This window comes from Arachis stenosperma, chromosome 6 (assembly GCF_014773155.1).
Source record: "Arachis stenosperma cultivar V10309 chromosome 6, arast.V10309.gnm1.PFL2, whole genome shotgun sequence".
NCBI lineage: Eukaryota > Viridiplantae > Streptophyta > Magnoliopsida > Fabales > Fabaceae > Arachis > Arachis stenosperma.
The window spans coordinates 141,365,063-141,437,151 of NC_080382.1; the positions used below are offsets into that span (position 1 = coordinate 141,365,063).

General features: G+C 37.8%; 4 protein-coding genes, 2 long non-coding RNA genes and 1 other non-coding gene across 9 annotated transcripts; 3 read left to right on the plus strand and 4 right to left on the minus strand.

Moving 5' to 3' along the window:
- Positions 1-9,596: 9,596 nt before the first annotated feature.
- Positions 9,597-15,703, minus strand: LOC130932384 (uncharacterized). Its single transcript, XR_009067454.1, has 3 exons — positions 14,860-15,703; positions 14,659-14,770; positions 9,597-12,925 (listed from the first exon to the last, which is right to left on the minus strand). It is a non-coding gene; the product is annotated as an uncharacterized LOC130932384 (long non-coding RNA).
- An 8,676-nt stretch (positions 15,704-24,379) lies between these two features.
- On the minus strand, positions 24,380-26,122 carry LOC130934860 (uncharacterized). Its single transcript, XM_057864384.1, has 2 exons — positions 25,166-26,122; positions 24,380-25,060 (listed from the first exon to the last, which is right to left on the minus strand). The coding sequence occupies exons 1-2, from the start codon at positions 26,120-26,122 to the stop codon at positions 24,380-24,382; spliced, it is 1,638 nt and encodes a 545-aa protein (XP_057720367.1).
- A 5,537-nt stretch (positions 26,123-31,659) lies between these two features.
- On the plus strand, positions 31,660-33,945 carry LOC130934861 (uncharacterized). Its single transcript, XM_057864385.1, has 9 exons — positions 31,660-31,670; positions 31,721-31,848; positions 31,986-32,070; positions 32,162-32,294; positions 32,701-32,858; positions 32,946-33,069; positions 33,185-33,367; positions 33,443-33,508; positions 33,586-33,945. The coding sequence occupies exons 1-9, from the start codon at positions 31,660-31,662 to the stop codon at positions 33,904-33,906; spliced, it is 1,209 nt and encodes a 402-aa protein (XP_057720368.1). The 3' UTR covers positions 33,907-33,945.
- Positions 33,946-35,441: 1,496 nt separating this feature from the next.
- LOC130932382 (uncharacterized) lies at positions 35,442-37,768 on the minus strand. 3 transcript variants are annotated; one of them, XR_009067452.1, is made up of 4 exons: positions 37,540-37,768; positions 37,034-37,208; positions 36,738-36,826; positions 35,442-36,607 (listed from the first exon to the last, which is right to left on the minus strand). It is a non-coding gene; the product is annotated as an uncharacterized LOC130932382 (long non-coding RNA). The 3 variants fall into 3 exon arrangements; XR_009067453.1 differs by lacking the exon at positions 37,540-37,768 and adding an exon at positions 37,498-37,521; XR_009067451.1 differs by lacking the exon at positions 37,540-37,768 and having other exon boundaries at positions 37,034-37,476.
- A 16,216-nt stretch (positions 37,769-53,984) lies between these two features.
- On the plus strand, positions 53,985-57,485 carry LOC130935534 (uncharacterized). Its single transcript, XM_057865320.1, has 4 exons — positions 53,985-54,295; positions 55,201-55,981; positions 56,178-57,208; positions 57,304-57,485. Exons 2-4 carry the CDS (start codon positions 55,271-55,273, stop codon positions 57,350-57,352), a joined length of 1,791 nt encoding a protein of 596 aa, XP_057721303.1. The 5' UTR covers positions 53,985-54,295; positions 55,201-55,270; the 3' UTR covers positions 57,353-57,485.
- Positions 57,486-61,055: 3,570 nt separating this feature from the next.
- On the plus strand, positions 61,056-61,634 carry LOC130934862 (uncharacterized). The gene has a single exon (XM_057864386.1). The coding sequence runs from the start codon at positions 61,056-61,058 to the stop codon at positions 61,632-61,634; it is 579 nt and encodes a 192-aa protein (XP_057720369.1).
- Positions 61,635-68,748: 7,114 nt separating this feature from the next.
- Positions 68,749-68,856, minus strand: LOC130937408 (small nucleolar RNA R71). Its single transcript, XR_009068630.1, has one exon. It is a non-coding gene; the product is annotated as a small nucleolar RNA R71 (small nucleolar RNA).
- Positions 68,857-72,089: the final 3,233 nt, after the last annotated feature.

A 72,089-nucleotide genomic window follows, 5' to 3' on the forward strand; every position in this document is an offset into this window, starting at 1 on the left:
GATGAATCTTTGAACAGTCATTAATGGAAGCAGGAAGGCGAAAAATATATATCTGGTCTTATGATGGAAACGTAGCGTGGTACATGGTCTTACCTCATATCGGATGTCCAATTCGTCATTTCGCATTTACGCTCCGGAAAATCGTATATTAATTCATTGTTCTACCTTAATCCATGACAATAATGAAGAAGTTTCACAGTCCACAAATTCAGTCCAACAAAATTCATAAATTCAATTTTAATTTTAGTTTTTATCATCTTATCTTATCTTTATTTTACCATCTTATCTTATTTTTGCTTTTTTCTTTCGTAGACAATACTCTATATATATTTAATTTTACTCTTATAATTCAATCAAATTAAGAAATACATGCCAAAGTATTCTTTATCTTTGCGTACTCTTTGGTTACTCTTTCAATTTTGGTATCCGTATGTTGCTCGTGATCCATGACGCGCTTGAGGATTTTCTTTTCCTTGTTTTATTCTATCAGTTTCTTTGACGGCATTTTTGTTGTTCGTTTTGAGTTTCTATCGGCTTCTTCGACTGCATTTTCCTTTTTCATTTTGAACTTCTATAAATCAATTTGTGTTGTGCATAATTTGTACTAAAAATATTTAAGTTAGGGTTTTGAATTGAAGTCTCAGTATGCTAATTTTAACGATTGATTATTAATAGACTATTCATTTATTATAATAGAATTTTTGTTATATGAGTTTGAGTATGTTTAATTATTATACTAAATGAGTGATTATGGTCAGTTTTTTAAAATTATTTAAAATCTATTTAATTCTGTTTAGCTTTTAAAACATAATATTATAGCATATTTGATTATGACATACTTGATATTTGATTATTAAGGAAAAGACCTCCTTTCTAAAATTAAGATTAAAAAAAGATCACAATAGAGCATACAAGACAATTAATCAAGTTTTGATTGAAAAAAACATGCGGTATCATCATTATTTATCAGCACATGTCCCATTATAGCAGATTTTTTCTTAATAGATTATATAAAATCTCGAGTTAATAGTCAAAATCGTCCCTGAAAAATACTTTAATCTTTATTTTCGTTCTTAAAAAATAAATTTAATCAAAATCATCTTCAAAAAATTTAAAATTAATCACGTTAGTCCCTCCCAAAGGTAGATTCAAGAGAGAGCCTACGATGGCCATGGTCTCTCCCAATTTTTTTTAAAAAGATTAGTACTATTAGTTTATTATTATTATATAACTAATATATGTATATTATGAATTAAATATATTTTTGTATATTACACATTAAACAAAATTTACATATTAGTGATTTAATATATAAAAATTATAATATCTATTATAATATATTAGTAGCAATTAACAAATAGGTTTAAAAAATAATAAAAACGTATAAATATATAAATAATTAAAAAGTTATTAAAAAATCTAGGTTTAGATTAATGTAAAAAGTAATAATTATAAAAAAATTTCTTATTTTGACTCTTTTTATGACAACAGTAATAATTGAATAGACTTTTTAAATAATAAAATTATTAAAATAATATTTTAAAATAAGATGAAAGGCGAACTTTTAGCATATTATATGATTGTATATGTTAAAAAAGAGAATGTTTTAAAATTTATTTCAGATAGTAAATTGATAATTTTAGTTATATGAAATATTGCAGACCAAATTCAAAAATACTGAAATTCTAAAATATGTAGTTGAATGTTAATTTTTATATAATATAATTATTAATTTTGATCTATATATTATAAATTATATTTTGTTGACTTTTTATTATGCTATATTTTAATTTATTTTGTATTTAATTTGGCCCTCTCTTATAAAATTTCTGGATCCGTCACTGGTCTCTCCTTTATTCTGTCCCTAACAACGTTAATTTTGCTGACGTGGCACGTGAGTTTTTTTTTTTGTCAAGATTCAAACCATTAGAAAATTGGATCCCCAACCCAACAACCTGACCCGGAGATCACAGACTCTCCTCCTCTATGCGTCTCAGCCTCCATGCCAGTTCCAACAGTTATTAGCTCCTCGTCGATGTCGTTTTTCCCGCCGTCACCTATATCGGCGTAGGGGTGGCAGTGGGGCGGGTAGGTGTGGGTTTTTGCCCTATCCGACCCCCCCGCCCTCCTTGCATTCCACTACTACCCGCCCCACCCCTACCCGCGGGTAGTAGGCACCTGTACCCTAACCCGCCCCCGCGGGTACCCACCCCGCCCCTACCCGCCCCTACCCGCCCCTATAAAAATTAAATGACATTTTATTTTTTATACATTTATTTATAAATTAAGATACAAACTTAAAATTTATAATTAAATTAAAATATAAACATAAGATTCATACAATATCAAATAACTTGAAATTTAAAAAGGTCCATACAATGTCAAATAACTAAATTAAAATACAAACATAAAGAAATTACATCGTTAAAATATTAAAAAGTCTTCAATCCTTATTCTTGATCACTTTTCACATCTTCATCATCATTAAAGGTTTGAAGATCAAGATTTAAACCTAAAAATCAAAAGAGATAGCAATTAATAAAATAATTACTATTATGTAAAAAATTAATATAAATGAATATTAAGTAATATGTCACCTTTATTCTCTAAAGCTGTCCACAACCAACTTTGGCCATACATTAAAGCTTCAATTATACTTTCTTTGAGATTTCCGCGATGAGGAGAAATCACACGACCACTTGTACTAAAAGCAGATTCAGAAGCAACAGTGGATACCGGAATGGCATATATATCCTTGGCTATTTTTGCCAAAACTTTAAATTTCTTTTGATTGTTCTTCCACCATTTCAAAACATTAAAGTTAGGATCATTTGGAGGATGAATTTCCTCCTCAAGATAATGATCAAACTCAACATTCACACATGAACCCCTTGTCATCTTTCTTCTTTTAAGATACACCATATAATCATCACCCCCAAATATGCTTGTATTTCCACTTTCATCAACTTCTTTTGTTCCAACATGTGACACATCAGAACTCATTTTTTGATTGTATTCATTAACCAACTCATTACACAACTGATGAATTCTGTCAACTTACTTAGAACATTCTATTGGATCTGGATACATTTTTCCAAATTGAAATTCAACCCCAACCATCTTGTACCTAGGATCTAAAACAGCAGCAATACCCATAATGTCATGAATCTCATCCCAATACTTCTCAAATTTCTTCTTCATACTAGATGCCATATTAGCAATTAAATAATTACTAGAAAGTTGCCATTCATCCAATGAGACTTTTATTTTACATACCAGAGTAAAATAAAGATTGGTAGCCGGAAATTTAGAACCAAAAAACAGTTGAGTAACATCATAAAACAACTTCAATCTATCACATATTTCCTTAGCAAGTTCACACTCCTCATTATTTGGCACGGTTTTATATTGGAGTTCCTTTTGTCTTAACCTAGGAAAGACAACTCTATACAACAATGCAGTGTCTAACATCAAATAAGTTGAGTTCCACCTAGTCGGACAATCAAGAACCAATTTCTTAGTAAATGGAATCGCTGTTTTAGCACACAAACTCACAAAAGTTTTGTTCCTTTTCGGCGTTGCAGTCCAATACAATACACTACTACAAATCTTTTCAATACTTTCCTTAACTATACTCAAACCATCCTTTATAATCAAATTCAGTATATGAGCACAACAACACATATGCAACAATTTACCCCCCAACATCAAGAATGAAGAATCTAGCCGCCCCAACAATTCATCTATCATAGCATCATTAGTAGAACAATTATCCAATGTAACAGTAGACAGTTTTCTATCAACATTCCATTCTAACAATATTTTCATCAATGTTTGAGTAAGAACTTCACTTGTATGGGGACAAGGAACATAACAAAAGCTGAAAAATAAAACAAACATGCATGCATTTTAGATGTCAACATACAACTTTTAAACGATCAAAATACTCCCAATAAGCACTCTTAACATTAGCCTTATTGTCACCTTCAACAGGATTTGATCCTTCTGGATTTGAGGCATTATTATCCGTTGGTTGTGGAGTTTCTGAAGTTGGATTAGCATTACTCTGAACTTCAACTTCATTATCGGTAGGGACATTATTGCTTTGTGTGTCTTCTCTAGCATTACTAGCCATGAAATTATCTTAACAAACCTACATTGAAAATACCTATATCAATAAAATTAAAAGATGTTGAAGGGTATAAAATTAACATAAATCATATCATAAATGCATAAAGATCAGAATGCATAAATGAAAGAGTAGAGAATTGGAAGTTTAAGCCACTAAGATAAGTAAACACAAATTGAAGTACACTAAAAATCATAATAAGCCACATAAACCACTTGACATAGTCATTGAACTATGCAGCAGGCAACCACAAACAGAACCAAAGCAAAATGTTTTTTTTTTCTTAAAGCAAAATAGTTGATTGAAGAAGATATAGCTTTATAAAATTTCCACATGAAATGCAAACAAACTAAAGGCAATTTGACCATGCAGCATGCATCAATTTTCAAAATTAGGTTAGCATATATAGCGGGTGCTTCTTTTTCTCTAATAAATATGCTTGTCTATTAAAATAAGTTTGCCTACTACAATTGAATGAACTCCAACCAGAACATGCTTTTATTTCAATAAGGAGCACAAAATTCTTTGAAACATAGTAACCTATAGCTGAGGTGAAAGGGTAACATATGCTTTTGAAAGCAACCAAAATGCATGACATGAATGTTAGTTATATTAATTGCGTCTAATCAGTTAGCAAATCCAGTAAATAAAAAAAGCAACATAATCTCAATTTTGATTGTTATATTAATTTCATTCTTTAATAAATAACATAAAAACCCATCCATGTTATCATAAGATCAGCTCATTTCAATTAAGCATACAAGATTCTTCTTGGACTTGGATATTGATTTAATCTTATCAAAGAGGGCAGCGCAGGGACAAGGAAACTTACCACTTGGAGGAAGACGGTGAGAAAGAGGGGTTCACTCAGTAGCTTCGGTAGTGCAGCAAAGAGCCAACGATGAGTAAATTCGAGGGTTCAGCAGGGCGACGACACGGTGCCAACAGGACGACAGCGCAACGGCAGCGACTCGACGACGGGCTCGGTAGGATGGCAGCGCAGCGACGGCGACAAGCTCGGCGGAAGGCTCGATGGCGCAGTGGAGGTCACTAGATCTGAGGTTCACTAGGGAGAAGAGGAAGTGAATTTCCTTCCCTCTTCAGTCTTCTCCGCTAGGGTTCTTTGGGGCTGAAGAGAAACGCGTAAATGAAAAAATGAAATGAGTACAGTGGTGGGCTGGTGGTTGTAAGGAATAGAAACCCTAAAAACTTAAAATGGTATATATATATATATACTCCGGGGCGGGTTTAGCCTGACCCCGACTCCGCCCCGCCTCGCTCTTCCACCCGTCTCGGTCAAAACCCGCCCCGCTACGGGTCGGGTTTAAACCCGCCCCGACCGGGTTGGGGCCGGTGGGGTACCTGCAGGTTCGGGTACTCCTGCCACCCCTACATCGGTGCCTTCCATCAGCTCCCCTAACCTAGCAGCAGAGGCAAAAGCAATTAGGAACGCCATGATACTTGCAAACAATTTGGGGTTACAGAAAGTGCTTATTGATTAGATAGCTTACCTCTAGTGCAGAATTTGATCCAATATTGTTGGACATCCTACAGTTGGCAGAGGAGGATAATAGGTTCGGGTTCTCTTGGACGCTAAGGGAGGGGAATAGAGTGCACAAAAGATACCCATTGAACTCGGTGGAGCACTGGAGCAATCCTGGACGATTAACCTACCCCATGAACTCAGGGTAGTGATCCGACGCGACGTCGAGAGTTGCCGAGGAGCAAGGATCGAGCGGCGTCAATAGAACCAGCAGCAGGGGCAGCAACAGATGATGTCAAGAGCCACAGACAAAGGAGCATACGTCCGAGGAAGCTCAGATCAAGGGCGGAGACCAAACGGGCATATCGTTCAGAAGACGATGATGAAGGCGGAAGTTCGAAGTCGTCCTCCTTGGCGCAACGACGACCGCATTTCGCAAGTAGGGCTCTATGATGTGGCTAACCGAATTAGATTGGGGGTGGAATGCGAGCACTATACCATTGATGCGGCGGTGGCAGCAGCTGTGGAACATGGGCTCTAAAATGCTTGATAGGTGGCGGAGGTTGATGTTCAGGCAAGGCATGGTATCTCTGCAACATCCGGCGACGATGGCGGTGGTTACTAGAGATGGTGCGCAGCGTGAAGCTTGAAGAACCACCATTGTGGGGGTTGTGTTGCAGCGGGACGGGAATAGAGGCTCGAAGCTACTCAGATGGGTTGAGGAGGGATTTTCGGGGCGAGTACAAGTGGGTCGGGGTTCTGGGTAGTTAGGTTTCTGTTTCTATTTCTTGGGCTTAACAGTCCATGACCAAAAAGAAAAAAAAACTAACGTGCCACGTCAACAAAATTAACGTTGTTAATGATAGAATAGACGGAAAGACTAATGTGATTAATTTTAAATTTTTTGAGAACGATTTTGATTAAATTTACCTTTCAGGAACAAAAATGGATATCAAGATATTTTTCAAGGACAATTTTGACTATTAACTCATAAAACCTCTGGTCTGTATTTAACTTTCATTTTCTCTTAGCAAGTCATAGAAAACTGCTGGCTTTCTGTATTCCGGCATGCAGATGGCCTAGGATCACAACATGCATACAACACTATAATCAGCGGGATGAAATTTTTTCCAAAAACCATGTAACATGGTACACGATTGCTTTATTTTTCAAAAAAAAAAAAAAGAATACCTAATATGCCAGGTTACCGATAACAAAACAACCAAAAAGAGCAAAAACTTGGATGCATGAGAAAGTTACTATTGATATGGGTGTAACAAATACAACGAATCTTTTTATTCTATATCTTGGTTAAGTACATATGTGAGTCGATTATATTATCTGACAGAAGAAAGAAAAAACTTTATAATTCACAAATATCATTGTCCAACGGAAAATGCACATAAAAATGTTACATGACTAGACAAAAATGTTGTAACTAATGTACCCCCTCCGAAAATGTCACTTGTAATAGTTTCATATTGAGTGAACCGATCCCAATTTACAAAAGCTGAGGAATTATACATTTTCTGCAGCATCTCTCTTTTGTGACTCTCCAATAATGCGCGCAGCAGCCAACCTCTCTTCCAGTGCTCGGGCTCCTCTTTCTCTGCAACAACAGGATCATTTAGAAGGGAATGTTTAAGAAGAACTATTACTAAACAAGATAAATATACGAATGATTTAGCAGCAGCTTCCGGTCCGGCCTCCGACGGAGCGGTTGACGGTAATACGCAACCAACGCGGGATAAGACACGACGCCGCAATTTCAATCGTAGAGGGTTTTCAGTGTTGACCCTCCGCCACATCAACTCTTCAGTGGCTTTATCCCTCTCACAGAAACCTAGGTCTTCATTTCTGGGGATCACATCTTCCTCGATTGATTACCCTCCATGGATGCAGGCCGACATCGCTTCTCCCTTTTTTTCTTTCCCATTCACAGAATAAAAAAAAAAACTTCTTCTTTGGATACCCAGTTTTTGTTGATGTCCAAAGCCCACCTCAACAGATCCAGCACCAGTGTTTGCGCACAAACGTCCATGGCCAACGGCTCAGCCACACTTAACGTAAACCATGAGACATGCCCTGCAATAAAGAAGCGACGTGTTAATATCATGTTCATTTACACAGAAAATCTGTAAATTTGTATGAACTTGAATCTGTACCGTAGAACGACCCAAAAATTAAACTCAAATATATATCCAAAATTATAGGAATGCACTCTAAATATTTTATCAACACATCCAAAACTCATGTAAAAAAATTTATAGGTACATAAGAACATAATAAACAACATAAACACATCTAAAATTATAAGAATGCACTCTAAATATTTCATCAACACATTCAAAACTCATGTAAAAAAGCTTATATATATATATATATATATATATATATATATATATATAAGAACATAATGAACAACATAAACACATCCAAAATTAAGTATAAAGTTATATATGTACATAAGAACATAATAAACAACATAAACACATCTAAAATTATAAGAATACACTCTAAATATTTTATCAACGAGCATCCAAAGCTCATGTAAAAAAACTTATATATATACATAAGAACATAATGAACAACATAAATACATCCAAAATTAAGTATTGAGACATCTAAATTAAGTTAATATTATAACTCCCAAATCAAATATATGAGTGAAAAAAAATTATATTCACAAACACATTTAAAAAAAAACACAGACACATTTAATATTATATATAAATTGAAAAAAATAGAACCTTTTATTAAACGAAAAATAAAAAGGGGATAATATATCTTCATGAATAAACTGAACCAAATTTTTTTAGAATTTTGCAAGCAGAACTACCAGACACAGAGAAAAAGTGCGACGTAGGGAGCCACAGATGAGGAGGGAGAGGCGATGCAGTTCTGCGTCTTTACGGAAGGAAGATTTTACTAGTGATGAAAATTCGATTTGGAATATTTAGGTTCTTATTTGGGATTTGTTAGGGTTTATAAGATTTAAATTTAAAATTTTGAATTTTAATTTTAATTAATCTATTTTTTGTAAATTTGTATTTAAATTAAAAAAACAATAAATCTATTTTGATGTGTTTGTTTTATTTTTTTAAATTAAGGTAATAAAAAGGTTGAATGAAAGACTAATTTAAAAGATACCTAATTAAATTTTAAATATATATGACCCCTTGAAACCTAAAAAGAATATATAACCCCTTACGTATAATAAAAAAAGATATGTGACCTTTTTTGATATAGCTTTTTATAATTAATATCCCATGATATTGAAAAGAAAATTATATATAGAGTGACATTATCAACAAATAGAAGTGGAATTATCACTTCTCATATTTTCAATCTGTAACTTATTTTTCAAAAGAATTGATTTATTTTTAGATGGTTTTTAATGTGATCATTTTTTAAAATAATTTAAAAATTAATTAAACATACAATATATGTATTTATAATTAAATACATAATAATTGAATTTTAATATATACATAATATTGTTTATATACTAAATATAAATTTTCACTCAAATTCTTGATGGCAAGATACCATATTCTCATAACTTCTAATTTAATCGAAAATAAAATCACAGTTAATCACACTTAGTTCTTTCTATACATTACTATTAGTAATAATTTTTTTCTCAATTTTTAATTATTTGTTTTATTTTTCTTAATTCAAAAATTTATTTCTGTATTAACTCCACCAACCTAGCTAACAAATCTAATTCATGTTGCTAGCTAAATAAAACTGTAATTATACAAGAAATCTACAATTATGATTAGTAACTTAAATAAACTATATAAATAATTAAGAATAAAAATAGAGATAAAATACTAAATTAGATTAAAATATCAAATAAACCGATTAGTAACTTTTACGAATATTATAAAATGAAGTTTTTATAATAACCAATGTTCCCAGTCTAGGGTGGAAGGCAGAGTTTGTCCACTGCAACACCTCTTGATGCCATGTTAGCTGCAATATAGGAGAAAGAAACTCAAGTCGGAAAATAAAGTATATTTTATTGGCTACATTATGCATAGTAGCATAGTAATAAAAAATTTAGTCCGGCTGAGGGATTTGTCTTATGAGTTGGAGATATATTCGGTTTCCATTTTCCCTTCTCTGCTACATGTAATCAATTGGTTCTTAACTTTATTTTTCTTTTTATTAGTGTTCTGAATTATAAAAAAACCAGCAAGTTTAGAATAATCTTTGTAGAAATTTTCAACTTCTTTAAGCGTGTTAAAAGTCATCCCAACTTTTGGCATAAACTGCTCATTAACATCACATAGAAACTGAAAATACACTGAAAGCATCTTCAAAATAAACCAATTTATAATTTCAAATACACTAAAACTGGGAACGAAATAGATTCATCAAAATAATAATTCAGATTTAGAACTCTTACATTATAGTCAAATTCAAACCATCAACCATGAACAATTTTTACAAATAAAAACAAAATTATACAACTATAGAATCATCAACTGCTAACGAACTACATTAACTAGATTCGAATTACACCTCAGCCATTTGATTTGATTCAAAACAATAATCGAATTAGCCCTAATTCAATTGACAATCTAAACTTGAAAATACACCGAAAGCATTTCCAAAATAAACCAAATTATAATTCCAAATGCACCAAAACTGGGAACGAAACAGATTCATCAAAATAATAATTCAGATTCAAGACTCCTACATTACATTCAACTTTGAACTATCAACCATGAACAACAATTTTTACAAACAAAACCAAAATTATTTAACTACAAATTCATAAACTACTAACAAATTACATTAATTAGATTCGAATCACACCTTAGCCACTTGATTCGATTCAAAACAATAATCCAATTCGCCCTGGTTTAATTGACAGTCTGAACTTGAATCATTTATTGTTTTCGAAAACAGAATACCTCCTCAGATAAAACAACATTGATCTTGAACGAAGAGAACGCATAGAAGAAATAAGAGAACGTAGAGAACGTAAAAAATGCTGAGAAAATTCAAAAAAGAAAACAAAATCCGCATGAAGAAAGCAGTTATATATATTCATACGTTAAGTCAAAAGTTTGTTAGAGGTATTGGTGCGTGAAGGAGAATTAGGTTAAAGCTACTTGGTTGGACTTGGTTGGTGAAATGACTTGAATGTAGAGATTAATTGTTAAAAATTATTTTGAAATTTATATTCTGGTGTTAGCGAAATCCAAAGACAGTAATAGATAAACCTAAACGAGAAGAATACAAATATATAAGAAAAAAGGGTAGAAACAATAGAAGCGATAACAGAAGAGCAAAGAAAGAAAGAAAGAGATCTGGATGAAAAAGAGAAAGTGGATCTAGAACACAGGACAAGAAAACGAAATGAAACTAAATCCAACGCTATTGTGTCTTTCGCTCCCTTCTCTTCTCTTCTTCTCCTAACACCATGGTTCTGAAAACTAAACCGGACCGCCCGGTTAGACTGGTCCAATCATAAACCGTTGGCATCAATGGTTTGGTTCATCACCTGAAACCGTTCTATTGAAAACCAGATGTCAATTGTTGAACTGGCTAGGAACCGGCCGGTCGAACCGGAACTGTCAATTGGGAAGAAAGATGGCAGCCTTGTGTCCCCGCTCCCCAGCCCCTTCCTTCAGATTTGAGATATCAGAAATCAACAAATATGAGCTGCCCGCATCCCTAGCCTCCACCACCGCTGTCGCAAGGAGTGAGCCATTGCCGCCGTCCGTCGCACTCGGGCTTCTCTCTTCGTCCTGTTGGCGTTCTCCAAGTCTCCAACCTCTGTTTGCTCTCAGACTCACCAATCGCAGGCGCGCAGCTTCTTCCTCGAGTGTCCGTCGTCTTTGTCTTTTCAGAATCTTATTGGCAGATAAACAATAAATGGTGACTTCACATAAATGAAAAATTCATAATGATATTCGATCCAATTTAGACGGTTTAAAAGAAGATACGTATGATATTCAAAACTGTCAAAATTAGATTGAATATCATTATAAATTTTTTCCTTCATGTGAAGCTACTATATATTATATATCAACCAATAAGATTCTGATTTCTCTTTTATGTTTCTCCTCCATCTAATTCCTTAAATTGTATTCATAACTATCTGGAATGACTCTTTTATTAAAGAAATGGAGAAAATGCATCTTCAAGTATTTTTCACTGTTACAATACACTATTTTTCGTATTAACTATTCATAGTATTGAGGTCATCGTCTTCTCTAAAATGAATAACATTCGCATCATATGAAAAGAGCAGAGAATCATGACAACCCGTACCACCACCGCCACTCTTATTCCAGGAGACATTTTCTTATCCGTATACTAATAATAAAATAGACCTAACTCACATGATCTTAAGCATGAATGGCTTTTTCTTCATAACTCAAAAAATACTTATAAACATTATAACACATGACTGACGACTTATTATGTAAGTACTCTTTTTGAGAAAATAAATAACCAAGATAAAAAGGATAAAGTAAACAACCTAAATAGACAAACACAGCAAAAAAAGACAAATAAATATATAGATAGGCTCAAAATTTGAATAAACAAGATCAATATGAATAATGGTATATACATATATACCTAGAAAAATAAGACAGTAATCAAAGTTAAGATAGAGACCTATATTTTAGACAATTTGGTACTAAAATAAAGAGGAGCACAAGTGAAATTAAAGTAGTATTAAAAAGAATAAGAAGTCCAACCTCCACAATAAACAGGAAAGTAACTATTAAGAACAAATTTGGAGTTTGAATTCTTTAACCCATATCAAATTGTTGGTGCAAATTAAGAAACATAAATAAATATATAAAAAATAGAATGTTAAAAGAGAAATGAACCTTGTAATTCCCAACTCTTAGCCTCACTCTAGGTTCTTTAGAAAAATTACAAGGACAAGTTAAAAAAAAGAGAGGTTTGTTTCTTTGTATGCAAAAAGCAATATATCAATCAGCAAATCTTTACCACAACTACTATCTTATTTATCTATTAAAGAAGCTTCAAATTCTTATTCAATTGTATACTAATAAATTACATCAATTATATACGTCGAACATCACTCATCATTCTAATAAATTTGAACAAAACAATAAGGGGGTTGCAGCGACAATAACATTTATAACATCAACATGGATATTAGATAACAAAAGAAAATGAAAAACTTAAAAAGCAAGAGAGACAGGAGCATCAGGAGTTTAGTACCTTGCACAGATAGGCGGAAAGAGGAGAAGCAGAACAGAACAGAGACCGGCAGAGAGAAGCAGAAGTGAAGGAGTAACAATCAAGTATTACACCTACAATAAAACAGCAACAATCAAGTATTCTATACAAATTCTGATTCCAATTAACATCCAATTTCTATTCTAAACTTACATTAAAACAACAATTTATATACAAATTCTAATTAACATCCATTTATCTATTCTAAACCTACATTAAAACAGCAATCAAGTTCTAAAAACCAACATATAACTAAAAAAAATTAAAAGCTCACCTCTGTAGAAGTCCAGCAGCAAGTATACTGAGGCATCTGGACAGAAGATTAACCTAGAGAAGTCGGGGATAACCTTTTGGACAGCATGTCCCTATTCAGACCAGAGTAGATATCTAAGAAATTTTGGGAATGGCTTCGCGGGATGACCCGGGAAAGTATTTGGGGCTCCCAGCTCAATGGGGGCAGTCAAAAAATAAGGCCTTAGCTTGGATTGAGGAAAAAGTGCGGGCAAAGATGGAAGGTTGGAAGGAAAAGCTATTAAGTCAAGCAGGCAAAGAAGTTTTGATCAAATCGATTATTCAAGCCATCCTGGTTTATGCTATGAATGTTGTTATGTTTCCAAAAGGCTTTTGTCGCAGAATGTGTGCCAGTATAGTAAAATTTTGGTGGGCATCGATTGATAAAGAAAAAGGGATACATTGGATGAGTTGGAATAAAATGAGTAGGAGCAAAAATGGTGGAGGTTTGGGGTTTAGAGATATGCAGTGTCAAAATGTGGCTCAATTAAAATTAGCTAAGCAAGCCTTGAGAATGATCGAGAATCCCGAAGCTTTGTGGGTTAAAGTACTAAAAGCAAAATATTTTGAAGGAGGGGATCTCTGGGGTGCTAAAAAGGGTAGCGACTCATCGTGGGTGGGGAAGAGTATTCTAGTGTGAGAGACAGGGGAGATGGAGTATTGGAAAAGGAAATAACATTAGGATTTGGGAGGACAAATAGGTGCTGGGATGAATAGAATTATCACCATCAAAAACCCTAGAGTGCAGATAGTTAGCGATTTGATTATTGAGGGAAGAGGATGGAACACAAGGAAGATTAAAGAGGTGTTTCCAGAACAAATCAAAGATAAAATTCTGCAAACTCCAGTTAGTTTAATAAAAATAAGAGGAACAACTCATCTGGCCATATAAATGGGATGGTAACTATACAATCAAGACTGGGTATCATCATGTGGCCAAAAAAGAACTGGAAGATATGGATAGGGATATTCCTTCAGCCAGTACAGATTTAGAGGGCTTATGGAAAGACATTTGGAATATCAAAGTTCCACAGAAAATCAAAATATTTATTTGGAGGGCCATCAATAATATAATCGCAGTAAATTATAATTTGTTTAAAAAGAAAATCACTAAAAGTCGTAATTGTGCTTTATGTAGGAACGATTATGAGACAGTTGAGCATGCTCTCTTATTATGTCCATGGACAAGAGCGGCATAGTTCAGAGGACAGAGCCAATGCACACTAGTTAAGGAATCAACTGCAAATTGAGGATCATGACTAATGGAGAGATTCAAAACCATAAAAGCACAGGGAGCAAATGATAAGGAGATAATGATGGCCAGAATTGCATTCATGTGTTAGGAAATTTGGAAAGAGATAAACAGAGCTATTTTTAACAAATCAGAAGTGAATCCCAAAGCAGCAATCATTAAGGCAAAAATCTTGGAGACAGAATTCACAGAGGCAACAAAAACAAAGGAAACAAATCAATCAAAGGAAAGCTCTTAAATAGGCAGAAGAACGAAGAAGGTTACCTGGAGGCTTGGATGAAAGCAAACGTGGATGCTGCATATCAGAAAATTTCGGCAGAAGGAGCAACTGAAACTCTTCACTTGGGCGGCATAGAGAATTATTGCGTCTTCAAACCTGGCAGCAGAAGCTTATGCTATTAGAAGTGCTCTGATTTTAGTAAAAAATCCACAAATAGGAATTCTCATTGAATCAGATAGCCTTACTTGGTACAGACTTTGAAATCAAAAAGCCAGGATTGGAGAGGTGGAGCCAATTCTTCAGGACATACATAGCTTGGCGGCAGCCGGCAGACATACCGAAGTGTGGATTTACTTGGATCCCTAGAGAAGGGATCACCCTCGCCCATCTGGTAGCCAAGCGGTGCTTGGCAGCGGAGTTGGAACCGGACTGGAGTTGGAATATACAAGGTGAACCCAAGGCTTGTGAGGCATGCGGAGCCCGGAATTAGAGGAGCTGGCAGAGACAGACCGAAGTAGAATCAACAAGGTACCACCAGGGTGTTCTTATTGTAGATGATGCAGCGATTGTTCCTACCGGGAAGGGGAGCAACCACCATCTCGGAAGTTAGCTGAGCAGAGGAGGCCCAAGCCAACCACCATCAACACAGTTCTTCAATCCTTGGTAGCGCGTGAATTATCTTCAAGCTGATCTGGCACCTTCGGCAGCAGCGACATTCAATCAAGCAATAGATCGGAGTAGCATTCATCGAGGCAGCAGGGAAGCTGGCAGTTTCTTCATTCACAGTCTCCTAGCTACCTTTGTAAGAAACTGAGGTAGTCATGGACACCATGAAGTAGCAGAAGAATGGAAGGATCTCCATAGCGACTAAGGGCGACAGCGTCGTCGTTTTCTGGCGAAGGTGTCTCAGAGTCTTGAGCAGCGGCGACGGCACCGAGAGAACCTTGCTGTTCTTCGATGGTCGCGGCAATTGACCGGTGAAGTGAGAGATAAGTCAGGGCACAGCTGCAATGGAGGAGATGCCATGGCGCTAAACGGTGTTGCCAAGAAGTGCTTCAGACGAGCAGCGGCAATAGAGGAGATTCTGGCGTTGCTAGAGGAGGAAGAAGACCAGTGGGGGAAAGGGGGAAACGGGTTGGGGGAAGGGGAATCTGATGGGGTTGGGTCGGGTCTTTCTTTTGGGCCTACACCCCTGTCGAAAAAAAAAAATCATGTTGCTGGCCATTAGAATCTCGAATCCCTAATTACCAAAGAAAGAATGTGGAATCATTAGCGTCCATAGTTCTAAAATCTGGACCAGGGTTCAATCGGTCCAATCAGAAATTGACTACGCTAATAGTCCGGTCCTATGTTTAAAACTGCCTAAAAAAAATCCAATAAAAACCGTCTGAACCAGAAATTTTGTTATTAAAAAAAAAAGAATAAGTTCAGCCATAATTGTCAGAATTAGAGGTGTTTGCGGTGCGGTATGAATCGGTTTTAGTAAAAAACTTATACGATTCGAACACTAATTTTACTTGCGGTGCAGTTTGAATTGGATGCTTTTTGAAAAAAAAATTCGATCCGATCCGATCCGATCCAATTTCAAGCGGTTTGGATTGGATTGGATTTGCGATTTTGTAAATTCAAAAAATTAAATACATATAACAAATCTCAACATCAAATTTTAAATAATCAACAATGACATAATAAGTCTCAAAAATATCTTAAAAAACCAACGATAACATAATAGAAATAAAATTATAAGTTAGTTAAGATAAATAAATAAATAAATAATATTTTGAACATAAAATATTTATTAAATAATAATAATACATAAATAATATAAAAATGTATAACAAATTGAACATGTTATAAGTATAATTTTAAATATAATAATAAAAATAATAAAATTATAGCACATTGTGCGATTTGGATTGGATTGGATCGGTTATGAGAAGTAGATCCGAAATCTGATCCGATCCAGCGATTTGCAAAAGATAGAATCCAATCAAATCTAAATTAGTGCGGTTTTAATCGATTTTCGATTTGGATTGAATTGAATAAACGGTTTAATTTGAATCGGTTTAAATTTAAACACCCCTAGTCAGAATTGAAGTGATGATCGACCTGATCAAGCTACTGATTTATTGATTTATTAATTTAACCGATAAATTACAGGTTGAACCAGTAAAATCGGTGACTTTCATGAAAATAAAAAATATAAAATAATAAAAATTTTAAATTAAAATTTAAAATACATCTCTTCATCCTATAACAATCCTTTAAAAGAAGGTTCATTCAGTACCTTAATTTTCCACGTGGCAACTTCTAGGCTCATTCAAACTTTTGCTGTGTGCCGTATTACAAGAACATCCCTGCTGCATCTTTTTTCCAGCTTGCTTTACATTACATGTATACACACCAGTGCATATTGTTTGACTTGCTATCACACATATACATCGAGACAAACAATTTTCTGACATACTCATTATACTTTCTGTGTGATCATTTCAATTTCGAAAATCGGTGAGTCTTTATCATATTAGATGAGCCTTTATTATTTTAATATATGATGATATGATGATAAATGATAAATTCTATATATTTATCTTTTCCTCTATTAAATATCAGGTATACTTTGTATAATACATATAATAAATAGGAATTATAATTAGATTAGATACTAATATAATATTATAGGAAATATATTACATATATTATATGATTATATGATATGATATGATACTCATAATAATAATAATATAATAATAATAACATTAGGCTTCTCAAGAGTTGGTTATGTAATTAGGCTTCTCAGGCTTATAATTAAAAGTTCGATTTGTGTCAATGTGTGCAATGAGAGTTATGTGAAAAAAAATAATAAAAGTAACAAGTTATGAGTACTTTAAGATAAAGAGTTATTAATTAATAATATTAGTTACTATTCATTTATATAAAGCATGGCAATGTAACTTTTCATTGTAGCATCACCGTCACTACGATTCATCATGATATCATCGTACCATATATCACAAGTAGCTATAAGTAGCTACATATACAACATAATAGAGATAAGAGATCATTTCTGAAATATCACTCGAAAGGGCTTTGTTTCTGGATTGATTGCCTTTCAATAAGGTTTTCTTCTTCAATCTTTCTTTTTCAGAAAACTATTAATATTAATGATAGCGTTGATGATAATATAACTTATTTTTCGAACATTTCTTATAGAGAAAGTTTAAGGAGCCAGCACTTTTGTTGAAATTTGGCCAGCACTTAACCATCAAAAAAAAATAATTAATCCTACACTATTAGATCTTATCTCACACCATTGAAAATATTGATGATGACTAATTAATGACTAAATATCACAAATTCTGCTGGCCCCTAGCACTCCTCTTATATTCTTTTGAACTAATTAATATTCAATGTTCTTTTGATTTTAAACTCTTCTTTTATTATGGTGACAGCTAATCAGTTATTCAAATTTCATTTGTTGACCATGCCATAAGTTGAGTTTCAGGCAACATGGATAGCCTCAGCTCTTACTATCAAGGAAGATACTTTTATATAGAGATCAACCCCGACTTAGTGTGGAGCTAACTCACTGAATAAACAAAATTTTTATTTTTTGTATCAAGCTTATTTTGAGTAGCGTCATATTATATCATACATTTAATACTTGATACCTTCTCTTTTGAAGGAGATAGGTGAAATTCCTTCAACATTCTATAGGAGATTTAAAGATGCACTACCAAACTTGATGACATTTTATGATTCTGCTGGCAATGAAGTTGACGTGGTCATTGAGAAGTGCCATCGAACTACTATAATTGTTACCGGCTACAATAACCTTGGCGTGATTTATGGCCTCAAAGATGGAGGTTGGTTGAGTGTCTGTTACGTTAGCCAAGACAAATTTCTCATTGTTGAAGTGAAGGACAACAACATGCAGACCAAAGAGCTATGTTACCCACCGTTGAAGCTAAGTGTGTACATCAAACCATCAATACCTATTCCAAGAATCATAGAACTATCTGACGATGAGATTAATGCAACTCCGCCGCATGAAACTTCTGAACCTGTCCAAGTTTCACATATAGGATACCAACAACCTGATGCAGGTATGGATAACTCCAAGTGGGATGATGCCACTGACTAACTCCAACATCTTCCAGAATCTGTGTTGAATCTCTTAACCTGCATTGACCCTTCCACATATTATGGTCTTGAACCTTACTTTAATCAGCTGGAACCCAGTGTTAATAACAAGGATCAAGACGACCAACTGGATCCAATAAGACCAATAATTTCACTTCCTCCATTCCCGGTGTCTCCGTTTCTAGATGTCCCATAGACAAAAAATATATCCTCTGTAGTGGCCGAAGAAACCAGAGATAATTGTAACATTAGTGCTGAGGTTGTTTCAACTGAGAATGCAGGGTTTTCAAATGGTCCAAGCCCTTCACCCCCGAATCCTATCAATGGCCTTTCGCCACCGCGTTCTCCAATCATGCAAGACTTTTATTCGGTTGTCAGGGTGATATCTGAGTACCAGTCAAAACACTATTCTATGGTATGTCCTTTGCAATTCATAAATATTATCCTTGCTCATATTGAATGAAGTCAATTTCCATGCATCTAAGTATCTAATAGCCCATCATTTTATGCCACTTTCATTTGGCTGCTACTTCCATCTGCTTTCTCTTCGCTTGCGTTTCCTTCGAGGCCTGATTTCGTTCGCGTTAGAGAGTTACACAAGCCACCAATCATCATGAAGCTTCGATGGAGGAGCCTCAGGTCATCAGAAGCCTTTCTTACCAGGGGTTGAAGAAAATTTTCAGTCGACCATGGCCTAAAATGTGGAAGCGTAGTTCGTTTCTGCGTCCCTATTAATGATGAAACTACTATATTTATTTCTATATTACGTATCTAAGATGTTTAATTGATAATGTTTTTTATTTTAGCAATGCCTCTACAGGCTCATGCGGTATTGTAGTGTCTCAACCATGTGTAATGTGGTATTAATGTCATTAACTGTATCGACTTCTATCTATTTATAACTTAAATGACTTAGAATTTTTCTGGCTCGACTTAGGATTGGTTTATGTTTGAAGTCAATTGAGACAAGGGCCAATCTAAACAATTACAACTGTTAAATTATCTTCTATAAGACATTAATACACCTTTAATATACCAATTATTATTAAGAAAATATAATTAGTATTTTAATTTTATTAAACACCCCACCAGCAACTAAAATTAATGTAGTTATTTATTATATAAATAGTTCCAAAACATGAAATGCAAGTTAAAACTTGAACAATGTTAATGCTGATCTCCGCTTCATAATTAAAACTACATCAATTATATTAATAGATTATAACCGAAAACTTGACCCGGCCCGCTTTGGAAGCAACGTCATCGTTTTATGGTTGTATAAAAAAAAACCCAAAAAGCAATCACATTCGTTCGTTCCATGTTCTCCTAGCCCTTTTCTCTTTTTGTCTTTGAAATGGAGTCAAAACCCCAAATAGCCATCATGACCATCGCCGCCGTTTTGGTCCTCATTGTATGTGCGTTTAACCCCTTTCAATTTTATGCTTTGCCCATATTTCTCCTTTACACAGGTACTCAGTTTTTCTTGGTTTTTTAGTACTTCGTTCACAAATTATTCAATGAGTATTGCGTGTTTTGTGTTCTTATTGTATTATCATTTGATTATTATTATTAATTAATTAATTGATATTAGACAAAATTAGGGTGTGACGGTGTGAATGCTTTGCTATATTTTCTGTACTATTTTTGTCATTATTATTATTATTATTATTATTATTATTATTATTATTATTATTATGGAAGTAGTGATGCGGTTCGGTTACCTCCAATACTGCTATTATATTATATAGATTATACTATTATATTATTATATACATGTAGATGTACTTAGATGTAGATATTGGTAGTTACTGTTACTATATTACTATAATAATACAATTATAATAATAATTAAGATTTTCATTATTATATTATATATTAGATATTATAGGTTTAATTATTTATGTTGGTTTCTATAGTTTTGCGAAATTTTTTATTAGGTCGTTATACTTTTTTTTCTTTTAATTAAATTCTAACACCAAAATTTTTTTTTAATTAGGTCCCTCTTGGTAGTAATTATCTTAATTTTATAGGGATTCAACTAAAACAAAAATTGGTGCAGATACCGAAATAAAAGAAAAAAAAGTGTAGAGACCCAATTAAAAAAAATTAGTGTAAGAACTCAACTATAAGAAACTATAGAGACCAACAGAATAATTAAACGTATATTATATTATATTATATTACTATTGTTCGGTGGTCGGTTTCCGAACAGGTCGAGTGGACAGATGTAGGAGTGAGGGCGCCTTAACTTGGGTCGCACTGCTTGCGAGTTGTCGAGTAGCCGAGCACTGGAGCACTTGGTCGTGGAGAGATGTTGAGGGGGGGTGCCACCTGCAAAGACACTCCGACGCTCAAGTCAGCAATGTGCAGGCGAGCAGAATGATAGGGGAGAGGATGTGACGTACCTCGTGGGAAGAGCCAATCTTCCCCTTATATACATGTCAGTAGTGGGCCCCTCATGGGACAGGCCCATATCCCCAAGGACGTTGTCCTGCAGCCGTGTGTGAGCCGTACAGGACGCGTGTCCGGGTCGGTTGGAGGGCGCGTGGCCGGGTCGGGTATTGCTTGGGTCGGGTCGACCCGTGCTGATTTTGGGCCGGGCCGTAACAGTGCCCCCACGCGCCAATGGTAGTCGTGGGGGCTACCAATGGCGTGTCGTCTCGCGTCTCGTCTGGCCGGCCGCTCGTGGGAGATATGTGCCCCCAACGCGCGTGTCCCTTGGTTGCTCAAGCAACCGTTTCATCGCTTCGTTTCCGGCGCCGAGCATTGAATGCTCATAATGGGGTGAAAAAACCCCGTTTGAAAAGTCCCTTCTGCCCCCAGGTGTTTCGCGCTTTGGGAGCAGTTTTTTTTAAACGATCGGTTTCGACGCTTCTATACTTTTTCACACTCCCTATTTTTCCTTTCTTCCTTCCTGCTACAAGATTTCAAGGTGTTGCTGTGGTGCTTCTGTTCGTCCTTCTTGCATTTTCCCAAACTCGCAATTTCATCCTCTTTTTATCAACTTAGGTAACTTTCGAATCATTCCCCTTTTTATGCACTATTTTTGTGTGCTTGTTGCTTGGTTCTTTGATGTTACTGTATAGCCTTTTAGTCGCGAGTAGACGTGTTAGGGGGGAAAGTACCATTCCAGGGTAGGCTTTTTCTCGTCCTTTTCGCCATGTAGTCTTGATTGGCCTTAGTCGGGAAGTCGTGGGGGGTGGTGTTTGTGTTCGGCCTGAGCAACCGATCTCTTAGACTAACTGGATGGTCCCCCCATGTAGGTATGGCTCGCACGGTCTCCCGGGCATCCGTTAACCCTGCGGCGTACGATCAATATGCTTGGGTCGTCTCCGATATAAGGGATTCACCCAATCAAATGGGCGAGGAGGAGCTCACCGAGTTCCGACAAGCCGGGTACTTGTGCGGTGGGACTGACGAGGAGTCCAATTACGACGTTTTCGTCCCGGCTCCTCACGAGCGATTGTATGAAATCAACTTCCAACCCCGCCAGGTCGCCGACTGGATTTGGTTTTACAAAGCCATGTTCACTCAAGTCGGAGTTCGTGTTCCGTTTTCAGCCTTCCAAATGGCGCTTTTAAATCGGATTTCCGTGTCACCGTCACAGCTGCATCCGAACAGTTGGGCCTCGATCCGCTGTTTCGAGATGGTCTGTGAATATCTCGAGCTGCCGGTGTCCGTGGATGTCTTCCTCTTCTTCTTTACCCTCACAAACCCTTCCAAGGAGGGGAAGCACAAAAAGGGGTTCATGTCCTTCCGAGCTGCCCAGGGTCGGAAGATTTTCGGTTTGTTCGAAGATTCTTACCATGGGTTTAAGGACAAATATTTTAAGGTCCGCCCTGCCAAAGGTCGTCATCCCTTTTGGTTGTCTTTGGAGGGGGTACGGCTCATCCCGACTTATTGGAGTTTCAGGGCAGGGTCCAATTCTTTTATTAAGGTAGCTTATAGGAGTATGTCAAAGGTGGATAAGCAGATTGCCGAGGTGTTGATGGCAGTTTTTGGGAAGAACCCAGTAAATCCCCATCTCTTCATGGGTGACCGGGAGTCCGGTCGTAATTATATTTGTGAGAAGCTTTTTACCTTGCCCTTTGTCTTTTTTCCTTTTCTTGATATTGTGTGGCGACTAACCGACCTTCTTTGTTTTCCTGCAGTGGATATGTCTGCGTCGGTGACGGGCCTTGCCGACCTGTTTCAAACCTTTCTTGCCGGCGGTGATGATGAGGAGGGTGACGAGCAACCTGCCCCCGAGGGGCCTGATGCTCCTCCGGAGGGCCAGGATGTTCCCGAGCAGAGGGCCGCAACCGACGAGATCGGGACCTCGGCTCAGGGCGCCACGGTTGAAGGTGGTAAGGCGGTCCACGTTTCCCCTATCCGTGAGGTGACCGGGATTGGGGGTTCGGTGCCCAATCCGGATGATGAGGAGGAGGTGGTAGAGGTCTCCAGCCTGAAGAGAAAGAGGAAGAAGACATCCACGGCGTCGTCTAGTCCTGAGGGTGTCCTTACCGTTATGGAAAGGAATTTCGACGCTTCAAATTTTATAGACACCCAGCTGATCCCCGGTACCGAGGAGCATTTCCATGAGTCCTCCCTTGCCGGGCAGGCGAGGTGGATGTACCGCACTCTTCTGCGCGGTGCGGTCATAGCTCGGAAGGCCGAGTTCGAACTGTCCGGGATGGAGTCTCTCCGCCGGAGGTTGGATTCCGCTGGAAAGGCCAATAATGAGTTAAAAAGTGAAGTTGAGATCCTTCGGGAGCAGCTGACTCAATCTTCAGAAAAATTGGATGCCGCCGAGAAGAAGGCCACCGCTGCCCAACAGAAAGCCGCTGCCGCCGAACAGAAGGCCACAACTGATGAGACAAAACAAAAGGAATCGGACGCGTCGGTTGCACATTTGGTCGAGCGCGAGATGGCTTTGGAGAGACAAGTCGGCGCGGCGCAGAAGCGTGCGGCCGAAGTCGAGAAGGAGAAGCAGGCCGTGGAGGCCGAACTGGCAACATGGAAAGCTAAGTACAAAGATGTCGTCAAACAGGGCAAAGGCGCGATTTTGGGCACCGAGGAAGCCTTGAAAGCTCAAATTAAAGTCGTTGCCCCTGAGTTCGATACGTCGGCAATCGGTGTTTTTAAGATTATTAAGGATGGCCAAGTTGTTGATGCCCCCAAGAAATGAACTCTTTGTTTCATCGTTTTTTGTTTAGCCGTTTTGTTTTGGCTTGTAAACAGTTGATTTTGGCCGTTTTGGCTTATGAACAATTTAATCTTAGCCGTTTTTATTTTGGCTTGTGAACAATGACTTTTCGGTCGCTTGCTCGTGTTGTCGTGATAAAGTCTGATTGCGTTATCGTTTCTATTAACCGTTTTTGGTTTATAGTCGTTTACTCTGGTGGCCCGTGGCCTTTCGTGTAGTTATTCGTTAGAATGGTAGTTGACGATCTCCCGGGGTGATCAGTCCCGGGTCAGGTGTCGTCGTTAGTCTCGACGAGATGGTTTATCTGAAACACGAAGATAAAATATGGTGGAGAATTTGCACAAGTATATCTTATTCGGTAATCACATAAAGGACTTGAAAGTTACTATAAATGACAAATTGACTTAGCTAGACTAGCCGGCATGTCGCTCCGTCCTCTAGGAGTAGAATCTTCTAAGGTTATCCGCGTTCCATGTCCTCGGGACCTCCTTGCCATCGAGCCTTTCTAACTTAAAGGCTCCTTTTCCCATCACCTTTTTGACTCTGTAGGGACCTTCCCAGTTTGCCGCTAGCTTGCCCTCTCCGGGGGTCGGTGGGCCGATATCATTCCGTCTTAGGACGAGGTCGTCAGGCTCAAATTCCCTCTTGAGCACTTTGGTGTTGTATCGCAGAGCTATTCTTTGTTTTAGCGCCGTTTCCGTCAAATGGGCCATTTCCCGGGCTTCATCTATCAGGTCCTTTTCTACAGTTTCCTCCACTCCTTTCAAAAGCAATCGCGGACTCGGCTCGCCGACCTCTACGGGTATTACCGCATCCACCCCGTACGTTAATCGGAAAGGAGTTTCCTTGGTGGAGGACTGCTCGGTTGTTCGGTAAGACCAGAGGACCGACGCTAGCTCGTCGGCCCAAGCACCCTTCTTGTTGTCCAACCTCTTTTTTAACCCTGAAAGGATAACCTTGTTGGCGGACTCCACTTGTCCATTCGTCTGGGGGTGTTCTACCGAAGAGAACCTTTGCCTTATACCCAGGCCGCTGAGAAATTCTGTGAACTTCTTGTCAGCAAACTGCGTGCCATTGTCCGAGATGACGACTTCTGGTATCCCGAATCGTGTTATTACCTGCCTCCACATGAATTTTCTGCAATTGGCCGAGGATATGCTAGCCAGTGGTTCGGCTTCTATCCATTTGGTATAGTAATCAATCGCTACTATGAGATATTTGACCTGCCCAGGGCCGACTGGGAAGGGCCCTAAGAGGTCGACTCCCCACTGAGCGAACGGCTGGGAGGTCGTTAGCAGGCTTAACTCGGAGGCCGGTGCCTTGGCAAAGTTGGCGTTCTGTTGGCACTTTATGCATTTTTTGACAAACTCTTTAGAATCTGCCATCATTGACGGCCAGTAGTACCCAGCTCGGATTAACTTCCTTGCTAGGGCTTTGCCTCCGATGTGGTGCCCACAGCAGCCCTCATGGACTTCCTTGAGGACATAGTCCGTCTGGTCGGGGTGTAGGCACTTCAGTAAGGGTTGACTAAGCCCTTTTCTGAACAGCTGTCCTTGGATGACGGCGTATCTTGCCGCTTCTCTTCTTAATTTTGCCGCATCCTTTTCATCACCAGGGACTTGGCCGTGTTCTAGGAAGTTGGTGATGGGGTCTAGCCATGAAGAACTTAGGGTTGTTATGTGTAGTGCGATTGCCGGTTCCCTTGTCATGCCTTGGATGAGAGACCGGTTCCCCTCCCCTGGCTTCGTGCTGGCCAATTTTGATAGGAGGTCTGCCCGTGTGTTCCTTTCTCTGGGTACATGCTGGACCGTGACCTCTTCGAACTTTTGGCTTAAGCTTTTAACCTTTTCCAAGTACTTCTGCAACAAGGGGTCCTTGGCTTGGTAGCTGCCGTTTACTTGGGAAGTGACGACTTGGGAATCGCTGCATACTTCCAGTCTTCTTGCGCCGACTTCCGCCGCTAGGGTCAAGCCTCCTATAAGGGCTTCGTATTCCGCTTGGTTGTTTGAGATGGGAAATTCGAATCTAACCGATTGTTCGTATACGACCCCAATCGGGCTTTCCAGGATGATCTCGGCACCTCCGAAGGTCTGGTTGGAGGCTCCGTCCACATGGAGCTTCCATCGCGTACCCATGTCTTCGCCTGGATCTCCCGTTACTTCAACCAAGAAATCCGCCATGGCTTGCGCCTTGATGGCTTGCCGGGGCTCGTACCGTATGTCATATTGAGAGAGTTCGATGGACCAAGTCATCATTCTTCCCGCTAGGTCGGGTTTTTGGAGAACTTGTCGGATCCCCTGGTCCGTTCTGACGACCACTTGGTGACTTTGGAAGTATTATTTTAACCTTCTCGAGGAAGTTAGGAGTGCCAAGGCTAGCTTTTCCAACTTGCTATATCTTAACTCTGCTCCTTGTAGGGCCCTGCTTATGAAGTAGACTGGTTGTTGGGTTTTCCCGTCCTCCCGTATCAGTACTGCGGCCAGGGCTTCGCTTGTTATAGCGAGGTATAGGTACAGTGGTTCCCCATCCCTTGGCTTCCCGAGAACGGGAGGTGCCGCCAGGATTTCCTTGAAGTGTTGAAAGGCTTCTTCGCACGCGGGTGTCCATTCAAACGCCATCCCTTTCTTCATGAGGTTAAAAAATGGCAGGGCCTTTGTCGCCGAGGCTCCGAGAAACCGGGAAAGTGATGTCAATCGTCTTGCCAACCTCTGGACGTCCTTGATACAGCCCGGGCTCTTCATCTGAAGTATTGCCTGGCATTTCTCCGGGTTAGCTTCTACCCCTCTCTGAGTTATCATAAATCCCAGGAACTTGCCGGCTTCCATGGCGAAGGCGCACTTGAGGGGGTTCAGCCTCATACCGTGTTGACGGAGGGATGCAAATACACTTGCCAGGTCGTTTAGGAGGTCGTCGGGTCGTGTTGTTTTTGCCAGGATGTCGTCCACGTAAACTTCAACCGTTTTCCCTATGAGGTCGTGGAATATCCTGTTCATCAGCCTTTGATATGTCGCCCCTGCATTTTTTAAGCCAAATGGCATTACCTTATAGCAGAAAGTTCCTCCTGGCGTTATGAACGCCGTTTTGTCTTCGTCTGGTCGGTGCATCGGTATCTGATTGTAACCAGAGTAGGCGTCCATGAAACTTAGATACCGGTATCCCACCGCGGCGTCGACTAGTGCATCTATGTTGGGGAGGGGGAAGCAATCTTTGGGGCATGCTTTGTTAAGGTCAGAGTAGTCCACGCACATTCTCCACCTGCCATTGTGTTTTTTCACCAATACTACATTTGAGAGCCACGTCGAGTAGTCCACTTCCCGTATGAAGCCTGCTTCTAGGAGGCCGGCCGTTTGCTTGGCTACCTCCTCTGCTCTTTCCGCCGACATCTTTCTCCTCCGTTGAGCCACTGGGCGTGCTTCCGGCTTGACGGCTAGGTGATGTGAGATGATTTTTGGATCTATGCCCGGCATGTCGGCTGGTGTCCATGCGAACAGGTCCCTGTTGGCCCTTATCATTTCAATCAAAGGCTCTTTCAGCTCATGTGGGAGGTTCTTGTTAACGAATGTAAACTTTTCCTCTTCGTCACCGATTCTAAACTTCTCGAGGTCCCCTTCTGGTTCTGGCCTCGGCTTGTCTTCTACTCTAGCATCGAGGTCGGCTAGGAACACGCCGGATGCTTCCTTGGACTTCTTTCTGAGGGAAAGGCTGGCATTGTCACAAGCGACCGCCGTCTCGAGGTCTCCTCTTATGGTCCCTATGGATCCATCATCGGTGACGAACTTCATAACTAGCAGCTTGGTGTTGATTATGGCTTCAAAATCATTGATTGTTTTTCTTCCCAAGATGATGTTGTAGGCTGTGGAATCTCGGAGAATTACGAACTCGGCCATCGCCGATCTTCGGCCTTGCATCTGTCCCACCGAGATTGGTAGGGAAATGACTCCGTCCGGTCTTATGAAGTGGTCGCCTAACCCAATAACCCCGTGCTGGTGAGTCGTCAGGTCGGCATCCTTTAGCCCTAGTGCGTCGAATACGTTGCGGAACATGATGTTTGAATCAGCTCCCGTGTCGACAAGGATCCGTTTGACGAGGCCGGTTCCCACTCTGGCCGTTATGACCATGGGGGGTTTTCCGGGGCGTCGTTGAACCATTGGTCTTCTGGGCCGAAAGAAATGGATGGAGGTTTTTTGGTACTTTGCACCGGTGAGGACGAGATCGCCAGAACCTTGGCGTCTTTCCTGTGTGCCGACCGGGATTTTGGTGCAGCGTTTTTTGCCGTTACCACGTTTATCACAGTGAGGCCATGGTCTCTGTCTTCGGGCTCCTGTCGCCGCTTGGCCGAGCGCGTCTTTCCTTCCTCGTCTTGATCACGATAACGCCTTCTCGGTTCCCTGATGAGATGGGAGAACGATGCTAGCTTTCCTTCCCTTATCGCCTGTTCTAGTGCATCCTTCAGGTCGAAATAGTCCTGTGTTTGATGGCCATACCCCTTATGGTAATCACAATAAAGGTTCTTGTTTCCACCCGTACGGTCCTTAAGTGGTCGAGGCTTCGGAAGAATTCCCTTCTCAGCTATTTGTTGATACACTTCCACGATGGGGAGGGTGAGTGGAGTGTAATTGGTAAATTTTTCGACTCGAGGGAACGGCCTAGGTGCTTTGTTTGATGCCTCCTCCCTGGCCTTTTCTTTTGCTCTCTCACCGTCGCCACCGGACTGCCGAGCCTGGCCATAACCGGACTGCCGCTTATTGGCAGCCACGACTCGGCTGACTTCCTCGTCGTTTATGTACTCCTTGGCCACCGTTTGGATTTCATGCATTGTCCAAACCGGCTTCGTGGTAAGGTGTTTCCGGAAGTTCTCGTTGAGGAGGCCGTTCGTCAGGCAGAGACTGGCCACCGAGTCGGTCAAGCCGTCGATTTCCAAGCATTCGTCGTTGAACCGATCTAAGTACCTCCTGGTCGGCTCTCCCTGTCTCTGGGTTATCCCGAGAAGGTTGATAGGATGCTTGGCCTTTGCTATTCGCGTTGTAAATTGAGCCAGGAATGCGCGGCTGATGTCTGAGAAATTGTAGATGGAACCTTGAGGGAGGCCGTTAAACCATCTGATCGCTGGTCCTGCTAGGGTTACCGGGAAGGCGCGGCATCTTACTTCGTCGCCTACTCCCTCTAGATTCATCCTGGCCTCGAAGGCCGTGAGGTGTTCTAGAGGGTCTTGAGTTCCGTCGTACCTCATGTCCGTTGGCTTGTCGAAGTGTTTCGGCAGCCGGACCTCGAGGATAGATCGGTGGAACGGGGTGGCGCCCATTATCACAGGTTGTCGTGTTCTTCCGTCCTCGCGACCTCTTGTCGCTCGATGGGTCGGTCTGCCGCGGGAGTAGATGATCGTGTCATTTCGTCTTCTCATTATGGGTGACTCCTCCCGCGAGCTCTCCGCTTCCGTCCGCGGGCGGCTTCGGTGAGAGTCTTCCTCCTCGCTCCCGGGAGACGGGGTATAGCTCGGATCGGTAGACCGTCCACCCCGCTCCCGGTCGGCAAGCTGCCGCTCCAGGTTCTGGACTCTGTGGCGTAGCTCTTGCATTATTATGGCGCTATCGCCGCCCGTTCCTCCGAATGGTCGTGTCCTCGTGTGTCGATGGGGGGACCTCCGCCGTCCCCCTTGCGAGGCGACGGAGGCTGCCCCCTCCGCTCCGGCAGCCCGGCCTTGGTCGCCGGGACCCAGTACGACTTCCATTTAGACAGTCCCCACAGATGGCGCCAATGTTCGGTGGTCGGTTTCCGAACAGGTCGGGTGGACAGATGTAGGAGTGAGGGCGCCTTAACTTGGGTCGCACTGCTTGCGAGTTGTCGAGTAGCCGAGCACTGGAGCACTTGGTCGTGGAGAGATGTTGAGGGGGGGTGCCACCTGCAAAGACACTCCGACGCTCAAGTCAGCAATGTGCAGGCGAGCAGAATGATAGGGGAGAGGATGTGACGTACCTCGTGGGAAGAGCCAATCTTCCCCTTATATACATGTCAGTAGTGGGCCCCTCATGGGACAGGCCCATATCCCCAAGGACGTTGTCCTGCAGCCGTGTGTGAGCCGTACAGGACGCGTGTCCGGGTCGGTTGGAGGGCGCGTGGCCGGGTCGGGTATTGCTTGGGTCGGGTCGAACCGTGCTGATTTTGGGCCGGGCCGTAACAACTATATATATAATTACAACAGAAATAATTTACCGTAATTACTGATATTGTATATATGTAGATTAGATTAGCTCAATTATATATAATGTACAATATTACAATAATAAATACAGTTATAATAATAATTTGGATTTTAATAATTATGTCTATAATTACAAAGGAGTTAATTTACTGCAACTATGGAAATTATATAGATTTAGATATTAGATATAGATTAGATATAGATTTATATTTACACTAGATTAGTTATATATACTATATATACAATATATACAATATACATGCTATGTATTTGGTGTATTTGCTTATTTGTTTATAGCAATGACGATCACGTATATATCTTAGTGCAACTATTATTTTATAGTCATAATTTTTGAAATTAATAGTTAATAACACTGTTTATAATTTCCTCAAGTCTGAACCATGTCATGTGTCCTATATGTTTCGGGCCAACAGAATGGTGTTCTGAAAATGTAACTGAGGAGATTGTACTATTCATGGCCTCATGTATTGTGCTCAACGTAGTTACTTTTTGAAAGGTTGCTACTTTGCGTGTACATGAACAACCACCATGTCACTAGCATCTACAACATCAGGCACCTCCCACCACCACTATGGGCTACGTGTTGCTATAAATTTATCACCCATATAAATACTCCAGCATCGCTCCAGTGAGAGTTCAAGTAAAAACTCTTTACAGGTCCACATATATTGGTTACAAATGACAACAACGTACAACAACCTCAAGGATATTGAGGCATCTTCAGAGCACTTAATATTGAGGATTAAAGTGAGGGTCGTGAAAATATGGTCATTGTCTCCTGCTGAGCAAAAATACGTGAAGCCAACTTTAGAGTTGGTGGTCATGGATCACGTGGTGAAATAACAACTACGAGCTAGCACTTGATTTAACTAACTTTACTGATCAATTTGTTAGCCATATAATTTTTTTTCGTGTATGAGTTTGATACCAATTTAATACCAAGTTTTGTTTCCAGGGCGATCGAATCCAGTGCACTATTAGGAATGCTCAGAGGAGGTTCTTTGAAGATGAGTTATCAGAGGGAAAAATCTATATCATATGTAACTTCTCAACTTCCTTGAATGACTAGAAATACAAGGCCACTAACCATGCATGTAGGATATACTTCAAGAGGGATACTCAACTTCAGATGGTACATGATCCATCATTTCCGGAGAATGTGTTTCGTTTTGTTCCTAATGATCTAATACTGAACCACACAAATGCTCAGTCGCATCTTATGGGTATGACGAAAATCAATCCAAACCTTCCAATTAGCTTAATCAAAGATGAAACATATATTCATTAATATTTATTAATTAGTGATTAATCGTTATATATTATTTTGTTTCAGATGTTATTGGTCTACTTACTGGCAAGAGTGACATAATTAAATTTACTAAGAGTGGCAAGAAGTGCAACTACATTGTTCTCGAGCTTGATGACATACAATTAGTGTTATATATTTTCTTAGTAAAATTGTTACTCACATCATTACCCACTCGCCAAGTGCATCTCATGTGGGATTTGTTTTGTTCATGTGTGCTTTACGTATCTTCCCTTCATACTTTTAAATCAGGGGAAAAGGCAAGATTAGGTGTACACTTTGGGAGGATTTTGCAACTAAGTTGGTCAAGCACATTGAAGAGCAGCCAACATCAGAGTACATCCTCATTATACAGTTCGCTAAGTTCAACCTCTTTAAAGGTTTGCAATTTAGTTGCTCTTATTAGGGTAGGACATTTGCACTTCATATAATTGCTTTGAAAATTAGACAAAGAGCATGTTCTGATTCTGTCATTGTGTAGTTATTTCTATATACCTTAATACCTTAATTGGCACAGGTGCAATGGGCATATCAAATACCAATCATAACTCAATTCTCTACATCAATGCGGACTTCCAAGAGGTTAAGGATTTTCGCAAGAGGTAATACATCTAACCGTGTCGTTTGAATCAATTTGAGACTCATACACTAGAACAGATTAATGAAATTCATGTACAATGTAAAAAATTTAAGTGTCATCATGGCTGCGGTTCCACGTGCAAACCAACTATCCCAAATTGCTGCAGATCCAGCATACTCTATAGAGGATGATCTCATCAACAACTCCATTTACAAACCCATTTCTAAACTCAAGGCATCTATTGAGGTCCGTGATTAGGTTTTATTGACTAAGCAACGTAATCTCTTTGCTTCAAAATATAGTTTACTATTTACTCTTTCAATTTGTTAACACTTAATTTATTTTAACATTATCTAAAATTGTGAGATCTTCACTTATTTAAAATAAAATATTAATTCACAAACTTTAATAATAAAGAGTTCATTAATTAATTATTTTGTCATAACTCTATCTACTCTAAAAATAATATATAAATGCATTCTATAATTTCATAATTTAAGTTTATGTCTTAGGCCAAAAATTTGGGATGAAAAACTTCCCTGGGAAAGAAAAATAGCCACAATAACGTAACAAATTTCCACTGATAAACTACTATGGTATTTATTTTGCGAATCCAATTATGCGATGAGTTTGATTGTTGTTTATTCTTAAGAATGGGAGCTTTTTGACAATTGGAACTGTAATTGCAATTGACCCCAAGAACGGTTGGTGGTACAAAAGTTGTAAGCATTGCTTTCATTCACTAAGGGAGGCTGAGGATTCCTACTATTGTGCCAAGTGTGCCACCTATCCAACCACTCACACACCTAGGTATACAAGTCAACCCTTTGTTCAAGCTCTTATTCAACAACTTTATGCATTATCCATGTATCTTTGGTAACGCCTTATCCTTTATAGGTATAGCATTAATATGAAGGTTGCTAATGATACTGATACAGCTGCATTCCTTCTTTATGACAAGGGAGCGGCCAAATTTCTTGGAATCTCTGCCTCTGACCTGCGGCTTGCACAGCTAACCAGGGTAATGTTTAAAACATGCATACAGAGTAATGTATATATAAACACATGCTATTCCTTTTATATTTTTTACAAATATTGTTACACAATTCTTTAGTTAACCTATAAACCAAAATCAGGGTGGAGTAAATGAGGAATACCCGATAGAGCTCAATTCCTTTAGGGGTAAGAAATTCCTTTTCAAGGTTTCCGTCAAGATGGAAGATATAAATTCTTTCCAGCCTTGCAAGGTCATTGTGATGAAGCTGACGGATAAGATATCTCTTATAACAAAATTTTTAGGAAAGCATGATGTATACCAGGTTACTTATTTGATGACTTCTTTGATTATGCTAAACCTTTGTGATATTCCTATTTATACGTCTGACTTGGTGCAGCCAAACCTTGCATTGGAACACTCAGAACTGTTGAGCCTGCAAACTGCTTCCACCGACACGCCAAAGGTAACTATCAAACGGTGAAAATCATTAAGTTGAGCATTAAGGGGTGATATTTAGTTAAAAAATAGTTAAAAATGCAGGGCGCGAGTTCTCCTTCTGTTGAGGCTTTGGTGGACAACTCTAACGATGCTTTCTTGACCCCCAAGAGAAACATTATTAGTGGTGGATGGTCTAAGCAACTCATTGATCTTTATCCAGACTCTGCTAATGGATCATCATCGAAGTGTAGAAGCTCGAAGATGGCATTCCCAGCATTGATAAAGTCTACCAAGATTAGTCTGGATAGATTCTCAATCAAAATATATGGTGGACTAATGATCAAGCTCAAGTATCATAGTATATTTCCCAGTATCAATGTTGCGTATAATTATGGTTTCGTGTTGTGTCCTTTAATGAAGTGAGGTCGTTGTTTTTTTGGCAACTGGCATCAGGGACTGATGTGTGGCACCTCCTTTATTGATATACTAGTGAAGTGTGTTGTGCGATGCACGGGTATGATAAATTTAATGAAAAATATTTAATATTAAAAATTAGTAAATTAAGTATTTAACAGGAACTCAATAAAAATATGTGATTTTATTTATGAGAAGAATGCAAGAGTATATAAAATAAAATAAAAAATGCAATTTAATTATAATAAATATATTATAGTATAATTATATAGTAAAATTGTGAATAAAATAATTTAATATTAAAGTCCCATAAAAAAAGTTTAAAAATCAACACAAATACTAAAAAATTTAAAGTCAAGGTACAACTCAATTTGTATTATAATAATAAACTTTTTTTATTTTTTCCAAATCATGAAAACTATACAAAATCATCTCATCATGTCCCTTATTTTTTCAATTTTTACATTTGTTTCAAAACTCTTATGTACCAAACTCATTGTTCTTTTTTATTTTTCCCCTTTTTAAGAAAAAAAAAGGGAAAAGATACTTTTGAAAGCTTTAATACCAAAAACTAAAATGCTAAAAAATAAAGCAAGTAAAAAATGAACAAAAATAAACAATGAGATTCAACCAAACAAAATTGCTATAAGATGAACATGAGATGAATTTTCATCAATTATTTTTTTCAAAAACAATAAGCAGAAATTCTCACATATCAAGACAACATCATTATCAAGACCATCTCACAATTAAAATGGTTAAATCAAAATTTGAGAAGATAAACTTAATATGATATAAACTAAATTGAATCATATGAGAAAAAAAGTGAGAAATATTCGGTCCATAATGCAACACTATCCAATTTGTCTGCTCTCATCCTATATCAATAGAAGCTAATAGAGTCTGTTCTTCATGAGATTAACTTCCTATCATCAGTTCTTTTTTTTTCATCGACAAAAAGAGTCTAAATCGATGATATTGGATTCAGAGCATATAGTGAAAAGTAATTTCACAAACTGATATGTAAATAGCAACTTTCATTCAAAAAAGCCACAAGATACTAAAATATTATAAAAGATTGACATGAGTACCATATGAGAGGGAAGGTGAGAATGAAATTTGAGTTTGTGATTTATATAAAAACATATACATCACGTTTACCAACCACGGTTCTCCTTAAAGAAAAGGCTTTAACCATCGGGTTTCGTTACTTCAAAGAAACATGTTTATAGATTGCCTAATGCCCACGTACAACAAATAATCGTTTCATTTGTATCTACTACAGCAAGAAAACTCTAACAGTAAATTGAAATTAGCCTAAATAAATTAGCAACTAAAAATATAAATTAATAGCTAACAATAACCAGAATATTGTGCACTTAAAAGGGTCTATTTCTTCTGGTTCTGGACAGTGTTAACTTTCCACTCTTAAGGTTTGTGGTGCTTCAGTCATAAATTATCAGAGTATTTAAATTGGGAATATTCTCTATAATTTTCTTCCCATCAAAAGCATAAAAAAAAAGAAAAAGTTGTTGAGAGGATCTCCTTTCCCAAATATTGCCTTGATATTGTAAGAATACTCAAATTAGTCCGTTATAGATATTATGAAACATGAAAGAAATATGGTTGAATAATATACCTGCCCAAGGATTCTCCCAATAATAGCACATACTGGTTAAAACGTTTAAACGCTGAGTCCAAATGAACATCACGGAAATTGACTGCTCAAGTTGTATTCTGTTAATAGATTTCTCTCTATTTTATATTCTATGGTAACAATATTAATTCAAAATAAGATGCACGCAATATTAAGCATAGAAAGAAGAACGAATCTTGTAGTAAAGTTAACATAAGTATAAAACTTTCAAAGTTTCATAGGGTACAAATTGCCCTAAAGCTAATTAGTTCCTTTATCTAAGAGGAAGGAAAACCTGGCACCCTCTAAAAGTCATATTAAACATGAAATCAACGCCAGCAAAATTGCTCTTATACTTGATAGAGGCTAGTAGTGCCATGTACTAAGTACTAATTCGGTATTGGCACTCTCGGTAATTATAATTATAATCACTATTATACATTTTACTAAGCATGATCATTATTATCCTCTTCTATTTTCTACCCTTAATAGTGACATCAGTAAATGAGAAAAGCAAAAAATCAATGCAGAATCTAATTCAAAGGCAGAAAACAAAAATTTTAAATAGAGCAGTTAATTAAACACACTTGAATAGCAAATATACCGATGATCCCATCAATTACTCTGGGACAAAATCCTAAACCCTGAAAACCAAATGTAAAGACAATTCAAAAAAGAATTAAACAGGTAAAATGTACATAATTACGAACTACCTTGAAAACTGAAAGTACTTTGAAAGCAACAGCTTAAATCTTGGTGGTATCCCATAATTTGTTCCACATTTTTCAAATGGTTCGTGGGGGGAAAAGAAATTAACCCAGTTTTAGAAGGAAAAAGACTCAAAAATAAAAAATTGAAACTACCACCTTGAAAAGTAAAGAACATAGCCAAGCTTGAGAGGAAGGAGAAGAGATAAGGTAATAATAAGCAGAAGAATAACAATAAGCAAAAGCAAACAACAAATTTAAGTAATTAAACAAAAAAAATAGCTAATAAAAACACAATAGAGTGGATGCAAACCTTCCACAGTAGCTACACAGCAAGAACTTCTTTTGTCTTAGTTCCTAAATTACTCTGAAAATACAAAAGCCAGGACATCAAAAACTAAAGGAAAAATGTATAGTTCATGCTGCATTACTTTGAAAACTCATTTGGTTTTGTATATTGGATGTAAATTGAATATAAAAGGGAAAGAGATTAAAACCTTTTAGCGAAATGCAAATAGAATCCCAGCAACAACAATGAGGTTCTGGATTTTCTGCATCAACAACTCCACACCAAACAAAGAAGACTCTGCACAACGACAATAATATTTCAAATTTTACCAAAATTAGAACATATACATCAGATCAAATAATAAGGAACACACTTAACTTCATCATAGAAGGCACATTTTATATAAAAAAAATTAAAAAAAAAAGAGAAGTATGACTGTATGAATAGGGATAAAATTAGAAATCTTATATATACTTTGATTTGAAGAAGACGACGACTACTTACATAAGCAGAGCATACAGAATTATCGCCCCAAGACCGTTGCTGGCCGCTTTCGGCGCTACAACTGTGACTTCTCTTCCGTGCCGTCTATCTCCATCGGAATCATCCCATTGTTGTCGACGCCAGTATGCATCTCTCGCTCCTCCCTATCGTGTCTCTACTTTTTTCCTCTGCTTCCCTGCAACAAATACCGTGCCATAATACCATCAAGAACTCTCCGCTTGACAAAGAGAAGACAGAGAGAACAAACATAAAAGAAAAAAATGATGCAGAGAGATATATAGATCTAGGAGAGAAAGACATGAGAGAAGATAGAGAAAGAAAGACGGTTATGGTAAGAAGAAAATCGAAAGTTCATTATGTGAGAGATGGATTGAATGCTTGATAAGATTGTGCATATTTAAAATTCAAATTACATGCAGATTTAATTGGAATTAAAATTTGAAAAAAAATGTAAAAGAACAGACATCAAGAACGTATTGAAAATGAAGATGAATACGGGAAATAACCTGGATAGAAAGATAAAGAAAAATATAAAAAATATCAAATCGCTGTTGTGCTCTCTTTCAGAGTGTCACTGCATGTGCTCTCTGTGGCCGCGCGACTCAGTACTTTCCATCGATTTGCTCTCTTCCGCCGTTGCCTCTTCCGTATCCATCACCACATCATCGATGACCACCACAAACTCCACCGCACCCACTGCAACACCGCCGCCATATTATGATCCACCACCATAGCTGTCACAACCTCATCCACGGTCGTAATTTTGATTTTAAATTCAAAATTAGAAATTTGAAAATGATGGTTTCAATGGCTAAGAGAAGGGGGTTGAATCTTAGCCCCTTTTTTGCTTGCTAACACTTGCTGGACTTAGAGAAGACTTTTCTGTTTTAAGCCACGAGACATTTTCATTTTGTCTCGTCACTTGGCACGAGACATTTTTTATTTTGCATCTGAACAGTAGAAACAGAAGTGAAGTAGGAGAGAGAGAAGATTACACCCAGATATATCCTGGTTCAGCTGCTAAGTGCAGTGCGGCCTATATCCAGTCTCCATCACAACAATGATGGAATTTTACTATAATCATCCAGATTACAAATTGTAAAGTGCTAACCCAACTTACAAGGGGATTCCCACAGAATTATGAAACACAACATAGATGAACAAAGGAACTCTAAGACATCTATGGCTGTTTCTTTTAATTTTGCACTTTCTGCCTTTTTCCGCTCTATGGCTTTTTCATACAAACCTCACTGTTTGCCTTTTTCCATGAGACTCAAGACATGACAAAATTAAACAGAAAAATTACAAAACAGAATACATTGAAGGAGAAGAGAAATCTGTTAGCTCAGGTAGCTCTGAGAACTCTGTGCAAGGCACTCTCAAATTTTCTCCTTGAATCAAACCATGACTGTTCACCCCTTTTATAGAGAAGTGAAGCCTTCACAGTTGAAACACAAAACTGAGCTTAGCTTCTTTTCCTTCAAAACAAACCGGTTCAGCCACAGAGAGAGAAGAGGAAACTCATGCAAAACCTAACATGCAAGTACCTCTAGTTCTTCCTTGGTCATCACTCTTCATCAATCCGAGCGCTCCATCCTTGGCTTCCTCTCCAAGATGGATTTTTGGCCCTTGATGCTTCATGATGATGATGACTTCATCTGCTCCAATCTCTGCCTCTTCCATCACTTCACCACTCTAGCTACTTCCTGTGGTGGTTGAGTAGAATCAGAGACAAGTCATGCCTCCAAGAATCTCTTCCTTGCTGGCCGAATCTTCTTCTTTCTTTTTAAGTATGAAGGATCCGAGATTACCTCACCAAATCTTACTACATTTGGTGATTATCTCAGCCACAACATACTTTTGGTTTTTTTTTCTTGCCATCATTAACTTGATGGTCTTGATGCATGCTGCTTCTTCTTTTTCCTTTTGGTAGCTTAATGTAGCTTCCATGGTTGCTGTGACATGACCGAAGGAAGAAGAAAGAAAGATTAGAGAGAGAAGAAAGAAGATATTCAATGAATTTGATCAAATAATTAATGTAGCACAGAGAAGGAATAAAAGTGCACTCAAGTTTCCTACTTCTCTTTACTGAGAGGCGTGTAGAATTATTAAAGCCATCAAATCAATTTCTCTCTCCCACTTATGTTTCCAATGCTTAAATTAAATTTGAAATCCATCCCAAAGTGAGAAATGGAATCCGTTGGAAGCTTGTAACATGTTTAAAGGAATGGGTTTTAGTTAAAGAAGTGCATTGTGCCCATTTCTTTATGATTTCGGACCAAGCATGCAAGATGAATTGGACTTATGATAATGTTTGAATTCTGGCCCAATAACAAGAACAATGATTCAGCCATAACAAACAAAATATTATTGCATCAATGCTGAATGTATTTATAAAATACTTGGGCTTGTAATTTTCCTTTTATTTTCGGCCCATATTAAAAACCTGCATCACAAAATTATTAATTAACATATGTTAAATGAAAATCAAATTAATAATTTTGTAATTAATTATTTTAATAATGTTTGTTCATCATCAAAATTAAATTAGAGTTTTCCAAACTCATCAGAAAATTTAGGTTATGTGTACATATAAAGCAAACGGAAAAGGAGGATAAAAAACTCAGATTAAGTCATAAAAAGTGTGGTGTAATGAAAATAGTTTGATGCAAGTGTTATGATGGTAATAAAAGTCATGATATTGATGACCGAAGGCATGGAAATTTTAATGATGAACACACTTATCAAAAATTGAGAATAAATCTGGAAGATGACACCTCAGAATTTCACTATGGGAATAACCTTCTTTTCAATGTATGTTATAGGATTTGTTTGATTTATTTGATTTATTTGAAATCATTACTTCCTTATATCCCTATTGAATTCCTATTCAATATTACTTACCTTACTCCATCAGAGCACAACTGTCCTTTGTGCATGATCTCTCCTTTCTATAAACGGTGCTTTATCTACATCCATTTACACTATTCCAAGATAAAATATGTAAAGTGGCTTCATGTACCTGTCTTCTTCTTTGGAAAGCTAATATATATTTACAACCATCCTATTCAAACACCAGACCTGCATTTTTTTAAGCCTGGACAGACATTGTTGGTTACTTTGTAAGGGCTAGTGGAATAGTCATAAACTAACTATCACAACAGTTCCATACATATTCCTACCTCTACTATTACCAACCATGGAAGAGAGTAGGCTCATTCCTGCAGACTTTGACGACGATCGTATATTTTATCTTCATGTGGATCCCGAAGCTGTAAGTCTTATTTATTCATCCCTGAATCATAAATAGCTTCCAAAAGATTCATATATATTTTCTCTTCGGTTTTTGAAAAACAAAAAAACTTATGATTATGTTAATCTCTATTTTCAGGTTACACATGAGTTACCCTCCCTATTTTATAGGAAGTATAGGGAACTTCTTCGAGATAGGATGATTGTAATAGACATGAATGACAATCAAATTGAGCTATCATTGAGCAGAGGGTTTTCTACTGGCTACATACTCCATGGATTTCATAATTTGGTAAGATGTTACGGGCTCGGCCATGGTGGCTGGTTGAAGTTACTGTACGTTGGAGAGGACATATTTGTTGTTATGAAGGTCAAGGATAGCTTCATGATGCAAAAAGAATTCTCATATCCAACTTCTAATCTTTTGCACAAAAATAAGCCACCAGCCAATCACCTTTCTGCCCAACAAATGCCATCAGTTTCGACTCCTTCAGATTTGGTTCATTCCAATTATGCAGATATGCCAGTTCTGGAAGTTAATTTGCAAAATAGCTTTGTACAAGAGACTCTTCATAATCCCATTACCACAATACCTTCCCCTGCCTCCACTGGGAACACCTTCAAGTTGAAAATTGTCTACAAGCAAGATCTTCAGCTCACAGGCTTCTAGGGACAGGATAGTTTCCTCAGTGCTTCTTCGCTGTCTAACACTTTTCTTCAAAAAGACCTGAACCGCTTCGCTGCCAGCACGTCACATACCATGCCTAACAAATGCAAACCATTTTGCCAGGATCCAACCCAAGTTTCCCAACAGGTATCCCCATACTGCAATGGTACCACCAATCATGTTTCTTCCATTACTAAACTACAAACTCACCTCACCGGAAAGGTCGAACCGAACCAATACGCTACACCATTAACCACTGGTGGCCCCAACTCAAACATTCAAGGACCTCATGTCTATCGTTGCCTTAAGCTTCTCACTTCCAACCAGGTTGACAACAGTTCCGTGGTAATCATCCTAAACTTTTTTACTTTGATGCATTACTATACCTCATCCAAAAATTCCTAACAAGTTGTTTAAATTTTTCGATTTTTTGTCGCCGTCAATTACAAGATCATTCCCCTTAGATTTGCTGAGAGTGCATTTCCTAGCAGACACAACCATGTCAAGGTGATTCTGGACAATGGGTCTTGCTACCGCATGGGATTGAGATGGAGCAAAAAAAAAGAAAGCTAGGTTATATCTTATGCGTGGTTGGAAGCTATTTGCTAAATACAATGGGTTTAAATTCGGTACTGTTTTGCAGTTTTCCGTTTTTTCAAATGAAGAGACGACGATGCATGTAAAGATCCTTAAGATATGAAAAATGGTAACATTAGTTTGGGTTTCAGCCAGTGAGTAGTCCTCTGTTTTAGTTAGCTTTAATTTTGTGATTTATATTTAATTCCAGAGTCAATGTTATAGCCAAGCTGTGATTTCAGTAATCTGTTTCATTAGAATGCAAGTTTTTTTAGTTCATGTTCTTGGTTGTTCACACGTGTTTAATTCCATTTAATAGCTAAGTCATGTTGAAGCTTATTTACTTCATTGTTCCAACATAAATGTTAGTTTTTCCTTTAACGCTAACTAATTCAATGTCGCTGATCTACGGGAGGAATGTTTCACTGCATAAATAACCAATTTGTTTACAAAAAGTTCCAATCTGGCTCAATCTGTGACAATTCACAGTTATTATGGAACAAATATGAAAATGACTCGACAGTATTTCACTCTATAAACGGTCTAAATTTTATATCTGCTTGCATATTTGAAGATTGCAACTTACCATTGTTATGCTTATCACGTGGATGAGAAATACAAAGACGATCCTTTGTTTGATTCTCTTTATAATTATCACAGTGAATTATTACACTGGATCAATGGCTCAAATTCTTCTTTCAAATAAATGTTGTGGTCACAATTGCATAAGGAATTATCGGATGCCCTTACAGGGAGTGTTACTTTTCAATATATAATTCCAAAAGTAAATAACAAATAGGCCAAGAAGGAAAATCCATTCATATGCAGAGTAGTTAACCCATGATTCATCTATATTAAAATACAGTTTTCTTCATACACCGTTCGGGTCATCACGATTACTATATGAGATCAAACCCATTGAAAAAATTTGAACGCAAAGTATAGTGCATATATACATAATCAGCTTAAAATAATTATGTGGAAAAATTTTAACTAATAATGGCATTTTAGTCTATGAACCATATCGTAACACAATATTTATTAAGTGGCTTCCTTAGGCTCTATTCATTCCCATCATAGTTATTCTGGTACAATATATTTACTCAAACCATGAAACCAATGAGAGTATGCAAGCCTTCACTTTATCATAATCCATTATTTTTATTATAATTCAGAACCCGCCGCCTGAGACTTCTTAGCAGGTTGTCAACCAGTTGTCACAATTTGTCTTCGATTACACCACTCGCCTGCTCTAACATCATTTTCGTAACCACAGTAACACACTTCATGTACATAATAAATCCTTTAGAAAATCATGTACACACGCAGTTTGAACACTCAACCGCTAAATTAGGATTGAGCCATTACCAAGGCCTCAGGGATGGTCATTCTGGCACAAATTCCAACTTTACTTTTATAGAGTTGGCCATACTTCATAGTTTGAGTAGTCACAAGTTATCAATAGAGTATACTAATGATAATATCTAACACTATGTATCCATATTTTTGCTACGGGTCCCTATAATGAGTTTTTAAACAGCCTAAATTGCCATATTACTTATTACTTAATTGGCAGATAAAATAAGTAGAGAACCCTTATTCAGATTGCCTAATTTGAAATACCTCTCATCATCTGTAAATCACCTATAAATAGTATAATAAATACATACATAGCTAAAGATAACTAAATATATATTACACCTAATACACCTTTCTTCTTCTTCCTGTTGTATTCTATATCACGGTGGGGTCTTTCCATTCATTAATGGAGATGCTATTTAGTATGAAGCAAAGTGTTTTCTGCTCCTTCCATATACTACTTTAACTCTCCCAAAACACATGTATGAAAGTACCTCATTTACTTCTCTAGGTTCGATTCACTACTGAAGAAACTTCTTTTTAGTACCTACAATGAACAACGATCATAAAGCCTCTGACATTGATGAACAATGTCGTGTCTTTTACCTCACAGTTGATCCTTCTACGGTATGAAATGCTTATTATTATTTAAATTATTTTTTTCTTTAGTGAATGCATCTATTATCTTTTAAAACTTGCCTGAGACTTGAATACTGACACTTATGCTATACATCGTGCCATTCATTTCCATTTTTTATTAATCAATCTTTATCTATCTTCATTTTCCATAGAAAATGCATTCTATCCCTAGCCTATTCTATAGGAAATACAACCATTTCTTGGAAGACAAGATGCGAGTTGTAGACACCAATCGGAACCAAATTACCCTCAGGATAGCTAAGGGATACAACACTGCCTATATTATGGAAGGGTTACACTTCTTGGTTCAACTTTATGGCCTCAAACAGGGGGGGACCATAAAGCTCCGCTACCTTTTTGGCGACATCTTTTATGTTATTAAGGTCAAGGATGATAAGATGGCAAGCCTCCCTATTCTGTACCACTATATGAAGGGACGTTTAGATTATAATTCCTCACATAAGGGCAAACAAGTTATTCAAGCTGACCCTTTATTTGATGAGGTTGAGCGATTCCACTATGGATCATACAAAGTGAACAAGAAGAAGAAGAAGAAGAACTCTGCTAAAGTGACCAACACGAACAACAAGTACCGTTACGGTAAGCATGCAGTGCCTGTTGAAGGAAAAACTTTCTTTAAAAGGACAAGCAATACTGAATCTCATGATGTTGCTTTAGAAATTCCAAAATACAAGCTAATTTCAAAGCATTTAGATATTGATATGAATGTTGTCCCGCCTGTTGTTGAAGAGGACATCAGTTTGCAGCAACCAAGTATGGGAAATAACAACCATGTCGATGACCACATTGACAAACCCGCTGATTTGAACAGAGTTCTTACTACCATGCCAGTTAAATTTCATGAATTCATGGCAACTTATCCAGTTGGACAGTTAGTGGATTGTCGTGGATGTCCTTTCGATTTTCCTGGATACAATGGTGGACCATTCGGCTTATACTTTCCAGACAAATTCAGCATCAATGCACCTTATTATTCATTCGTACGCGAGTTAACTAATCACGACATTCAGTGCTCTTACTTGGTAATTATATTATATGCCGATTAAATATATAAAATCACTCAAGTTCTAGATGATTATATTATTTGGCATAGCTATGCTAACATTTGGCTTTGTGTTTGTATAGAATCTTCCTACTAATTTTGCAATGCATGCCTTTCTATCTAGATTTTATCATGTTTGTTTACTCCAGCATGGTGGATTTCAATACCACATGGGACTCCGTTGGAAGATGACACCTATGTTCATCGAAGTGGATCTTAATACAGGGTGGAGAGGTTTTGTAAAGAATAACTCATTAAGGATAGGCAGTGTTTTGAGATTCACAGCATGTCCCTTGAATGAATCTTTTATGTATGTTGAAATCTGGAATTACTGATGCAGTATGTACCACATTAGTTTTGGTTAGTTATTACCTCTCTTGGTCCTATACCTATATCAACTATGATTTCCTTTTGGGTTGAATCACTCTTTGAACCATTATTGATATATGTTCTCATATAGTTGGACTGACACAATATCAACAATCAACAATTAGGTTAAATGAGAATTATGATATGGTTCATGTAGTTACTTTTCATGACCATGTTCGAGCTCCATGTGATGTAGTTATTATGTATTAAGTTTATGTGCCTTTCAATGTAAAGGAAGAAGCAATATTTTTAGATTGAAGACTCTCATTGCATCAATTGTTTCTGTTTCTATTATTTCTTCTTGGTATTTACTTTTCTTGATGATGCATTACATTATTTATCATGATACCAAAAAGGCAAGCACATGCATTGCATATGATGAATATAAATTCAATTAATGACACAACATGTGTTAAGTGCACATTAACTCATGACAAACTCACATCATTTGTCATTTATAAATCAAGCGAGCATTGGTTTTTAAATTATTTTTAAATAATAATAATAATAATTATAGTCCAGCTCTAATTAATAACAAGTATATGAAATAAAAAATTTAAACTATAGACATATTAAATTGGAAAGATTCTAATTTTAATAGGCTATAAAATTAATTAAAACCTTTTAAATGTAAATTTTGAATAAAATGCTTATCAATTTATTATTTGTTAGAATTCAAATATTACCGTTTTTTCCCTAGAATTCAATCCAACAATGTAATTTTGTATTTATCAAATTTTTGTACTTTTTTTGTAGCAATAAGAATTGTAATAAATTCAATAATTGACATTATATGTGTTAAACGCACATTAACTCATAACAAGCTCATACCATTTGTCATTCATAATTCAAGCGAGTATTGGTTTTTAAATTATTTTTAAATTATTATCAATAATAATAATAATAATAATAATAATAGTTCAGCTCTAAGTGATAATAAGTATATGAAATAAAAAATTTAAACTACAGCCATATTAAAATGGAAAGATTCTAATTTTAATAAGCTATAAAATTAATTAAACCTTTTACATGTAATTTGAATAAAGTACTTATCAATTTATGGTTTATTAGAATACAAATACTACATTTTTTTTTCTAGAATTCAATCGAAAAATATAATTTTGTATTTATCCAATTTTAGTACTTTTTTTTAGCAATAAGAATTGTAATCACATTATAAGATTATATATGATAGGTCCACATACTCATTTTTAATATGAGCCTACCATGGGCATAAGCCCAATAACAAAGATCATGACTCATAATAAATGATTAAAAACCATGCTACATTTATATATTTTTTGATAAATATAATGAAATTAGTAACATAGATATGTCAAGATATGTTTACATATAAATATAAATATAAAGAAAATCATATATGAATCGCTAAAGATAATAATGTGTATATATTAATCTATTAATATATTCATATCTATTGACATTGATATATATATATATATATATATATATATATATATATATTCAACATGTAGCGTTGCATGTGGATTTTTAGAATAGAATAGAAATAGAATATAATAAAATTATCAATCCATGCAGATCTACCCTCTGTTAAGTTACAGCATCAACTTTACATGCTGCACTCAAGATTCCCACCTAGATTTCATAATCCTTTACCTCCTTCTTGATTTGTGACATTCCTTATTTATTCCAAACATGCTACTTCACATGGACCTTCTTATTCTTCCATAAATTTAATTTAATTTAGCTTTGTTTGAAGCTATATGTACTAAACATTGTCGTCGTTTAAATCTTGCATCTTTAATTCAATGAGTCACATTTATTTGGTTGTGTAGTGTACGATGGATTACAATGAATATATGTTGAGTCCCAAATTAGCCAGGTTACGGAGGAGATTAATATTGAATGATCAAAAAAGACAAAGACAACAACCATCACTTGAACAAGATACAACGACAGGTTTGCATCTTGCTTATCTAAAGTTAGGCTAAATTGATTCCTTAACTATGTTCATTAAGGTTCTCATTTTTTATTGTTTCCAACATGTGATTTAAATGTTTTAGGTTTAAGTAGGACAACAATACTTCCTCTTAAGAGAAACTCAGCTATGCTTATGCGCGAATCGTCTTCATCACAGCAATCGGCCACATCAATCGATCTATCCTCATTAACAAATTTGGTTGATCGTCCTCAACTGCATGGGACTAGAAATGACGTTACTGCATCCATAGAAAAAAAACTACCCCACCTTTTCCCACTCGAGGCGTACTCCTCTTACAGACATGTCTAATGGTATTATGCACTTCCTTAACCTGTTTAATTGGTTCAATGAGCAAATTTGGCCCACCAAGTGTTCTGTGAGAATAAAATTCTGACCATTTACTTTGCAGTTCACCAAAGTAGCCACCAAACTTATGATTCCAGCATTAGAAGGATTCAGAAAATATATCGCCAGCACTCAAATGGTTGTATGGAAAACCTTCCCAAGATCCATAATACCAATAATAGACCACCCATTGAAGTTGACATCGGGACTATTAACTGGATCCAATGGTGGGCATAACGACTCAATTTTCTTTAGTATCCGAGGTATATGCATTGCTTATAGATTATCTGAAATTCATTATGCCACTAATGAAACCTTTCTGTTGCATTCCCGTTCCTATATTTGCATCACCGCAAGTCAAAATGCAACCAACCAGGTAAGGAGCCATGTATGTGAAAAATCTAATGCAAATCATACCAACAAGCGCTCGACGGTTTCGATAACTGAAAATTCTCATGTAGTTGTTTCTAAAGTAAACAGGCATAGCCCTTACTATGATGCCACCGAACTCCATCATCATATTCACGGTTAGCCTTTTCGCAACATGCTCCTTCTTTTAAACTTTCCTAATGTAAGGATCATGTACCAAACAGCTGATGGATCATAATAATTAAGTATTAAACTTGCAGGAAATGTGCAAAATGTATCACTATCACAGGCGACACACCTTCCTTATGAAGCACCTGAGACCTTAGCTACAATAGATTGTACCCAAAATATCAATTATTTGATGACGGGGGATCAAGGTAGGACCTCCAACTAATAAGTCCTTTAAATTGTATTTTACCCTTAAATTTTATCAACAAAAGGTTAGCATGGTGGCCACAAGATACCCTTAATAAGCTAAATGAACAAATAATTATATTCATTATATTAACGTATACGTAAAACATTGGAAATAATGCAGCGACCCATGTCTTTGACGACATTAGCCTGGACTCTGACTTCGTGGAGCATTATTATTCTCATTTGGATGAAGGTACCTTTCTATTTATTAGTGCATTAGTTCATTATCTAAATAGGGAAGACTATCCATCTAAAAACAATACACTTATAACAAGACCTAGGTTAGCCAGACGGGGGCAACTTGCCCCCACTAGGCTATGAAAAAACAAATGTTAATAATTATACATAAGTGAATATATTTGACTTCATTCTTATATTGTCTTTTTCCCCACATTAAATTATAATTTACTATTTTGATAAATATATTATTTTGTTAAATTTTAATATGCAGTTATGTATATCATATTAAATTTAATTTAGTATCACAGTTAAAAATAAATAAAATAATAAGTAGTGATAATGTTCTTTTTAAAATTAGTCAATTAGCTAATGGCTATAGTTAATCACTAAATTGATACTTAATTTTTAAAATATAAGTAAAATCTTTAACCTTTTTCCCAAAATTCGTTGAGAGAAGAGAAAAAGTTAAGCATATATTAAATAATAGAAAAAAAATTATAAGAGCCTAACTTTAAGTTAACCAATATTAATATTAATTAACTTTTTTTAAATTGTACAATTTCTCATTTTTTAGAGAAATAAGAGTTTAAATTTAAGATAAATAAAATATTTTTAAAAAATAACTGATATTAGTTGAAAATAGTTAACCTCTTAAATGAATTTTAATTAATAATCTTTGTTTTAACTCTATTTTCCTGATGCACATACATAATTTTAGTTTCAAATTATAGATATTTTTTGTGTTTCTCAAAATATAAATATATCAATGTTAAAAAAATATATTTTAATATATTTTTGCTCCATTCAAAAAATTTGCCAACAGATCAAGACCATCAACACTTGGTGCATAATGTGGCAGCTTTTCACGAAGAAGGTTCGACGATAGAGTTACTATTCATGCAGATGTGATTAGCGTATACTTCACTTATATTGAAACATGAAACTTAGATGTGGAATTCATCATCATGTGACATGCCATTTCAAATTTCAGATGCTTGGGATGCAGGTGATCCAGTGCGCCATTGTTTGTACTGCAATGCATCAATGTGGGAAGGCGAGAGACTATCAAAAAGTAGGAGAAATATTATACTGAAATTTGGACTATGTTGCATGGATGGTAAAGTAGAACTACCAATACTAAAAATGGTACCACAAACCCTGCAGGACCTACATAGTATGAATAACGATAGAGCAAGGTACTTCCAAAAAATATAAGGAAATTTAACTCCATGTTTTCATTTACATCAATGGCTGGAAAAGTCAATCATGCTATCAATAACGGGTCAGCACCGCCAACTTTTTCTTTGAGTTGTCAAAACTACCATTCCATTGGAAGCTTAATTCCTTCTTACAATAATAGGCCAAGGTTTGCTCAACTGTATATATATAACACTGAGAATGAAGTGCAAAACAGGGTAACTGCCGTGAGGTAATTCCTGTTTATTGTTATAAATCTGCATCTAAAATAATTTATTATCCACACAACTTAAAATGCAGTATAATTCTTCATCTCTTTGTGTAACACATTGTACAACATGTTTGTTCTGATTTCAGCTCTACAGAAGCATTAAATATTGTTGACTATCAGATTGTGAATGATCTTAAAGAGATGTTGGATGTGCACAATCCTCTTACAAAGACCTTTCGGTTTGCTAGGGATAGATTTGCAGAGGGTTCAAACCCAAAAATCAAATTGAAGCTAATCAGAAAGCGGGATAAGGATGGAAGAGTATATAACTTACCAACTATGTCTGAGGTAGCAATTTTAGTTGTAGGGGACATTGATGACTCAATTCTTGAGAGGGATATTATAGTACAATTCATGTCAAACAAGTTGCAAAGGATTGATGTTCTACATCCGTTGTACTTGGCTCTTCAATATCCGTTATTGTTCCCTTACGGAGAAGATGGTTTTAGGGTTGGCATCCAGGCATCCGTTCATTATGGACTTGATGCTAATAAGAAAAGGAAGACTATCAGCATGAGGGAGTTTTTTGCATACCGAATACAAATGCGATGCAATGAATCACCAATACTTTTACAATCAAGGAGATTATTTCAGCAATTCTCAGTTGATGCATATACTATGATTGAGGCAGAACGACTTAGCTTCATTAGACACAACCAACCAAAACTAAGGGTTGACAAGTATAATGCACTACATGAGTCTTTGGTTCGGGGAGAGGCGAATGCTGTGTCAACTGGGCAGAGGATAATCCTTCCTAGCAGCTTCACTGGAGGACCTAGATACATGTTTAATAACTGTAAAGATGCCTTTGCAATTTGCAAGTATGCGGGGTACCCAAGTTACTTTATCACCATAACATGCAACCCTGAGTGGGATGAGATTAAGCGTCTTTTGAAAGATACTGGATTCAAAGTAGAAGATCAACCTGACATAGTTTTAAGGATTTTTAATATCAAGCTGAGTCAATTGATTGCAGACTTCAAGCAAGGAAAGTTCTTTGGCAAAATATCTGGCTGTAAGTACAGATAATGTTATGTTTGATTACATGTTGCCTCATTTTTTTTAATTGGTCGCCTTATTTGCAGACGTGTGCACAGTTGAATTTCAGAAGCATGGTTTACCACACGCTCATATACTGTTGTTCATGCATCCTCTATTTAAACCAAAGACACCTAAGGATATAGACAAGCATATATCAGCAGAGATCCCTAACAAGCATAGCAGGGATAAGCTATATGCAGCAGTTGAGAAATTCATGGTCCATGGTCCATGTGGCGGGCATAACAATGCCAGCCCATGCATGTCCAATGGTCGTTGCTCTAAGTTTTTTCCAAAATAATTTAGATTAAGGACTGTAATTGATGAGGCAGGCTTCCCCAAGTATAGAAGAAGAGACAATGGCAGAACAATCATGAAGAAAAACATAGTTCTCGATAACTCATACATTGTCCCGTACAACCGACCGTTGTTGCTAAAGTACTGTTGTCACATCAACGTTGAGCATACATGTCAAACATCGGCAATAAAATATCTTTTTAAATATGTTCACAAAGGAAATGATCGTGTCACTGCTTCTTTCTATCAGAGCAACGAAGAAGGGCAACTTGAAAAGGTTATTGATGAGATCAGGAATTATTATGATTGTAGGTACATATCAGCCTGCGAAGCTGTTTGGAGAATATTTGGATACGACATACAACAAAAAGAACCTTCAGTCATTAGATTACCTTTTCACTTGCCAGACGAACATCCGGTGGTTTTTAGAGACTATGAAAACATAGTTGACGTCATTGACAGGGTGGATGGCAAGCCTACAAAGTTGCTAGCCTGGATGCTTGCAAATAGGTTGTTTCCATTTGGTCGTACTCTTACATATAGCCAGTTTCCAAATAAGTTCGTGTGGAAGGAGGACATTTCTTTGTGGATGCCAAGGAAACAAGGCTTCTCAATCGGCAGACTTACTCATGTTCCACGAGGAAGTGGTGAAGATTATTACTTAAGACTTCTGCTCAACATTCAAAAGGGGTGTGTAAGTTTTGTTGACATACGTACAGTTGCAGGCGTTGTGTACAACACGTTCAAGGAAGCATGTTATGCATTGGGCCTTCTGCAAGATGACAAAGAATTTGTTGATGCCATCTTAGAAGCAGGTAATTGGGCTTCTGCAAACTACATCCGTGACCTTTTTGTGGTGCTCTTATTGTCAAACAATATGGGCAGACCTGAAAATGTGTGGCAACAATGTTATCATGTTTTGTCTGACGACATTCTTTACTTTCAGAGAAAATCCATGCAGTCTGTAGGTAAGTTGAATTATTCCATCTTTGTTCCTGGTGCTAATTTATATTAAATTCAAGTAATTTATGTCTAATTAATATGTGCGTCGTTGTGTATCCTTGATAGACCTGCAACTATCTGAAGATCAGATAATGAATCTGACTCTTTCAAAGATAGAGGAAAAACTACAGGCTAACGGCAGATCACTCAGAGAGTTTGATGGAATGCCTTTTCCAAAATTTGGCACTATTGAAGGGTTAGATGATCGGTTAATCATGGATGAATTGAACTTTGACGTCGATGTTCTGCGCAATCAGTTGGATACAAACTTAACAAATATGAATGAAGATCAAAGGAAAGCATTCGATGTGATTATCAATGCAGTAAATGGAAACCAAGGTGGCTTTTTTTTGTCTATGGGTATGGTGGAACCGGTAAGACATTTCTCTACAACACTCTCTCAGCAGCTATAAGAAGTAAAGGGAAAATTGTTCTGAATGTTGCATCTAGCGGTATTGCTTCTTTGTTGCTTCCAAATGGACGCACTGCACATTCAAGGTTTAAGATACCCTTAGACTTGAACGAAGACTCGATTTGTTGCATAAGCAAGGCACCTCATTGTCTAAACTGGTTTGCAGAGCAAAACTTATTATATGGGATGAGGCACCAATGTTGAATAAGCTATGCTATGAAGCTCTCGACAGATGCCTAAGGGACATTGTTAGGTTTGAGCCTTACTATAATCCAGAACGACCATTTGGAGGAAAGGTTGTAGTTTTAGGTGGTGACTTCAGGCAAATTCTACCTGTAATTCCAATGGGATCTCGCCAAGATATTGTCCAAGCAGCAATAAACTCATCTTACCTATGGCAACACTGTAATGTATTAAGGCTAACAATGAACATGCCTTTAATTGTTAGAGCATCTTATATGTCACTCAGTGATGTTTCTCAGTTTGCTTCATGGTTGCTAGACATAGGTGATGGTATTGCTGGAGATTCCACTGATGGTGAGTCTATTGTGGTAATCCCCGATGAAATTATAATTGAAGATTTTGATCAATTGGTTGACTTTGTTTATCCCAACCTGTTGGTTAATATCAACAACACATCATTCTTCAAAGATCGTTCAATCTTGGCCCCAACACTAGAAGTTGTCAACGATGTTAATTCATTTATAATGCACCGTGTGGATGCCGATGTGAAAACTTATTTAAGCTCAGATACTTTGTGTCTCGAAGAAGGAAACATGGAATCTGAATTGGATACGCTTACACCAGATGTCCTTAATGCAATTAATTGCTCTGGTTTGCCGCCTCATGAATTGACTCTGAAAGTGGGTCTTCCGGTCATGCAACTGCGTAACATTGATCAGTCAAACGGGTTATGTAACGGAACAAGATTACAAGTAAGGAGATTAGGTAACCATGTAATTGAATGCATCACGCTAACAGGAGGCAAAATAGGCCACGTCGTCCTGATACCACGGATGAATATGATTCCCAATAACCAAGCTTTGCCATCTAGATTCCAACGCAGACAGTTCCCGATCATTGTTTCATTCGCTATGACCATTAACAAATCTCAAGGACAGACCTTAAGCACAGTTGGATTGTATTTACCTAGACCGGAATTTACACACGGTCAACTATACGTTACATTATCAAGAGTAACATCAAAGAGTGGCTTGCGTGTGTTGATTCAGAATACTAAATCATTGTCATCAAACTCGACAATAAATGTTGTGTATAGAGAAGTATTCCAAAATATTTCATGACGATATCAATGTAATGTAGAGTCTCTTTAGTATTTTCTCAAATGTATCAATTAGTGATGTATTCTAAGTATTTTGAACTCAAATTAATAATGTTATGTTTGTATTTCCATATCATATGTAACATAATTTCATTCTTTGGTGGCATACCCGTGCATGGCACCGGGGAATGCACTAATTAACATTTTATGAAGAAAGTCTCGAAGTCTAAAACTAACTAAAAACTAAAAAAGCAAAAACCCTAGCCTTGGTTCACTGATTTATAACTGAGTTCAGCACGCCCCCTCCTTCGTGCATTTGGGAGAGAAAGGGAGCAGAAGCCCTTCGTGCAACAAAAACCCAAAAGGCCAAAACCCTAGCTCCTTCGACGGTTCCACCACCGCCGTCCGTGGTTGTCCGCGCCTCCGCGGCTTTCCTCTTCGACCTGTCCCAAACCCTCAGTTCTATCTCGGCTCGGCGTCCATCATCCATCCTCCCGCAGCATCTCTGTTCGAGCTGCTCGCCGTCGTCGTCCTGCTCTCCGTCGCGCTCCACCACCGTCGAAGGTTAGTGGCAGTGCTTAGAAATCAGAACAATACGTTTTTCCTTTTATGCTCTGTTCTGAATTTCTGATTTCTGAATGTGAAATCATTGATAAGATTACAAGGGGTTTTGTGTTGTTGAAATTATTGATAAAAAATTGGCTTTGCTATGCTGCTGCTGCTGTTTTTCAATCTCTGGCTCTGCTGTTTTTAAATTTTTGTTGATGATTTATTGATTTCAGGGTTTTTGTTGATTATTTGTTGCTGTCTTTTGAATTTTTGTTGATGATTTATTTGCTTTATGGCTCTGTTATGCTGCTGGTGTTTTTGATTGCGTTGATGAGAGCTGCTGTTTTTGAATTTATACAAATACTTTACCCTTGTGGAAGCTTATGGCAGGAATTGTGTATATTATAATTCTTCCTCAATGTATTCCAGAGGCCTTTGCTTCAAATTTTAGGGCCAATGTTTTTGACTTGGTTAGTTTATTTGTTTCCCATCCCTTGTAATTGTTACTTATATCTATGAAGAAAGAAGGAGAATGCATGGCATGTTTCCAAGTTATGCTGATTATCAGTGATTATATGTACTGTGTTTTTTGTTCGATATTAATTAATCTTACAAGATTTAATTTCTCTTGCTATCTTTCTAAGGATGGTTTACACAACTCAATTTTTGAATTTTCACCATCATCTGAAAACACATTTGATTGGATGCTTGGAAAACATTTACTACTATCAATGTAATAACTATTAAACAAACATGTTCTGTAATTTTATATTATAGCAATAAACATGTTCTATAATTTTTACTGTGTTGATGATTTATTGATTGTCTTGATGAGAGCTGTTCTATAATTTAATTATTATTTTATTCTAAAACGGTTTTTTTGATTGAACCACGGTTGGACTGGTTGGTTTGATAACCAGTCCAGTTCTCAGAACCTTGCTAGTGCCACCTTCTTTGACGGCTGCAACAAAATTGAGCTTATAGCCAATAATGCCCCTTTGGTTGTCTTCGTTACCGGCGGATATATGGGTATCCACTATCCTGTCCAGTGTGGCCGCCACCACAGTCACTGCCGCATCCATCCTCTTAATCTACAAGTCTCACCTCTGCCCCCACAAAGAGAACCTCATAACAGTCCATCAAGAACAACCGAAACGCAATACATGTGGGAAGATCCTATTCGTCTCCCAGATTGGAACCTCAAAAGCGTTTGCGAAGCGCCTCTACGAGTTTTTAGCCTCAGAAATGCACTTCCGTAATTGCGTGTATCTAGAGTTGGTAGATGCACGGAATTATGAGCCCGAAGAGCTACCCAAAGAGAACATCGTCCTCCTCGTCGCTTCAAATTCGGAACATTGGAAACTAGCTCCGGAGTGCATCATCACTGGAAACAGCTACCTAACTTACGGAGCAGAGGACTTCGTTAGTTGGATCCAGGATAACGCGGAGAACTTTGGGAGTGGGGTTTTTGTTGTGAACGCTTGCAGTTTCAGTGTGTTTGGTGTAGGCAGTAGTGTTTCTGAAGGTGGCAAGAATTTGATGGCTAAGGCCGCCAATCGCATTAGGGATTTTGGTCAGGCTGCGAAATTCGACGCTGCTTTTGATTTTGACAACTGGTGGCAAGGGGTTGTTGCGGTCTTGAAAGGTGCAGTTCTTGGGGATACTGTTGCTGATGACAAGTGCGAGCAATCTGAACCCGAGGTAGATTTCCGCATGCTCTTATCCTTTATATATCAAATGTATATATATTTTTTGGTTTCAATCCTACCTCGTCAAGTCAACCACCAATCTATTTCTTATGAATACTTACACTGCTGAAAAGCTTTCTGATTGATAGATAATTGTTCTAAACTTATGGTGATCTAATTTTGTCCTAAATATTATATTGTTTTCTTAGTTCCAGGATCATGCTGGTTGTTGTGATCCAAAACGCATATATATGTTGGTGGAAAATGTGGATGATGGAGATAGAAGTACAACCTACAGGCGCCGAATGCTAACTATCACTGAGGCCAACTTCATGAATAATGGCACTGTTGATCTTGAAGACGGAGGTCTTGTGACTGCCCAATGGCGTCTTCCAGATGGTGCAACAAGCAAGTCTGGATTACCATTTTTTGAAGGATTTTGTTCCCTTGGTCTCAGTTTATTCTTTGCTGGTAGGGACCTGGATCATATTGAAAGAGGATGGAAGCAACTCACCTCTGGTGAGGACACAAAACTGTGGTGCCTCGAGTATGATGGTTCTGCTTGGATTTGGAGTTTATGCAGAAGCATGTTCTTCCCCTGCTCAACGGCTTGCCCCATGGTAATCCCATACGATGGCAAGTTGTGCATCATTCAGGGTAGAAGAATATGGGTTGATATCTACCATCCAAAATCAGAATTTTGGGAAAAAAGGGAAGTACCCGAGAGTGTGCACTTGTGGCCTCACTCTTGCTTTTTCTGGGAAACCCTCATTGTGTATTCGGTTGATGATGAGAATCAATGGCTCATGTCATATGATTTGAATGCCAACATTTGGAGCCCCATTGAGTGCAATTTTCCACATTACTGGGGTTGTAGAAAACTCGTTCGTTTGGGTTGCAGTGATTATCTTCTTATTATTGACTTTATCACTATTTGGTACATCTATGATTTGTCTAAGAAGAAACTCGTGGCAATTGTGCATATGAATGAGTTGGATGAGATTGGGATGGTGTCTGACGTTTTCTGTTGTCACCACACAAGCAAGGAAAGTCTGATCTATGTCTTCATTAATCCAGATCAAATGGATCTTGAGGAAATGGATATTGAGAAAGAGTCATCATCTAATCATATTAACATTGTTCCTTATGCCAAAGTCAAGCTCCAAACCGATGGTAACTTTTCTGCTAAGGTTGAATCCAAGGGTAATCTTAAAGTTGGTCCCTATTGGAAGTACAATGTGTAAGCATGCACCTTTCTCTTCTCTCTGTACTTTCTATTATTATATTATAATGTCTCAAACTTAATTAATTCATAACCCTATCCATTGTGGACAGGTTTGCTGCTGTAGACCAAGACATTAAAGGGAGGACTACTGTAGCATAGATGTTGCTGTTAGGAATATGTTTTCTTGAACAGAGTAGATGTATTATTCTTATCACATAGTTTTAAGACCGAGTTACTTTTTTGTGTCTCTTATGACGAGGATTGAGGTTATTCAACAACTTTTCCGATTTTACACTGGTTTTTTAACTTTGTTTTATTTTACTTTTTGTTATCAATTAGATTGGGACAATCTTGATTTCTATGGTCAAATGTAGAGACTTTTAGAGTTAGCTAGTACTCAAAATATTCATAGCATTCATAGGTGGGAACCAGCATGCCCTAGTGGCAATTGTAATGGTTTATGTAGGGTGGGATATTAATGCCCTAGTGGCAATTGTAATGGTTTATGTAGGGTGGGATATTAATGCCGGATCTTATGATGATGGGCAGAAGAGAATGATATAATTTAAAAGAAAAATGTTAATTATCAAAAAATTAGTAAGAAAGGTCTAATTAATGCAAATTAAAAATTTGATGGACAAAAAACAAATACAAATTTAGGGGTATTTTTAAAATTTTTAGTTAACCTCAAGGACAAAAAGTAATTAAGAACAAAAAAATATATTTTACTCTAAAAATAATTTTTTTTTGTTAATTTTATTATTTGAATAATTTTAAAAGAAAAGTTAATATTAGGGTTTTTTTGTATTATTTGATCATGTTAAGTTTTAAATTGCACACCTTAAAAATTTAAATTATAAACTACATGTTAGCCAAAATTGAGAAAGATTAATATTTTTTTCTAATAAAAAAAGGTTGTAAGAGGTCAAGAAAATAAAGATGACTTGCAATGTAAAGAATGGGCATGGATTTCATGTGCCGAAATTCTTTGGCACACCAGTTGATATAACACTTATGTTCGGTTGACCGGTGTGCCATTTGATGTTGGCTATTGGATCTCTCTGTTTTTTCAATCCAATGGTAGAGATTACTGTTTCTCTCTCCTCCTATGATTGGTTAGTGAGTATCATGTGTTAAAGGGGTTAGTTTGCAAAATTCACTTTGTAGATGGTTATTTTTGTTACATTCAAAAATTATTTGGGTCTATGTAGAATTAGTTTACCATGTTTTAAGAACTAAATTAATGGCAAATAGTGATTCTGTTTAACGCTAAATCAGAGATGATGGAGGTGGGCTGGGAAGGAAGGAAAAGCGCTGTGGACGTCGTTTGACGCATACAAGATAAGCTTCGATATATACGTATTCGTCACTGACCTGTCAATGGAGTTGCAGGAAGCTTTCTCTCGCGGAATCACACTGCAAAGCTGCCTGCTCTCCGAAGTGCGGCATCTGTCGCAACTCGTTGGTTGAAGGATGAAGATCTGCATAGTGTCCTCGCCGGAGCTGGATTCGATCACCGTCGGATAACAATGAGTGATGTTTCGGCTAGATGTATGGCTTTGCCGGAGACGACCAACAAGGAAGGATCGAAGCGGCGTGGGGATGGTGGGCGAGAGGATGACGAAGGAGAGGCCGATGGTGTTACGGGTCGGGCGGTTTAGGTTGGAACACAGTTGGTTGAACTTGGGTCAATCCTGATGGGCCTCTAGAGTATATTTTTTTTCTTGAGATGCATATTTTTTCTGAAACCAATGCTGGGCTCAAGTGTTGGGCTATTAAAAATATTGTTAAAACTAGATAAATGGTTTAGTATGATCGTTTTTTACTGTACGAAAAAAAAATCCTCACGTGGCTGAATAGGGAAGAGGAACACCAAAATAGTTATTGCATGTATAATACGTTGTTGAACCGTTTAACAGCAATATTAATTTTCTATATGATATTTTCTGTATGATACAATAATTAAAATACTATGCAAAACAAACTTAGCTGATTAATGTAAGGTTTTGCCACATGTGCACTAAAAAAATGATGCTGGTGCATAAAATTATAGAAACATTGATGCACATATTTTCCAATTGAACACGGGTTGTATTCGTACAATATAGTTGGTTGAGGTTCAATACCTGTCCTTTAATGAGCAGACTTTGATGAAGTTTTTTAAGGAGTTTTTATTATTTGATTTCACTAATTGGTTTATTATAACCTCACAGAGAGGTACTTTGAAACTTGTTTAAATCAGTCCCTTCGTATTCTTTGTTGATCCAAGCATTTTAATTGGAAACATGTTTATCATTTATAAAGGGATTTGTTCCTTTATAACGAAATTTGGCATAACATTATGATACAGTAAATGAAAATAATTCCGAATGTTTTTTCCGGTAGTGTAAAACTGATTTGCAAGGATAACGCGATAAACAGGTATTTGATAACGCACCCGTAAATAGTTGCCGAAATGTTCTAGGATCATGATTTGGAAACGTTAAATGCTAACGGCGCAAGATAATTCCCTAATTTTGTTTAAACTGCTAAAACAACTTGTTTTATTTTGGCTGATTTACAAGCAAAGGGGCTGAGTTATGAGTAACTCCAAACAATTCACGATAAGCAGAGAACGAACCAATGAAAGTAGATATAATAATCGCTACTGAGTTTTAATTAGCATTTCATAAGATCAAAAGGGCGACCTAACAAACAAACCAAATAGATCATTCAGGGCTTCAGGCCTCGACAGAAATCAACACAACATAAAGATATCACACATGTGCACCAGGTCAAATACCTCCGTCACTGTGTTCACTCTGCTCTGGTTGAACGCCTGCTCGATGGGACAAAGATTTGTCCTTGACCTCCAAAACATCGACGACCCTTTGTACCAGGTCACGCCACTTTGAGCTTTCCGCCATCATTTCGTTTGCTTTGTCATACATTCGGCGAACGGTCGCTTCAGACTGTTGCTGCGCCCTGCGCAGGAACTTTTCCTCTCGGCGCCGTGCCTTCTCCTCTTCCTCCATTTGATCCTCATTTTCCCTCAACTTGACCATTAACTTTAACCACTCGGCCCTGACCTTAAAGAGTTCATCTGAGATTTTTTCAAGCCTAGCCTCCCAAAACTCCTCCTTCCTGACAAGTTTGGCCTCAACGAGGTCACAATCTGCGAACTTTTCATCTGTACGGACGATGTCGATCAGATTGGACATAAGCTATTCCGTGAGGTAGACGAAACTAACGGCGTGGTCGGTGACGGTCTCCTTTGACATTTTCTCAGAAGTATACAGTGGAGAGAGCAGTGGAGGGTGGCAGAAATAAGGAGGGGGATAAGGATAGATAGAGAGGTGAGAGAAGGAGTTACGACAGAGAAGAACTGGGAAAGAAGCGTTAGGAGGGATAGGGTTTGTCATTAAGGGGCACGTATACATATACCGTGTAAATTGGGAAGCTTCTACGAATATTTTTTTCGTAGAAAATGAGTAATTCATGTACTTCATTTTTTTTTGGGAAAATAAACGATTTATATTTAAACTAGTTCGATGGAAGAAAAAAAAAAGAAGAGATAACAATTTAATTACATATTGGCTTAAGTTAACATTTCGCATTAATATAGTTTTAAATTTCTTTTTAAAATTATTTTTCAATGCTAAGCTTTAAAAATTATGTTTACGATATCTTCAATTTTTAATTGAATAGGATGAAATTGGGTGCAACCTCCGACAAAGGCAGAAGGGAAAAGAAGGTCGGATATGAGAGAAGGAAAGGGAAAGGGGTGCCCCCACGCCGCTGTCCGCTGACTCTTTTGCCTCGCTAAATATGGGTGATTATTGCAGAAAGGGTTGCATCGGTCTCGATCCAGGATCTGTTTAACATGCAGGGGACCTGCAAGGTGTTTTTGGATGTAGGCCGTTCATCTGCGGTGTACAAGGTGGCCTCCATGGCAGAGCTACCCGTGGCATTCGGTTATGACAACGAGGACCGTCCTGAGGATGGGTTCCTTTATAGAAGCGCGTGCGCAGGAAATCCGGCCGCTATATTCCGTAGAGGGATGAGAGAAATCTTCTGGATGGGCCGATACATGGGTAGGGGCGACACCCTGCTTGCGGCCACCGATGCGGGCGATGTCCAAGCGCGCTACCTGTGTGAGATGCTGCTACTTACGCCATGTGTTGGGCACGAGGTAGACGCTGGCAGGGGGGTTGAACTGTATCCCAACGTACTGGCTTCTGGAAAAATCGAAATGTGTAGAGAACTCTTCGGGCAGTTGTTCACAAATCCGCTGATTGGGGTGAACCCGTCGGATCCAGGGAAGCCCGTTGTCTGCCGGTCAAGCGTATGCCCGACCCGCGGGTCCATGGGTGCCGCCAACGATTTGTCGAGTGTGTCGTGTGTCCACTGCCTTGCCGAGTTTGAGGTGTTGCATTTCTTTAGCCTGTTTACGTTCAAATGAAGCTTCGTTGTAAGTTGTAACCAAAGTTGAATGCATTTTATAGTTTTATTGCTAATGATTCGGGTGGTTGAGTTTGCTGGCTTTGTAAATTCCTGCTTTTGTGGGTCAGACAAATGACATATTCGAACCGATGCATATCACCATGTTTTAAACGCTCACACGCATAACCTTCGTTAGAAGCACTATCTGATAAACTTGATTAGATAATAGGCCATGACAAATTTAAAAAAAAAAAACAAACAGACCAGAACAGTACAATATTAGTGTTGGGCTTAAACATTACAATACTAGACCTGAACAGTACAATACCACATACGTTGCCGGGGAGGGGAGGGGAGGGGTCGGTTTACGTTGTATCCATCTCATTGTTGCGCTGACCCCTAAGACCTGGGACTTTACCTGTCCAGCAAAATGTCGGTCAGGTGCCGTACGATTTCTCCCAGTTGAGTCTTGAGTTCCTGTCTCTCTCTCTCTCTCTCTCTCTCTCTCTCTCTCTCTCTGGGATACACGGCACTCGAGGGACGCAACGGCCTGTTGTTGGTCCTTGGTGCGCAAAATTGTGAACAATACTTTTCACAACTCTCATAATCCCCGGTCATGAACCCCAAAAACTTGGTGTTCAATACCATGGCATTACACAACTTCGCACAACTAACCAGCAAGTGCACTGGGTCGTCCAAGTAATAAACCTTACGCGAGTAAGGGTCGATCCCACGGAGATTGTTAGTATGAAGCAAGCTATGGTCATCTTGTAAATCTTAGTCAGGCAAACTCAAATGGATATGGTGATGAACGCATAAAAACATAAAGATAAAGATAGAGGTACTTATGTAATTCATCGGTAGGAACTTCAGATAAGCGCATGAAGATGCCTTCCCTTCCGTCTCTCTGCTTCCTACTGTCTTCATCCAATCCTTCTTACTCCTTTCCATGGCAAGCTTATGCAAGGGTTTCACCGTTGTCAGTGGCTACCTCCCATCCTCTCAGTGAAAATGTTCCTATGCTCTGTCACAGCATGGCTAATCATCTGTCGGTTCTCGTTCAGGCCGGAATAGAATCCAGCGATTCTTTTGCGTCTGTCACTAACGCCCCGCCTGCTAGGAGTTTGAAGCACGTCACAGTCATTCAATCATTGAATCCTACTCAGAATACCACAGACAAGGTTAGACCTTCCAGATTCTCTTGAATGCCGCCATCAGTTCTAGCCTATACCACGAAGACTCTGATCTCACGGAATGGTTGGCTCGTTTGTCAGACGAGCACTCGGTTGTCAGGCGATCAACCATGCATCGTGCAATCAGGAATCCAAGAGATATTCACCCAATCGAAGGTAGAACGGAGGTGGTTGTCAGTCACACGTTCATAGGTGAGAATGATGATGAGTGTCACGGATCATCACATTCATCAAGTTGAAGAACAAGTGATATCTTAGAACAAGAACAAGCGGAATTGAATGGAAGAACAATAGTAATTGCATTAATACTCGAGGTACAGCAGAGCTCCACACCTTAATCTATAGTGTGTAGAAACTCCACCGTTGAAAATACATAAGTACAGGGTCTAGGCATGGCCGTGAGGCCAGCCTCCCAGTGATCTAAGATAGCATAAAAATGAAGATAGCTACCAAAGTCTACAAATACAATAGTAAAAGGTCCTACTTATAGAGAACTAGTAGCCTAAGGTTTACAGAAATGAGTAAATGACATAAAAATCTACTTCCGGGCCCACTTGGTGTGTGCTTGGGCTGAGCAATGAAGCATTTTTGTGTAGAGACTCTTCTTGGAGTTAAACGCCAGTTCTAGTGCCAGTTTGGGCGTTTAACTCCCATTTGGGTGCCAGTTCCAGCGTTTAACGCTGAGATTTCTGAGGGTGACTTTGAACGCCGGTTTGGGCCATCAAATCTTGGGCAAAGTATGGACTATCATATATTGCTGGAAAGCCCAGGATGTCTACTTTCCAACGCCGTTGAGAGCGCGCCAATTGGGCTTCTGTAGCTCCAGAAAATCCACTTCGAGTGCAGGGAGGTCAGAATCCAACAGCATCTGCAGTCCTTTTTAGTCTCTGAATCAGATTTTTGCTCAGGTCCCTCAATTTCAGCCAGAAAATACCTGAAATCACAGAAAAACACACAAACTCATAGTAAAGTCCAGAAAAGTGAATTTTAACTAAAAAATAATAAAAATATACTAAAAACTAACTATATCATACCAAAAACATACTAAAAACAATGCCAAAAAGCGTACAAATTATCCGCTCATCAGTCCTCAATCGATTGGCTGGCTGCAAGTGATGTAACTTTGTTAGCAACACATTGATACGGACGCAAGTAACTAGATGTGGGGGGCGTCACAAGAACACATTTTTTGCTTACCAGATGCACCTGGTACCGCCGCGGGAGTCGTCGTTACCGTCGTATCCTGCCGTCCACCGTGAACGAATAGATTGAACTCCGACGCCAGCAGGTGCTCGCTTTCCAGCCCCAGAATAAGTGAAGTCGTCGTCACCGTCGTATTGTGCCGTCCACCGTGAATGAATCGATTGAACTCCGACTGCAGCGGGAGCTCGCCGCCCAGCCCCGAAACAGGCGATGCAGTCACCTGGAAGTAGTCGTTCCAGGCATTCACGGCCTATTGGTAACTCCGGTAACGAAGAAGTAGGTTCCATGGAAAGCCATCCACCTGAGCCGATGCCGCCTCGCAGTTGGGGTATATTCTGGGTATCCTCCCTCTAAAGACGACGTACCACCGACCTTCTATTCGCATTGCCATCCGACTGTTAGAGGAGATCTGGTAGACCCTGCAGAGGGAGATGTGGTTAGGCTAGATGGTGGAATACAATTTATAGGTTTTTCTCTCACCTGGAGGCTAAGAAGTGGAAGAGTAAACAAATAAAGCAACTAGAATGGTGCAACAGCAGTCGAGGTTTACTTTCACGCAGACCCCATGTTCAGGAGTAGCCCACCTAGAAAATGGGCATCTAGTTAAATACGATAAATGCTTCTTTAATCAATATAATTATTATACCATCTAGACGCATCGGTAAATGAAGAAAACATCTAGGGAAATGTATGCGGTACTGTACCACAACCCCCCTCCCCCTCCCCCCAAGGGCAGTATATTAAAAAGCAAAATGCCACAAGGTCATTTACAAACTCGTCCATCCTCTTTATAATCTCCAATAATCCCTCCACGAAGTCCTTCCAAATGGCCGGAAGTTCCCAGAAGGGCAAAAAGAGAGTGGACGTATCCGTTCAGCACGAGTGCTTGCTGAATATTCTTCCTCTCGAAATATGGTCGAGTATTGCCCCGATGGTTGCATCGAATTCAATTCATGATCTGTTCAACATGCAGGCGACGTGTGATGAGCGGATAATTTATATGCTTTTTGGCATTGTTTTTAGTAAGTTTTTAGTAGGATCTAGTTACTTTTAGGGATGTTTTTATTAGTTTTTATGCTAAATTCACATTTCTGGACTTTACTATGAGTTTGTGTGTTTTTCTGTGATTTCAGGTGAATTTTGGCTAAAATTGAAGGACCTGAGCAAAACTCTGAAAGAAAGGCTGACAAAGGACTGCTGATGCTGTTGGATTCTGACCTCCCTGCACTCGAAATGGATTTTCTGGAGCTACAAAACTTCAAATGTCACGATTTCAACGGCGTTGGAAAGTAGACATCTAGGGCTTTCCAGCAATATATAATTGTCCATACTTTGTTCGAGAATTGATGACGCAAACTGGCGCTCAACGCCAGTTCTACGCTGCATTCTGGAGTTAAACGCCAAAAACACGTCACGAACCAGAGTTGAACGCCAAAAAAACGTTACAACTTGGCGTTCAACTCCAAAAGGAGCCTCTACACGTGGAAAGCTAATGCTCAGCCCAAGCACACACCAAAGTGGGCCTCGGAAGTGGATTTCTGCACTTAGACTTACTTCTGTAAACCCTAGTAACTAGTTTAGTATAAATAGAACTTTTTTGTATTGGACATCTTATGCATTCTTAGTTTACCTGGGGATCATAGTGATCACGTTTAGGGGGGCTGGCCTCACGGCCATGCCTAAACCTTTATCACTTATGTATTTTCAACGGTAGAGTTTCTACACTCCATAGATTAAGGTGTGGAGCTCTGCTGTACCTCGAGTATTAATGCAATTACTATTATTTTCTATTCAATTCAACTTATTCCTATTCTAAGATATTCGTTGCACTTCAACTTGATGAATGTGATGATCCGTGACACTCATCATCATTCTCACCTATGAACGCGTGCCTGACAACCACCTCCGTTCTACATTAGACCGGGCGCATATCTCTTGGATTGGTGACCCACGATGCATGGTCGCCTCGCCTGACAACCGAGCTTCACATTTCGTGGAATCAAAGTCTTCGTGGTATAAGCTAGAATTGATGGCGACATTCATGAGAATCCGGAAAGTCTAAACCTTGTCTGTGGTATTCCGAGTAGGATTCAATGATCGAATGACTGTGACGAGCTTCAAACCCGCGAGTGCTGGGCGTAGTGACAGACGCAAAAGGAGGGTGAATCCTATTCCAGTATGAACGAGAACCGACAGATGATTAGCCGTGCCGTGACAGAGCATTTGGACCTTTTTCACTGAGAGGATGTGATGTAGCCATTGACAACGGTGATGCCCTACAAAGCTTGCCATGGAAAAGAGTAAGAAGGATTGGATGAAAGCAATAGGAAAGCAGACGTTCTAGAGCCATACAGCATCTCCATACGCTTATCTGAAATTCCTACCAATGATTTACATAAATATCTCTATCCTTTATTATTTAATTAAGTATCTCTTTATACTTCCCATAACCATTATCAATTGAATCCGCCTGACTGAGATTTACAAGATGACCATAGCTTGCTTCAAACCAACAATCTCCGTGGGATCGACCCTTACTCACGCAAGGTATTACTTGGACAACCCAGTGCACTTGCTGGTCAGCTACACGGAGTTGTGACAAATTATGAATTAAGATTAGAGCACCAAGCTTTTGGAGCCATTACCAGAGATCACAATTCTGCGTACCAAGTTTTTGGCGCCGTTGCCGGGATTGTTCGAGTTTGAACAACTAACGGTTCATCTTGTTGCTCAGATTAGGTAATTTTATTTTCTTTTATTTCTTATTTTCGAAAAAAATAAAATAAAATAATAAAAATAAAAATACAAAAAAAATTTTCTTTTTCGTTTTTCCAAAATTATTTTTCGAAAAAAATTACAAAAAAAATTTAGAAAATCATAAAACCAAAAATATTTTGATGTTTCTTGTTTGAGTCTAGAGTTAATTTTTAAGTTTGGTGTCTTGCATATTTTTGTTTTTCTCAAGAATTTTCGAAAATTCATCATATGTTCTTCATGATCTTCAAGTTGTTCTTGGCCAGTCTTCTTGTTTGATCTTTATATTTTCTTGTTTTGTGTCTTTTCTTGTTTTTCATATGCATTTTTTCATTCATATCATCTAAGCATTTTAAAATTTATAAGTTTGGTGTCTTGCATGTTTTTCTTTTCTTATAAATTTTCAAAAAATAAGTTCTTGATGTTCATCTTGATCTTCAAAGTGTTCTTGGTGTTCATCTTGACATTCGTAGTGTTCTTGCATGCATCATTTGTTTGGATCCAAAACTTTCATGCATTGAGTCTTTTTTTTGTGTTTTTCTCTCTCATCATTAAAAATTCAAAAAAATCAAAAAAATATCTTTCCCTCTTTCAATTCATAAATTTTCGAAAATTTGGATTGACTTTTTCAAAATTTTTAAAATTTAGTTGTTTCTTATGAGTCAAATCAAATTTTCAATTTAAAATTCTTATCTTTTTCAAAATCCTTTTCAAAAATCAAATCTTTTTCACTTTTCTCATTATTTTCGAAAATTTTAAAATTTGATTTTAAAATATTTTCTTATCTTTATTTCATATTTTCAAAAATCTTACTAACAATAAATGTGATTGATTCAAAAATTTTAAAAGTTTGTTACTTGCCTATTAAGAAAGGTTCAATCTTTAAATTTTAAAGTCAAATCTTTTAGTTTCTTGTTAGTCATGTAATCAATTTTAATTTTAAAAATTAAATCTTTTTAATCATATCTTTTTCAAAATTTGATTTTAAAAATATCCTTTCTAAACTTCTTATCTTTTTATCTTTTAAAATTTGATTTTCAAAATCTTTTTCAATCAACTAACTAACTTTTTGATTGTTTTTTATCTTTTTCAAAACCATCTAACTACCCTTCTATCTCTAATTTTCGAAAATTATCTCCCTCTTTTTCACAATTCAATTTTTATTAACTAATTGTTTTAAATTTTTAATTTAATTTCAATTTTTATTTTCGAATTTTAACTTTTAAATTTTAATCTTATTTTCGAAATTTCCTCTCTCTCTCTTCTCATTTTATTTATTTATTTATCTACTAACACTTCTCCTCACCCAAAATTCGAACCCCTTCTTCTCCTCTGAGTTCGAACTCTCCTCTTCTTAATTCTTATTCTTATCTTCTTCTACTCACACAAGGGAACCTCTATACTGTGGCAAGGAGGATCCGCGGTATCTTTAGTCCTCTTCTTTTTCATATGAGCAGGAGCAAGAACAAGAACATTCTTGTTGAAGCAGATCCAGAACCTGAAAGGACTCTGAAGAGGAAACTAAGAGAAGCTAAATTACAACAATCCAGCGAGCACCTTATAGGAATTTTCAAAAAAGAAGAGGAGATGGCAGCCGAAAATAATAATAATGCAAGGAGGATGCTTGGTGATTATTCTCCACCTACTTCCAAGTTTGATGGAAGGAGCATCTCCATCCCTGCTATTGGAGCAAATAATTTTGAGCTGAAACCTCAGCTAGTTGCTCTAATGCAACAGAACTGCAAGTTCCATGGACTTCCATCAGAAGATTCCTATCAGTTTTTAACTGAATTCTTGTAGATCTGTGAGACTGTAAAGACGAATGGAATAAATCCTGAAGTCTACAGGCTCATGCTTTTCCCTTTTGCTGTAAGAGACAGAGCTAGAACATGGTTGGACTCACAACCTAAGGATAGCCTGGACTCCTGGGATAAGCTGGTTACGGCCTTTTTGGCTAAGTTCTTTCCTCCTCAAAAGCTGAGCAAGCTTAGAGTGGATGTTCAGACCTTCAAGCAAAAAGATGGTGAATCCCTCTATGAAGCTTGGGAAAGATACAAGCAGATGACCAAAAGGTGTCCTCCTGACATGCTTTCAGAATGGAGCATTCTGGATATATTCTATTATGGTCTGTCTGAGTTCTCCAAGATGTCACTGGACCATTCTGTAGGTGGATCCATTCACCTAAAGAAAACACCTGCAGAAGCTCAAGAACTTATTGACATGGTTGAAAATAATCAATTCATGTACACTTCTGAGAGGAATTCCGTGAATAATAGGACGCCTCAGAAGAAGGGAGTTCTTGAATTTGATGCTCTGAATGCCATATTGGCTCAGAACAAAGTGTTGACTCAGCAAGTCAACATGATTTTCCAAAGTCTGAATGGATGGCAAAATGCATCCAACAGTACTAAAGAGGCATCTTCTGAAGAAGAAGCCTATGATCCTGATAGCCCTGCAATAGTAGAGGTAAATTACATGGGTGAACCTTATGGAAACACCTATAATTCATCATGGAGAAATCATCCAAATTTCTCATGGAAGGATCAACAAAAGCCTCAATAAGGCTTTAACAATGGTGGAAGAAACAGGCCCAGCAAGACTTTTCCATCATCTTCTCAGCCACAGACAGAGAATTATGAACAAAATACCTCTAATTTAGCAAACTTAGTCTCTGATCTGTCTAAGGCCACTTTAAGTTTCATGAGTGAAACAAGGTCCTCCATAAGAAATATGGAGGCACAAGTGAGCCAGCTGAGTAAGAAAATCACTGAAATCCCTCCTAATACTCTCCCAAGTAATACTGAAGAGAATCCAAAAGGAGAGTGCAAGGCCATTGATATAATCAACATGGCCGAACCTACAAGGGAGGGAGAGGACGTAAATCCCAGTGAGGAAGACCTCCTGGAACGTCCAGTGATCAACAAGGAGGTTCCCTTTGAGGAACCAAAGGAATCTGAGGCTCATCTAGAGACCACAGAGATTCCATTAAACCTTCTTATGCCCTTCATGAGCTCTGATGAGTATTCTTCTTCTGAAGAGAATGAGGATGTTACTGAAGAGCAAGTTGCCAAGTACCTTGGTGCAATCATGAAGCTGAATGCCAAATTATTTAGTAATGAGACTTGGGAAGATGAACTTCCGTTGCTCATCAATGAACTGAGTGATCTGGATCAACTGACATTGCCTCAGAAGAAACAGGATCCTGGAAAGTTCTTAATACCTTGTACCATAGGCACCATGACCTTTGAAAAAGCTCTATGTGACCTTGGGTCAGGGATAAACCTCATGTCACTCTCTGTAATGAAGAAACTAAGAACTCTTGAGGTACAGGAGGCCAATTTCTCATTAGAGATGGCAGACAGATCCATGAAAATAGCTTATGGAAAAGTAGAGGACATGTTAGTAAAGGTTGAAGGCCTTTACATCCCTGCTGATTTCATAATCCTAGATACTGGAAAGGATGAGGATGAATCCATCATCCTAGAAAGACCCTTCCTAGCCACAACAAGAGCTGTGATTGATGTGGACAGAGGAGAATTGACCCTTCAACTAAATAAGGACAACCTTGTGTTTAAAACTCAAGGATCTCTCTCTGTACCCATGGATAGGAAGCATAAAAAGCTTCTCTCACTGCAGAGTCAACCAAAGCCCCCACAGTCAAACTCTAAGTTTGGTGTTGGGAGGCCACAACCAAACTCTAAGTTTGGTGTCAAACCCCCATATCCAAACTCTAAGTTTGGTGTTGGGAGGTCTCAAAAATGCTCTGAACATCTGTGAGGCTCCATGAGAGCCCACTGTCAAGCTATTGACATTAAAGAAGCGCTTGTTGGGAGGCAACCCAATTTTTATTTATCTAATTTTATTTTTATTTTATTGTTCTTTTATGATTTATTAAGTTCATGATCATGTGGAGTCACGAAAAAAATATAAAAATTAAAAACAGAATCAAAAACAGCAGAAGAAAAAATTCACACCCTGGAGGAAGGCCTTACTGGCGTTTAAACGCCAGTAAGAAGCATCTGGCTGGCGTTCAACGCCAGAACAGAGCATGGTTCTGGCGCTGAACGCCAGAAACAAGCAGCATCTTGGCGTTTGAACGCCAGAAATACACCCTGGAGAAGAGCTAGCGCTGAACGCCCAGAACAAGCATGGAGCTGGCGTTCAACGCTAGAAACATGCTGCAGATGGGCGTTGATCGCCCAGAATAAGCATCAATTCGGCGTTTAAATGCCAGAATTGTATGCAAAGGCATTTTACATGCCTAATTGGTGCAGGGATGTAAATCCTTGACACCTCAGGATCTGTGGACCTCACAGGATCCCCACCTGCCTCACCCTCTCTCTCTCCATTCATGGTCATCCCTTCTGTTTTCCATTCACCACTCACATCCATCCATCTCCCCTCCATATCTTCTTCTCCTTCTTCTATTCTTTCTCCTTTTGCTCGAGGGCGAGCAACATTCTAAGTTTGGTGTGGTAAGAGCATAGCTTTTTTGCTTTTCCATAACCATTGATGGCACCTAAGGCCAGACAAACCTCAAAAAAAAAAAAGAGAAAAAGCAGAGAAAAGGGAAGACAAAAGCTTCCATAGCTAAGTGGTAGAACATTTGACTGCAAATCAAGAGATCCCTGAGATACATCAGGGGATACATTTTTCTCCACAACTATTGGGAGCAACTAAGGATAGGGATACCAAAATCACTAGGGATCAAGCAACAAAAACAAGGAAGAGACATATAAGAGCTCAAGGACATTATTGGTTCTTCAAGAAGAAAACGCCACCATCACTAAGGTGGACTCATTCCTTGTTCTTAATTTCTCTGTTTTTCGTTTCTCTATGTTAAATGTTTATTTATGTTTTGTGTCTCTATTTCATGATCATTAGTATTTAGTAACTATGTCTTAAGGCTATGAATAATTCCATGAATCCTTCACCTCTCTTAAATGAAAAATGTTTTAATTCAAAAGAACAAGAAGTACATGAGTTTCAAATTTATCTTTGAAATTAATTTAATTATATTGATGTGGTGGCAAATACTTTTTATTTTCTGAATGAATGCTTGAACAGTGCATATGTCTTTTGAATTTGTTGTTTATGAATGTTAAATATGTTGGCTCTTGAAGAATGATGAACAAAGAGAAATGTTATTGACAATCTGAAAAATCATGAAAATTGATTCTTGAAGCAAGAAAAAGCAGTGAAAAAAAGGCGAAAAAAATAGAAAGAAAAAGAAAAAGCAAGCAGAAAATGCCAATAGCTCTTAAAACCAAAAGGCAAGAGTAATAAAAAGGATCCAAGGCTTTGAGCATCAGTGGATAGGAGGG

What these genes read in the sequence shown, in the direction of transcription:
- LOC130934860 (XM_057864384.1), bottom strand. Translation starts at nt 26,122, where the DNA reads ATGGCGGATTTCTTGGTTGAAGTAACGGGAGATCCAGGCGAAGACATG. An exon ending in TCCCAGTCGGCCCTGGGCAG is followed by an intron (nt 25,061 to 25,165) that starts GTCAAATATCTC and finishes ATGTGGAGGCAG; the next exon opens with GTAATAACACGATTCGGGAT.
- LOC130934861 (XM_057864385.1), top strand. An exon ending in TAAGTTCAACCTCTTTAAAG is followed by an intron (nt 31,849 to 31,985) that starts GTTTGCAATTTA and finishes TAATTGGCACAG; the next exon opens with GTGCAATGGGCATATCAAAT. An exon ending in GGCTTGCACAGCTAACCAGG is followed by an intron (nt 33,070 to 33,184) that starts GTAATGTTTAAA and finishes AACCAAAATCAG; the next exon opens with GGTGGAGTAAATGAGGAATA.
- LOC130935534 (XM_057865320.1), top strand. Translation starts at nt 55,271, where the DNA reads ATGCCCCTTTGGTTGTCTTCGTTACCGGCGGATATATGGGTATCCACT. An exon ending in GCGAGCAATCTGAACCCGAG is followed by an intron (nt 55,982 to 56,177) that starts GTAGATTTCCGC and finishes TTGTTTTCTTAG; the next exon opens with TTCCAGGATCATGCTGGTTG. An exon ending in CCCTATTGGAAGTACAATGT is followed by an intron (nt 57,209 to 57,303) that starts GTAAGCATGCAC and finishes CATTGTGGACAG; the next exon opens with GTTTGCTGCTGTAGACCAAG.
- LOC130934862 (XM_057864386.1), top strand. Translation starts at nt 61,056, where the DNA reads ATGCAGGGGACCTGCAAGGTGTTTTTGGATGTAGGCCGTTCATCTGCG.